Raw genomic sequence first — 72,089 nt, 5'->3', positions numbered from 1 at the left:
TTCAAAGATTTATTACATTAAGCTCAAAACAAGTTACACTTTCTACTTACTAAGCTCTTTCCTTGTACTCTCACAGTGTACATGATTCCTCGGCAACCTATGGTGGTCATAATCATGATGATCTTGGGAGCTTTCTCTCTCTTTATCATCTCTATGTCATCCACCTATGCATAACAAAGTTAAGGCATATCTTCTAGACCTTGAGGCAGGGTAATGTTGGTACTATAAGTGTAATAAACCCAATTTTATTTCCCAAAAAAAAATCCAAAAGAAAAGGTATGTGGGAGCGCTACAACGTCGGGTTGGGCAGCACCACGGTTTTGAGCTCTCAGGTTTTTAGGGAAATAAATGCGTGTAGTCACGTTGGGTCTTAGGCCCCGTGACACTAAGTCAAAAAAATTATTTATATATATAATCCCATTCCATTTCATTAAAAATATTTCCCCAACCATCCCCTCCCCATTTCTTCTTTGCTCGATCGGGAGAGAAGAAGAGAGCAAAAGAGGAGAGAGGAAGGAGAAAGTCATGTCGAGATCATTTTTGTTCGTCACTCTAATTGTGAAAAGTGTTCTGATTGTGGTAGGTAATTCAAATCCTATTTCAATTTTCAATGATTTTAATTTTTAGGATTTTATCTCTCCTAAAATTGATTAAAATGCAATATCTCTCATTCTAGTGATTTTCTACTATATAACTTTTGATATGCAATAGGTATCATCCCTTGAATATTTTGATTGGTTAATATTAAAATTTCACTAATTGGTTTTGTATAGATGTCATTTTAATTAAAATGAATAGTATATTAATGAGTATAAAATAATTAGGAGTTAGTATACTGCATTTGGACATGAAATATATGATATGCATACATGTATTATTCATTTAGTTCAACATGCATTTTTGGCATAATATAGATATATTGATTAGTAAAATGATAGTTAGATTGAGTATATATAATGTTTGATATAATACTTTATATTATGTGAAATGTGTGTAAAAGTAAGGAAGGCTAGCTGGAAATGCTCGACTGATTTAGATAGGCTGAAGATATGTTACCCTGTATAGGATAGTGGGTCGATGGTTTTTTTTTTTTTTTCATAATAAGATTTATGATGGTGTAATCCAATGTGATATTAAAAGGGATGTATAATGAGATTAACTGATATGATATAATATATCAACGAATAAAAAATGATGATTTCTTACATGAAAGTCATCTACCTGATTTATGATTTATGATATAAGACTAAGTCTTAAAAATATGACTAATGTGATTGAGATTGATTCATATAGAGTTGGCCTATAAGATTGGATACATGAAAAACATCATAGGTAGTTGAATGCCTTATCTTGCTTATATTATTTATTTATGTATATGACATCAACATACATGACAAATTGCATAAGTAACACGATATTATATGATATACAGTTAATACAGGATATGATTAGTACATACATATGATATGACTAATTGATAAGACTGATAAAATTGATACAATTGTATGTGATATACATGAATTACATAATATGCATGATACACTACATATGATATATTACATTAGATTTATAATATAATATACATGCACATACACTACATAACATGAATATGATAGATGTATAATTGTAAATATTTATTAGTAAGAGGTGTGCTTATTTATATAAGATAATATATAGACTGTCTTGTAACTAATGGGTACATGAATGATAGAACTTACAAATCACTTATATGATTATTGATCATTGATTATGAATTGCATTATTTATATTGATTTTCATTGCTTATATGAAATGATATTGCAACTATTGATTCCCATTTTTTCTTACTACTACATGTTCATACTAATATGGATTAAATGATTTCATGGTTACTATCATTGCTCAACCCGTAAGACCCACTAACACGAAATAGATCCTTTCATGTTGATTTGTGACAAGCCAACCCAAGATCAAAGTTTTAAAAAACTTTTCATATTTTCTTCTTTCAATCAAACTTAAAATAAATAGTAGACTATATAACTACTAATTACTATAATATACAAAAAATAACTCAACCATTAAATTTCTTTTCATTTCTCACCAAAATGTATACATAACATTTAAACTATAGTGCATTGCGAAATATTGAAACATGAAACATAACAATATAAATAACTATCCATGATTGTACAAAAGATTAGAAAAAAAATCTATACATACTTAGAGAGATTAGGTCATAACTAAGCTATATAACTGACTCTTTCCCTCTCCTAGACACTGAAATAGAAATGTAGATAACTATGACTAACACAGCTCAATAAATCGCACTTACCGATCTGAATTTCAAATACTATTTATAGAGAGTTTAACCAAATTTTAAAGAAATATAATAAAACACTAGACTAAGCAAAAATATAAATTATAGTTATAAAAAATGTAAATAAAAGTGATGGGAAAGTAGATAAATAAGTACTCCATATTTCAAAATAGAAAGTAACATATTTTCCTCAGACCCTTATACCTCTCATTAGAATAGAGTTAGAGAATTCTGATCCTTATGACTCTTAATAGCCAACATAAAAATAGAATGTGCATATAACACTATGATAGAGTGTGTATATAGTAGTATAATAAAGTGTGCATATATCACTATAATAGAGTGTACATGTAGCACCATAATGTTTCTTTGGCACTAGAATATGTATTTAACACGATAATAGAACTTCCTATGCACACACACATCAAATCTCCTCATAATCACACACTCCAATCAGATAAACATATAATTCATTGCATGTTGTAAAAGAAAACACTATAACGAAAGGTAGCAGAATATGCTACTATGCAGAAATCCACTATTTCAAAATATAATCAAATTACTATAGATTGTTCATAATATTATTTTAAAGCTTTAATAATACTACAATATTATTTTCTTTTGTCACAATTATTTTTAAGACAATTAAAAAAGTGCATTTTTCAAAAACCCCCGTGTAACATTTATAGAAAAATATCTAAATATCCAAAATATTTATCTTTATAACATACAAAAAGTTATACAGTGAAAACTTTATAGGAATTATCATCATTTTTAGATTATGGAGATATAAATTAAATAAAAAAATCTTATATCTTTTAAAATTGAGATTGGCAAATTGCAACCTACCTCGAACCGCACAACTTTCTAAATAGGGTCGTCAACTAAAAACACATCGAAGTCGTCAAAAACTAGCTTTCTTTCTTTATAAATCATTCTCTCTTTCTATCTCTAACGGGCTGCCTCAATCAGATGAAATGAGCGAATTTAGTAAAAAATGATTTTTATTTTAAAATTAGGACCCAACGCCACCGCGCTCGATCTTGCATGTCACAACACTCCCTTAAGTAGCACACATACGGGCTCTCTCCATAAGCTCAGAGAAGTCAGAAATACTAAATGGAATCAATGGTTACCTAAGATTGTCTCGCAATCCCCTCATAAACCTATAACACTTATCCTCTATAGTTCTAACCAACTATGGACCATATTTGGCTAAAGTAGTAAACTCTGCATCATACTGCCTAACAGTCCTTCTCCCCTGAACTAACCTCAAAAAAGCTTCTTATATATGCTAGCATGTAGAAGGTAATACGAATCGAGCTCGGAGCACATCAGAAAATTTTTCCCAACTGATAAAGGAGTTCAGTCTCCCATGAAACCTCTCTTCTTGCTGACCCATCCACCAATGCCCTATCTCCTCAATTAATAAAAAAATTACAAATGATACCTTCCTCCCATGATGATACTATTTATCATCAAAAGTTTTCTCTAACCTCCTTAACCAGTTCTCTACTGCTCTAAACTCAATAACACCCTCAAATCTTAGAGGTTTCAATCTCAAAATTATTTGTGGATAACATTTTACATTATCATATCAGATAATAGGAACTCCACTTTGTGCCTTGCACATCAACTTAGCCATCATCTGTATTAGAATTGACTGTAAGAGCAGTACTATGTACAGGCGCTTCCTGACTAACACTTTGTTCGTTAGTTATATTTGGGTCGGTGGTTTCATAATCACAAAGAATACTCAACTTGACATATATGTGTTGCAAACTTGGTTTCATGAATTGTGATTTTGATGTTAGCAAACGCTTTGACTGTCTTTTTCTACTGACATTTCAGGGCCAAGAGATCAGACGACAAACGGAGCCAGCTCAAGATTGGGTAGACTAGGTCTGAGTCAGTCTGTATTTTTTTTTTCTTTTTCCTTTCTTGAGTCAATTATAATCTTGTGAAATGTATGATGCTAAGTAACCCTACACACACACACTTGAGTGATTTAGAATTTCTGTTTTTACTTACATCATCCCAAAAAATATTTATATCGTCCTAGACGATATGGTTTAAAACAGAAACCCTAATCAAGTTTCTTAATTAAGGCAACCGTCATTAGCCGATCGTCCTGGACGATACATGTATTGGCCAGGACGATAGGCTCAAAAAAAAAGCCACCATGATCAATTTAAGTATTCTGTATTTTTGGAAATCGGCCAGTACGATTTTGGATTGGCCTGGACGATATGGCACAATTATGCCTAAATTGATCTGGCAAGCAAGGAAGAAATTAAGGATGATTGATACGATCACATCGTCCTAGAAAATAGCAGGATTGTCCTAGACGATCTATTCAAAAACCCCTAGTTGCTCCTAGATGATAAATATCGGTCAGCACAAATTACAGGCGATGTTCTGGCCGATCTGGATCGGACAGCTCGAATTTTGGGCGATGTTCTGGATGATTTTCCTCTGATTTGAACTGATCATCAGGGACGATCGTGAGATCGGCCTGAACGATCAAGCCAATTTTCAATCATCCAGCTCATTTTCAGAGCGATGTTCTGGCCGATCATCTGTGATTTGAACTGATTGTACATGACGATAGGATAATCGTCCTGGAATATAAAGTTGGCAACTTGTATTTATTGAGCTCCTTTGAAGCTCTTCTATTTAAGAGCTTTTGTTCAACATTTTTGAACATCCTTGGCTGTTGTCTTGACCTGAGAAAACCTAAAGGAGAGAGAGAGAGAGGGAGAAAGAGAGAGAGAGAGAGGATCTTGTGAGGGAGTTCACAATGGTTGCTCCAAGCATTGTTCCACTTCTTCTTCCACTAGAGTCTCTTATCCTTGGAAGGGTTGGGAGAGGTAGGCTTCAGCGATTGATTGAGGTTCTCTGTCTGCTACATGAGGAAGCAAAAGGAGTGGAGTTCTCTGCCTTGTCGGGGGTGGCAAAAAGGAGGTTTTTGTAAGGGCTTCTCCGCCTAGCTGTTGCGGCTAAAGGAGAGTCACTTTGGTAGAGCAATACTCGGAGGGCGCCTCTAGGGAGTGGACGTAGGTCAAGTTGACCGAACCACTATAAACCCTTGTATTCTTTTTATTGCTTCCGCACTTTAATTTTCCGTGCTTAATGTTTTTCGTGGTGACTTTGGTTTGTGATATTTGTTCTTTTGCTTAAAGAATTTTTAAATACCAATTCACCCCTCCCCCCTCCCCCCCCTTCTTGGTTAGCCTCGGGCTAGTTCTTAAGGGCATAACATCCCTAACGAACTTTCAATATGCACATGAAAACAAATAAGAATGAATACCCAGATATGCCCAAAACCACCTCAATTGACTTACAGATCAATTATGTATAACTCCGTGTCATAGTCAATTTCTAAAACTACTACTTTGATATCAAAAATGTTTTTCACAACCCAGCCTGATAAGACCCACATAATGGAAAGGTTTTATCGTGTTGGTTTGCAACTGATAAATCCTAAGATCCAAGTTTTAGAATTTTTTTATTATTTTCTTCTAATTTAAATTTTAATATCAACCATAGACTACACAACTACTTATAGCATCCAATATACTAAAAATAAGCTCATTCGCCCAAAATTTTCTTTTCATTTCATTAGAAAAAGAATATTTATGCAATGATTTTACTATAATATATGACTACAAATAGGATTACAAAATAAAACATACTAGATTATTAGTCATGTCTGTATAAAATATCTAAAAGAAGAAATATCTATATAGACTAAGATCAGATCCTGAAACTCTTACACAATTGACTCTTTCCCGTCCTCAGACCCCGAAAATAGAAGGTGTAAAAACAAGGAGTTAACACAGCTCAATGAACCATATTTACCAATTAAATTTTCCAAATAATTCATTTATCAAATGAACATTTGAGTTTAAAATAATTTATATTAATCACTACATTGAATATAATCGTACTTGCAATTATCAAAAAACCTAAATAGTATTATAGGAAAGCAAATAAACAAACAGTTCATATGCCTCCTAATGCAAGCACTAATTCATTACATTGCAGTAATTAAAACATAAATAAATTCATTCCATAATTTAAAAAAATGCTATAAACGTAGGCTAAATATATTACTGTATGTACAAAAATATTTTGTTTGAGAATAAAATTAAATTATCAAAGATTATGTAGAACATTGTTTTAAGATTTTAATTATACTACAACATTATTTTCTGAATTCATGATTACTTTCTAGACAACTAAAAATGCACACTTTTCATAATCTCTAGTATAAAATTTCTTGAAAAATACCTAAATATTCAAAATTATTATCTCTATAATATACAGAAAGTTATGCGGTGAAAGACTTATTTGTGCAAAATAATCTTCATTTTCTGCTTATAGAAATATAAATTTAATCAAAAAATTAGAAAATTTTATGTATTTTGAAAATAAAGACATGCAAAATGTAACATCTGTGATGCACTGACACTTCTTCTCAAAGAGATATGCAATATCCGACATGTTTCCAACACGACACACATCCGACACGTGTAGACACATTGAGGATGTGTGCAATTAAAAAGAATAATAAAAATAAATTGGACATGAGTGTCTTACACACGTGTCTTAATTTTTTTTTTTTTAAATATAATTTTTTATTCTTCAAAATTTTATTTATTAAAAAATAAAAATTAAATTTCTAATTTTCTCTCCATAGCCTCAAATCAATTGTCCGTACTCAATATCATATTACCCAAATATTCTCATTTTCATTTCTCTCTAGCGGGTTATGACTAATGTTTCATAACGACGCTTGATATCATCTCTCTGATGCTGTCATAACATCAATGTTTTAAGGCCATCACAAACATTGAAGTCTGATGCTATTTTGACTTTAAGGCTCGATGCCAACAATTTCTACACCCACAATCAAGCCCCTACACCGTCTTGACATCTCATCTTTATTCAACGTATTCTCAACGTTACACATGTGGCCCGACGACCTGACCCGATCCACTAGTTCAAAGGTGAAAACCTTGATGACCCAACCTGATCTACTGGTCCAAAGGTGAAAAACCTGGTCCATGAAAATTTTAAAATATGTGCAAACCAAAAGTTGCGGCATTTGAACGTTTCATCTTCTAGTATTGAAAATTTTGGTTCATTTCCGCTCTTAGTTCAGGCAGGTGCTCTTCATCTTCGCACAATGATCAAGTCTTCTAGCTGAGAAATTAATGTATGGGCATGGAACATTTCACTGTCTTTCGGCAAACCAAAAGTGTCAACGTTCAAATTTTAGAATTTATATCGTCTTCCTATCCACTCTTCTTCTTCCAGGCAAGAGTTAAAGTCAAATTTATCTCCATAGTAGCTCTACATCATTGGGTATGTTGAAATGTCAAAGCTATTTCTTATGTGAATAGTTTATGAGTTGTTAGGGTATAGGGTTTATGTAAAATTTATGTCAAATGCGATTTTTTTTTCTTAATAGAAATTGGGTATTGCTCGGTATTGATGTGTATTACTATGATACAAGCTTATGGCAACCAGACATTTTAAAAACTATTTAAGCTTTTTCACAACTGTGTATTTGAGAAATTTTATAGGAAATGCTATATTTTTCTTTCTTAAGTCACTGTGTATTATTGTATATTGCTATATATTTCTATTATACAAGCTTATGGCAACTAGATATTATTGTATTTGTTGTTTAAAAATCATTTTAAGTTTTTTCAGAACTATGTATTTGAGAAATTTCATGAGAAATGCTATTATTTCTTTGTCAAGTTACTAGATATTGCTGTGTGCTGCTGAGTATTATTGCATATTGATATGTATTTACATGATATACAAGCTTATGCTAACCAAACATTGTTGTATCTGTCCATTTGAAAACCTTTTTTTAAGCTTTTTTCTCAGTTGTGTACTTGATATTTGAAAACTTTCTTAAGAAATGTTATTTCTCTCTTAAATAATTATGTATTGATATGTATTGTTATGTTTTTAGTTGTATACTATTGTATATTTTGTTGTGTATTCAGATGCGTTTTTAGATGTGTATTATTGTGTATTCAATTATGTACTGCTCTATATTAAGTTGTATATTCAGCTGTATATTTATGTGTATTGCATTGTATTTTGTTGTATATTATTGTGTATTAATGTCTATTTAGCTCTGTATTATTGTGTATTAAGCTGTGTGTTGCTGTGTATTTAGTTGTCTATCGTTGTACATTGCTGTATATTTTGATGTGTTTTGTTGTCTATTTAGCTGTGTATTGATGTGTATTGTCATGATGCAAGCTTATGGCAACCAGACATTGTTGTATTTCTTCATTTGAAAACTTTGTAAACTTTTTCACATCTGTAATTTTGAGAAATTTATGAGAATTGCTATTATTTCTCTATTAAATCACTAGATATTGATGTGTGATGCTGAGTATTTTGCAAATGTCTGTTCCAAAGATCACTTATCCTTCCAGATATCAACCTTTAGAGTTATCTGTGACTCTTTGATCAACCTTTTGTCAAGTATTTCAAAGACAAATTAAAGTAATTACACTCATCAATTCCTTGAGATCCCTGCGTTTCAGTAGAATATTCCCCTCTTATACATGTTGTTATCATCATGGAATATGTCAAAGCAATGCTTCATCATGAAAGGGCGTGAGCTAGCATTCATTGTTGATGAGATGGTTATGATTACAAGATTGTCAAACCGAGGAGTTGTATTCAAGTTGAAAAGTGAGACAGTGTTTGGAAAATTCCCGATCAAGATTAAACACGAGATGACCTCACTAAATTAAACCCACTTGACCTTGTTCTAAATAAATTTATAATATTCATGTTGTCCAATTTTTTCTTTCCATTTCATAACTATAGAATTCCAGGAAGGATCATTTCTGCTGCACGAAATCTAAATGAGTTCTCATCTTATAACTAGACAGCGACCATTTGGGATTTCTTGGTTGGTCAGTTTGATGTGACTACTAGAAAGTTTATGAAATCCAAACCACTAGGATATATAAATGGATTTGTATATTTGCTATTTGTGAGTATAAACAACATATACGATTCTCTATGATTATCAATTCATTTGGAATTTCTTTGTTAATGTTCAAGTTGATTATATACATTTGATTTTTGGAGCACACAGTAGTCCAAGCCCCTATGCATATGAACGCAAGACTCCATTTTCTTCGCTGGGGCAATCACATCTTTTATAACGATATAGAGGTGTCTGAATTATTTACTGATCTTTAGGATGGACAAGTAGATATGCTTCCCCACACATCATACTTAGATAGGTAATTTGATTTGTATGTCAGCTTATTGTGACAATCACAATTGTACAAATTTTTCATTCCCTCCGAAGAGTTACTTAGGAAGAAACAACCTACTACACAATTATCCCCCTCATTGTCCTGAGAAAGTATAATCTCCACCTTCCATCTCTCTTCAAACCTCCAGCCATCCCCCTCATTCTCTTGAGAAAGTTCACTTTCCACCTTCCATTTCCCTTAAACCCTCTAGCCATCCCCCTCATTCTCCTGAGAAAGTACACTCTCTACCTTCCATCTCCTTTCAACCCCTAATTATTCCCCTCGTTCTGCCTATAAAGTCCACCCCTTTAGCATCACAAAAACCTTTAAGGCGAATGTGTGGAGCTTCCAGCAAAGCATCATAGAAATATGTGCAATGTGCAATTCTATGCTAGAGGGGATGGAGAAGATCGGATCTAGCAATACACAGTAATACACATTTGAATAAACAACAACAAAACTCAACACAATATTTATTAACAAAAAATAAACACATTCACAACATAATTTTCCTATGTACAATTATAAGCTTGTATATAAGATTGTACACAACAAATACATAGTAAAATACGGTTTGTATTAGGGAAAAAATATATCTAATGTAATTTCACAAATACAGATAATTTTAAGAATACACCCTAAACCCTAAAAAATTATAGATTTACATTAAAATCATCCTTACATAACAAAATCATGCTTCTTAATGACATTCAATACATAAATAATTAAAGAATGCACTGTAAACCCTAAAAAACTTTATATTCATAGGAAACACATTAAAAGTTGGGAAGACTTTAAAATGTACTGATAATAACCCTAATTTTTGTCCTATGGTTAACTGCAGTAGCTCTTTCTATACATTTGGCATGTCGTATTTCATCCCCTTGGAGAATGAAATATCCTCCAAACCAGTTTACATCTTCGCCTATTTCTCATCTTTCTTTCTCATAAGGTAAAATGTAATATTTCGCCTGCCAAAATCCTAAATTCTTGGTAGTTTTCTCGGGTTTCTTTTTTCTTTTTAAAGGTAAAAAAAATATCTTGAATTATTGGGTCTCGGGTAGTAAGAAAAAATAATATAAATATTAAATATCAATGTGTTAGCATTTTATTAGAATCCGGACGAAGAACGATGTTTGGACTCTGCACAGAATAATTTCTCCAAAATAAAGCCCGTTTGATATGAATGTAACTTTTTCCTAAAAATAATCATGATTTTTTTAATTAATGATTATTCTAAATAAAAAATATTAAATATGATGATATAAATTATGCATCAAAATTAACTTAAAAATTATTAAATTTATTTTGAGATTAATGAATTACAAACTGTTTATAGATAATTCTAATTTCAACCATTTGCCTTTGGTTATTTCAACAATTCAAATACTCAGTTCCATTGTCCTTGAAGATTAATACATGCAGCATACTTTATTGGAAGGATTGGTGAGACTCATTTAATATCTAGAACTAGTGCCCTCTAGGGATAGAAACAAATCAAACCGAGTTAATGCTTATTCATGCTCAATTCAAACTCAATTTAAGCCTTTTATTGGTCTTCAAATTTGATTTGTTTAAAATAATAAAGGTTCATATTTAATTTGTCACTATAGAAAAATAGTTCATTACCAACGATTTTTTAAATTTCTGACGGTTTAAAAACCACTTGAATAAACCGCATAGGAAATGGAAACCGACGGCATATTTCCGATAGTAATATTTTTCGGCAGTTTTCCAGAGGCTACAACAGCCATAAATTAATGGACCCAAAACTGCACGAAAACCGTAGGAAGATTCCGACACAAATAGCGCCAGCGACCGCGAGTATTCCCGGTGGTTTAGTGTTTATTACCGGTGGTTTAACCACCGGTTAATAGAGGCGGTCAAACCGCCAGTATTTAATGAATTTCCTGTAATGTGTGTTTGATTTATGCTCAGTTTCTTAGCAGCCTCAAAGAAAATAGAAGCTAACGATTCAATGATAAACAGATTAGCCTAAATACAAATACGACAACAAGAACATAAGCTGCAAGGAGAAAACAAAAGCTTAAAATAAGATACAGAAAGTGCTACAATAGCAACAGACTTACAAAGGGTATCGTATGTGATTAATAATTGGAAAGATATCTCTTGGCATAATGGAACTCAAAACCTTTTCGATGGCACAGACAGACCTGAATCACGAAAAAGAAATAAAAATCCAATAAAAAAAAATACTTGAATGTTTATTTGCGCCTTCTCGGTTGACCGATGTCTGGATTTCCTTTTCTCATCATGGCTACAAACTCATCATAGTTGATTCTTCCATCCTGTCCAGAGAGTAGCAGTTCAATGATACAACGGGAAAGCTGGTAAAGAAAGACTGTCATAAATGGCAAATTATTATGTGCGGATGCCGGATAGAGAGAATCATCCGGATTTCTCTGTCTATAGTAAAAGCACAGTCAAAGCGTAATTACTGTAGCAGCTGCGCTTTTACTGTAGACAGAGAGAAATCCGAATGATTCTCTTTGTTCGATGTCCGCACCTAGTAATTTCTCGTCATACAGAGTTACGGTTACCGATGATTCTTCCATTCATTTGGGAAAGTTTTTAGTTCTTATTTTTTGGTGTAGTTTCTACTATTTTAACAATTTGGAATAGGTGCATTGAATCTAGATAGTTCTTCAGTCAGATTATTTACTATTTACCCTATCATCCTACAGAAAAACAATCAAAGCTCAGTTCAAAAGTTCAAAAGTATGGATATATATGATAAGATAAAGACAAAAAAGCTTACATGATCAGTGTCAACTTCTGCTAAAATTTCTTTTATTGTTTTCGCATCACCCATATTGTACTTTGTCAGAGCTTGCTCCAGCTCCTCCACAGTGATGTATCTGTGCAAATGGCAGAAGAATGATTACTGAAGAATAAAGAGAGGTTCTTCTGTGCAAATCTAGTAAAATTTTCTCTAGAGATGCATACCCACTCCGATCCTCGTCAAAATATTCAAATGCCTTGTACAAATGGTCTTCTTTTTCCATCCGGTTCATGTGCATTGTAGCTGTAATGAATTCAATATAGTCGATAGTCCCATTCCCATCGACATCTGCCTGTGAAATGAATCAATGTATGAAATAGACAGATACAGATACTTATAAACTGGCTAAAAACACATTACACAACATACAGAACGAGAGTGCATGGCAGTCGAGGGGTTGCCAGCCTACTCTGGGTTTTCTTCGAGAGAAGAGAAGGGTAAAAGAAAAAGGTTAAATGATCTATACCGTAAATATTCATAGAAAAGAAAGGAAATGAAATATTTCAAAAAGAGGGAAAAAACCTCTTTTATAAACATAAATTGCGTATATGAAAATTGTTTAAATAACTAGGTTCCTAATCATTCTTATCCTTGAGGGATTTATGTGATAAACAATGAAGAAAATTGTAAACGAATTCTCATAGTTCTCTTTGTGAAAAAAACACATCCAATAGAGAATATTAGCCTTTAATTTTAAAAGAATCACATTCTATCATCTCTAGATATATCTAATTTTTTATTCCCTTTTAAATAAATTTTCTATTTTGACTCCTAGATAATTTCCGATTTTATAAACACAATTGAGTAGAGAAATAATTTTATATTTTATCCAAAATTGATCCTAACTTTATTGGTAGCCAACCTTCCAATGTTATGACATAAGTCTACAATGAGAGGCTAAGATAAATAGGAAGGGTATAGGAAGTACTTGAAGAGGATTCCTAGATGTTATTAATCAAAATAAGGATACCTCAGCAGATTTTTCTCCCCGTAGATACCTCCTCTTCAATTTGGTTTCCCCTCTAATGTCCACATCAATTCAATTGTGATTTATGAATTTTCCTTTGTTAGAAAACAATTTGGCTGTTTCTGATCTCTAATTTTAGTATGCTATTATGGCAATCTTTTTCAATGTACATGCCACAAGATTTGCTCCCACCATGATTACAAGAATATCCCCTTATAAAAGATCTCCCCACAACAAAAAGTCCTTCACCTAGCTTTTGAACTCTTCCAACTCAAGCCTGGTGCTTTTAACTTCTTGATATTTATACCATACAATATGGTATTATGAAAATATATGTGACAGAGATAAATAATATAATAGTAATAAAGCTTTATCATCATCATCAACAATCATATCAATATTTCTTAAATCTCAAAAAACAGAGCTAAACTCCATCAGATGTGATTTAATAATAGTATATTCTTGTGTACAAAGAAAATGGTGCCAACTTCTGCAAAAGCTTATTAGAGAAATTTTTAGTCACATAAAAGACAACTGTTTGAGTGACAAACCCTAAATAACTTTTTCCTTCAAGGCCTCCATCAAGATCTCATCCTTCAAATAGTAGAATCGTCCAGAGAGCCTTTCATCCATCTTTGCATTATCTTCTAAACTCATAGTTTCAAAGTAAATTAGTACACACCATGTACACCTTCACGAGTTCCTACCAAATCTGAATACTACGCATATTAGTTCTCCGAAGCACAAAACTCATTAAGCTATAAAACATCTTAATCTCAAACTCCATTACCAATCCTATTCTTTATAAACCTTTGCTCAAATACTAATTGTAGGAAAAACATCTAATTTTTATACGGAAGAGTTAACCTTGGGCAAGTATGATGAATCTCAAAGAGATCAACCACTTACAGATACTCTATGATTAATGTCGTTTAATAAATATTTGTCAGCATCCATTATAGATAAGAGAGATTTGATCCATTGAACATAAGTAATAGACGATGCACAATTTCAGCAATCCAAATGCACCCAACTCTCAAAACAATAAAGAAGTAATAAATCTTTTAGAGCTAATAAGGTAGTCAATAACTAAAAAGAGACAAATAAAGTAAAAGGACTAAACTTGACTATAAATTCCCAACTTCAAGAGTCCTCAAAGGGTTGCATTCAGCTCAAAATCTATGATGCACCGTCACGGCACTTAGAGAGGGTATGCAGTGTCGGACACATGTGTCGGACACGGACACGCGTCAGACACGGCATGGACACGTGTCCGACACGGCATGGGAGTGTCGCAATTAAAAAATTAAAATTAAAACCGGTCACGCGTGTCCGGTTATTAAATGAGGTATTGCTAGGTACATGCTCGGTACCGCTCAGTACATGCTCGGTACCGCTCAATACATGCTCGGTATTGCTCAGTACATGCTCGGTATTGCTCAGTATAAGCTCGGTACCGCTCAGTACATGCTCGATGCCGCTCAGTACATGCTCGGTATTGCTTAGTACATGCTCTGTATTGCTCAGTATATGCTCGGTACCGCTCAGTACATGCTCGGTACCGCTCAGTACATGATCGGTACCGCTCAGTACATGCTCGGTACCGCTCAGTATATGCTCGGTACCGCTCAGTACATGCTAGGTACCGCTCAGTACATGCTCGGTACTGCTCAATATATGCTCGGTACCGCTTGGTACATGTTTACGAACTTTAAAAACAAGCAGAACTTCAAAATTACTCTTACAACAAAATTTTGTTCCGGGGGCGCCCCCTTGGACCCCCGGCAGACTGGTATATTGTTGTATTCATGTTGTCTTATTATTGGGATATTTTGATTTCACTTTATATCAATTTAATTTGGTGTATTCATATCTATGATTGGTATGTTAGAAAAATGAGCTCTGCTACTGGCGGGGGTGGATTAGGTGAAGTTTCAAAAGAGCCATCTGTCCACACCGTGTCCGTGTCCTATAAAATTATTATATATTATATTAAAAAAATATTATGTCGTGTCACGCCGCACCCGTGTCCTATATTTTTAAAAATTGCCGTGTCCCATGTCCGTGTCGTGTCCGTGTCGCTGTGTCCGTGTCGTGCATCATAGCTCAAAATTTAACACATAACCATACTTCGGTTCATCAAGATAATAAACCAACGTCATGAAATGAATTTTCTTTTAAGTTTTCTCTTTCTCTATCATTTTTCTCTCTCCTATTAATAATATTCTCCACAACCGCTTATCTGTTTCTGATTTTCACAATTAAGCTGCAAAGCCCGATAAAGTCACGCATAAAGTCATATAATCCTTCAAGCTGTGAAGGGACTTTTATACTAAAGCAGCTGCACAATCCTCTAGAAACCAAGAAGGCATCGATCAAGTAAGAAATCTCATGAAAAGCAAAAAAGCTACAATGCCTTAACTCATGCACACAAAAAAAGGAATCTCCATCCCGTGAGAAAGCGTTAACTACAAGACTTGATTAGCATAAAGAAATATTCTTTCCATATCTCAACATATTAATCGTGCATAAACGAAGATTTAGTAGATCCTATGCAATGCTCAACAGATCCTGTCCAATGTATGTGCAGTTGTGCACAACAAAATAAAATTATTTGTCACTTCTGTAACACCTTGCTGCCTCCAAATGTTGTCTTGTTTCCACCAACTATTGAGTATAGGTTGCATTGCTGGAGGTTTCTCAAAAGGGTCAGAACAATAAAGATAAATACAAGCCATCAAGTGTTTTTCAATTTTGTCTTCTTCATCACTCTCAACCGAGTAGTTTAGGAATAAAAAACAATCATTAGAATGGCTAATTTGATAATAAATGTTTTTACTGCATAATTTAAGAAAATATGATCATTTCATTGGAGTGAAATGGTAATAACTTTCTAGTTTTAGATTATTCTTGCTGCATTCACACAACCATCTCCATAACAAATAAGTGATAACCAATGCAAGAGTCACCCAAATACAACGCCAAAAAATGGTTGATATATGCAGTCCTTGCACTACATAATAGAGATGCTGTTTCTATGATTCAAACAGGTAACATATCTCCAGGTCACAAAGGAAGCCACATAAACATTGCTGCTATGCCTTCTCTCCATAATAGAAAAATAAAAAATTTATGTCCAAATAGCAAAACGTGAAGAGTATTGAAATGATTCCAACAATCAAAAGTACAGATTTGTATGAGAATTTTAAACTATGAGACAGAAATATGCTAGACTTTACTGTGCATGGAGGAGAAATAAGAGAGCATACCGCTTCCATTAGCTGTTTAACTTCCGATTCAGAGAGCTTGCTACCAAGTTTGGGTAGACCAGCTTTCAGTTCTTCATAAGTTATTGTACCACTATTGTCAGTATCCATAGATTTGAACATTTCCTTCAAACCCCTAATTTCTTCTTCAGACAAATTTTCTGCAATGACCTAGTAATAGGTAATAAAGTTTTACATTATGCATAAAAATAACAATCCATCTAAAAAAAATATGTACGGAGAACATGCAAATATGCCAAAAACCTTCAGAGCAACTTTTTTGAGTTTGTTCATAGCTCTGAACTGTTTCATTCTAGTTAACACTGTTATGTCAATCGGTTTATCAGATGCCTCTCCATCAACTCTAATCCATGGATGATCTGCAATCATGTTGTAACTGTCAAACCAAGAAGGTCAAAGATTTAAAAGTGAAAGAAAAACTGACAAGGAAAACAACACAGTATTCAATGATTTACATCCATTTGGCAGGTAAACAATCTTCCCAAAACTTCACACCAAAATATCAGAATCTCATTTGCTCTGAATAAACTAAGAAATAGAGACATTATTTGTAGCTAGCATTATGTGAAAAAAAAAAAAATAATCGGCATGCAAAAGACAGTAATAATAAAATTGTAATAAAAGCTTCATATAACCGGGGATTCAAATATATTGAAATACATCTTATGTAGCGGTTAGCTTAAATATCATGTTTTACTATATTCAAATATTAATGTACATATACTTAATTATAGCTCGGAAGACTAAATTAAATGTTCAATAAGAGTAAATACAACTTACTCAGAACTTCAACTGCAGTTAGCCGATCTTTTGGATCTGGCCTTAGCATTTTCTTCACTAGTTCTTTTGCACTACTAGATATGGAAGGCCAAGGATCAGAAGAGAAATCAAGATGCCCACGTAAAATTTCATCAAATATGGCCTGCTCACTCTCTGCAAATAGGGAAAAAAAACTTTTCCAAATTGAGAAATACAAATTCCCGACACTGCTTAATTTGGTTAGTTTTAATGCATACTAACCTCCCCAAAATGGAGGAACACCAGAAAGAAGGATGTAGAGTATCACTCCAGCACTCCAGATGTCAATCTCTAGTCCGTAATGCCGTTGCAATACTTCAGGAGCTACATAGTAAGCACTTCCAACAAGGTCCTTAAACTTTTCTCCTGCATGGTCACGAAGATTTCGATAACTTTGAGGAAAATAAAAAATGATGGAAAATATTCAAACTCACGAGAAAAGAAACATATGAAATGCATGTTAAGTAGCAGTAAAAGAATTCAATAAATGTTCCTTTCTCCATGTAAATCTTTGTTGATTGAGATATGATCTGCAAGTCTTTTGCACTTTTTTTTATTCTCAATAGAATTATGAATGCTCCATTTAAAGGATGTTGAAGCTGACAAAAAATAATAACTAAACTATATCTAGCATCTGTACGGAGCTGGTCATGTTAGATATTTTACCGTTGATGCTGCCTATCACAAATTTGTCTAATTGAAACAAAATGACTACAACTGTATCTTACAAGAGAAGCCCTTTAAAAGATGAATTTAACAGGTTAACAAAGAAAAGGTGAAAAGTTGGAATGTATATTTCTCATGAAACCAGACTTGTTAGTCCTAGAGTGACCCTCTAACCCACCATGAAAGTTTAGGAATAAATCTGCATTTTGTATCATCCTTATTTTTTAATCTAATGAATCAAAGTATTCATTAAAAAAAACATAACCGACCAGCAGAAGTCTTCCAATTATGTCCTCCGTAATTTTGAGTCTGATGGAAAAAAAGTTTCCACCTATCCTATATTTCTGAAACTCTCAGCTAATTTTCCCAACAGAAGATACCAAACGAATATTCACTATTTTACTTATATAGTCCAAACACCTTTCAATGACCGATTTTAGTTTGAAATCTTGCAACACTAGGATCAGGGAAAACAAATCATATGAGAAATACTGAATGAAAAATTGTATTCACACTCAAGTAAAACAAAAATAATACAGCAATTCAAATAGATTCTTACAGAGAAAACAAGCCAACAAAATATATGTTCATATATGCATTAAAACAAAGTTACTCAAAATTTGATCAAAGAACCCGTATTAACTCAAGACGTGATAGAGTTGACTGCGACTAATTCAGAAGGCTCATTAGTAGAAGAAATATATACACGAGAGAAGTATCTGACGCACTAAAGAAGATGTATGGGTTATAATATCTGGAGAGGGTAACTCCAATACAGCAAGAATCCCATTTTTTTTACAGGTTTAAAGGAGACTTCTCCCAAAAAGAAAGGATAGGGATTAAGTAGTTAGGAACCAGAAAGTTACTCAAGTGTTCTCTTCATATAGTTTACATATTGTCTTCATCTGCAAGTACAAACACCTTTATTAGTTTGTAGGATGATTCTTGCTAGAACACTAATGCCCCTAAGCACCTTCCCTAGTGTCTTGAGATGACTTCTGCAGGTACGACATCTGACGTAAGAGCCTTTTATTGGTGCAGTGAGATAATTTTCTTAATTCAGGATGCCTTGCAGATCATACCCAGTACATCTGTATTGCTGCAGCAAAATGAACTACTTAAATTGCTTCTCATTGGGGTGACGTGAAAGCATTGCTGAAAATTTTGGCAAATCTTTTAGAACAAACTTCAAATAACGAATACACAAACCGAGATATAGAATTGTAGTTGAGATTCACATGCATAAGATGCAACAACAAGCCTTTATCCCACTATGTGAGGTCGGCTACATGAATCTTTTTTTCTCCATTGTGTCCTATTAAGGTCAAATTCTCATTTAAATCTAATAAAGAAATGTTGTTTCTAATATTTTATAACAAAGACTTTTTAGGTCTAAATCTACCTTTCTTAACATAAGCCAAATATAATACATCTACTTTTTTAACCGGATCATCGGAAGGCTGTCGATTTATGAGTCAAATTATCATTTAAATCCAATAAAGAAAGGTCATTTCTAATATTTTCTAACCAAGTCTTTTTAGGTCTACCTCTACCATTCTTAACATTAGGGGTGTCAATTCGGGTCAACGGATCGGGTTCGGGTCCAACACGAGTTGATCGAGCATAAATGGGTTGACCTGAACCTGACCCATTTAGCCAAACGAGTCAGGCTTTTTTAACCCGGACCCGACCCACGCGGGTTATCGGGGTGACCCGACCCGACCCGAGGACCCGCAAACGCAATCGCGACTCACGGACGCGTAGCAGCGTTGGGCCTAGCCAGCGTGGATGATGGCGCTGGGCGACTTGGCGAGGTTGATTGGTCGAGGCGGAGCGGCCTGCGTGGCTGCGTTGGGTCGAACCGAGGAACCCTAGCTCGATCAAGGCGATCAGGCGGAGCGGCGGCAGCGGAGCGATGCGAAGCAGCGTAGACGCGACCGCTTGTGTCTCCTGATGGACTCGACAGTGGCACAGCGCTGTCAGGACGCGACGGATCAAATTTTCGGGTCAACCGGGTCGACCCGCGGGTTGTCGGGTCAACCCGAACCCGACCCGTTTTTCAAACGGGTCAAAAATCTGAACCCGAACCCGACCCGTTTCGCAAACGGGTTGACCCGAACCCGGATTTTTTTGGGTCGGGTTTCGGGCCGTGTCAAAAATTAACACCCTTAATTAACATAAGCCAAATCTAACACATCTACTTTCCTAACCAGGTCATCAGAAGACTGCAGTTTTATGTGACCAAACCATCTAAGGCAACTCTCTCTAATCTTATCTTCCACTGGAGCTAGTCCAACCTTTTCACGTATATTCTCATTTCGTATCCTGTCTCTAAGAGTAAAATCACTCATCCACCTGAGCATCCTCATCTCTACAACGTTTAACTTAATATTATGCTTCTCTTTTAATGGACAACATTTTGCACCATAAAACATTGCAAGTCTCATTACCATCTTATAGAATTTTCCCTTAAGTTTGAGGGAGATTTTTCTATCACACAGCAAACTCGATGCATTCCTTCACTTCAACCATCTAACTTGAATTCTACTAATAACATCCCCATCTATTTCACAATCACTCTAAACAATAGACCCAAGATATCTAAAACATGTACTCTTATTGATAACTTGATCGCCCAAAGTCATAAAAAGAGTATAAAATGAATGGGTATAAAAAGATGAATGAGTATAAAAAGAATATAAACGACATTTGAATTACATGCAATGACAAAAACATTATATGTAAAATATCTAAGCCAACTATGCAAACTTTAATAAAGTCTCTCAAACAAGGGACAGACTTGGATCCAGTTCAAGATAAAGGTGAGGTTGACTGAAGCTACCCCTAAATGCTCCCATATTTAAATGCACATAAATGTTCAATGGTAAAATTATTCACTGATCTTTCAATGAAATTTAAAAGAATTATCAAGTAAGAGGGAGTCTGATAGGAAATACTTGAGTTCGCAAGTAACCCTAAGGTAATACTTGAGTTCGCAAGCAACCCTAGTCAAAATCAGCCCAAAACAGTGAGCAAAACTGCTGTCCCAGCAGTTTTACAGCAGCTCCGCAGCAGGAAATGCACCCAAACAGAGAAAAATAAGGAAAAGAAACAAGGTTTCCACTAGTAGATGCAAGAAAACAAAGAAAGATACAATGTCCTTCGATTCGAGAGGAAGAACAACTCTCCTCAAGTCTCTAGCAAACCCTAGAGCCCAAGCACACAATGAGATCTCAAACTTTTCATTCAAATTCAAGATGAGGACCTAATTCCCCCCTTTCCCCCTCTTTAACTCTCATCCCCATACAAAATCCCTAAAAAGCCCTTCTATTCAAATTTCCCCCCCTTTCCATTCAAATTTTCCCTCCAACCCTTGAATTAACTCCATGTGGGGCCCGCCTAGAGTAAGTAAGGACCGGAGGGGCCCGCCTAACAGAGTCCACTCTACACTATTTTAGTGACTCATAATTTGCGTTAAATCACCTCGAGGCCATTAAACTTCAAATTTCCACAAACATATAATATAAATATTAAACTATTTGGGATGTGCTACTTTAGGTCCCTTTAACATACATTAGGGACAAGGCATAACACAAAAAATATAATAAACCACTTTAAAAATTATCTTGTCAACTTTGATTAAATGTTTTACCAAAAAGTTTTAGCTAAGCAACATACTCATTTGTTTCCAAGGTATTGGCCTCGAATTTGAGACCTAGCAAATATGACATGAATGAATTCTCTTACACCTTATATGGGCTTAAAATTTGTAAATAGCCTTTTACCCACCTTTTCTTAAATAAAATATATGAATATATTCCTATTCTTTAAAAAAAATTAAAAATTTTTCTTGACTACTTGGCTTGCTTTCAAAACACACATGCATACAATCAATCTAGCTTGCACAGTACCCTGATAAAGCAGTAAGAGGAAACATAACCTTAGCTCCCCAAGTTCTTTGATTTTAAATTTGCATAAGACCTTCAATGTTGTTTACAATAAATAATCACTTTCAGATCGCCTCATATGTAGGATGAAGTTATAAGACTCAGCATTAGGTTGCCTGCTAATTCAAAGGTAGTAAGTCCACTTCTAGGCATCTTTACAAGCAGAATTGTAAGCCTTAGCCTCCCATCAAATTCTTGTTAAATAACTTAATTCAACGCAAAAACAAAGTCGGGTTGTCTTGCCTATAGAGCAAGGTGGTAAGACCCACTGTCCAGCTTTTCTCAATCCTAGATTATAACTCACACCTATATGCCCCTTCCAATGTTGGCATGGTAAGACTTATACCTAGGGGTACTCTTATACTATAAGTACCTCTCATCGAGCATATCTACTATTAAGAGATATAAGCCATGGCCCCCCAGTTAAAATCAATATGACAATTGATTTGAAATTAATTAATATCTGTGACCATAGACAACTCTTTTGTGGGGTGAGTTTGTAATACCTATCATTGAGATTTTCTAAAATGAAGAGACTATAAATTTGGCTTATAGGCACTTTTAATATCAGAATAATAAGTTATACCTTTATGCAACTCTAAAAAAGAGCAGTAAGCCCCAACTCCCGATTTTTAGGACTCTATAACACGAAGTTCGTCAAGATATTTGATTATATATTTACATAAGCCCTTGAAGGAATTTATACTAAATATTCAAATTCAAGCTAACTTGATTATAGGATGGAATTATAAGACCCGTTAGGCCTTTCTCCAACCGAGAGGTTATAATTCTCATTTGTGTCACAAAGTTAATTCAAACCTTCAAAGATGTACCTGGCTACCTTATTAGGTTTTTTCGGGTTAAAACGAGCATAGACTTCACCATCCTTAGGCAAAGACATAACCCCATAAATCTCATGCACACCCTCGGGTCTAGTTATAACTTCATAAATCCCATCCTCAGATAGAGTCATAACCCCATAAGTCCCACATACATCCTTTCGCTAGGCCATAATCTCATAAGTTTCAATTCCTAAAAAGTTCTATAGCCAAAGCCCTAAACTATGGCTTAATATTAGAACTCATATGCCCAAGTGAATCCTACACTCACAAAAAAAATCACTTTACTTATAATTAAGGCATTGTTTTGAAGTGAGCCAACTTGGACTAACTCAAGATAATCTGCGGACACAACAATAAACCCTCTACCATATGGATGATAACCACCACAATAAGGGATAGACCTTCAAGGATAGACTATAGAGCTTCATGAAAAAGCTTCCCATAATATACAACCTTTAACTTAAATACCTTAGGGTGCATTCCTCTCGAATGAGTCTATCATTATCTCGTAAAACTAAAGAGGCTATGCCAATAACTCTAAGAATGAAACAATTATGCATTGGCATTTTTTATTGCATTTAGGCATGCATCATGCTTCTGAGTCAACTTCAACATGAATTTGTTGAGCCCAATGTATTTGTAACTTCAAAGATTATAACTTTAAACCTCTAAATCATAGTAAGTCATACTAGACCCTCAAGGCTTCTCCGTCCAAGCCAAACTTTGGCCTTCGCCTTAAAAGGATATGCAATTTAGCATATTCCACCTCAATCTACAAAGGATATCAAGTAGAAGGCAATTCATGACTTATAATCAAACTCCCTGGACAACGTAGATTTCTGGCTCTCCATTCTTCATAAGTTAGCCCATTAGAATATTAGATTGACCCAAGATGGAAGTATGGGATCTGGATCAGGTAGACAATCCATCCCCATATATTACCCTCACTTATAAACCTACCTCCAACCACTAATCAAGAGTGTAGTGATATATTTAATCAAAAGTGTTCTCAAACATCATACCAATGATGTAATTAACTATGGGATCCTATGCTCATAGGAAATCTCAATCCCCCAAAATAAATGCAAACCTTGATCAACCTCATCAGCTAGCCAAGGGGAAACTTTGAGACCATATACTAGTATGTCTTGAAAACTTCACACTGCTTAGCGTTTCTTCTCTAGAACTTTAAAAGAACCAAAAGAAAACATATTGCACCATGAGCTCATAAGAGTCTTTCAAAGCCCACATAATTAAACTCTCAGAAGAAACTAAGATAAAAATATACCGAGTGATTACAATTTCTTCAAGAGTACATCTTCATTCTCAAACCTGAACTTGAGATAACAATCTCTTATAAGGTGCACACCTTTGTATTCTGAATTCATTTCTTCATAACTTTCACATTGAGGATCTGCACTCGGGAGGAGCTTACAATTTTTTCAGATGAGACAAAATCATCATAATGATGGATTGTTACTTAAGGTCTAGTTTCAAGCAAGATGTGACTCATCTGATAGCCCAATGTTGCATTTACTAGTTGAGAAAAGATAAGAAACACAACATCGTTATATATACCCCATTTTCTATCTCACACAAACTCAAGAAGATTTGAATATGGACTTCAACCTTGATCGGCCTCGTACGATGCAAAAGTATGACAACCTTTATAGTAGTGGTTAGCTTACCAAAGATCACAGATTGCATCCCCTACTACAAGACCTCTAATGCATCTCACATTCCCTTTCTTACTTTAGTCAAGTTGTGAGATTTCATGATCTATCCAAAATTCTATTTTTTTAATGAGATATTATTGGAAGACTTTATGAAGAAGTTGGAAAACAAACTCCTATTTTCGACCTCCAATGCCATCATACCAATGGTCAGATGTAGATAGTAAATGGAAGTACAAATGACCTTCTAAAATGTTTAGTGAATGACTACATAGTTGATTCGGATCGCATTCTACCTCCTGCCAAGCTTGTCTAAACAATTTGATAATTGACAACTAATTTCTTTTTATATAATTATAGGATATGAGCTTCTTAGGATTATATAGGCTTATATGGCATACCCATTTCATATAGGCTTATACGGCATAAGATTTTCCTTTGAATTGTATCTTATACATTTTTTTTATATTTATTTATTTAAGTAATGAGTTTGCTAGCCTCAAAAAAATGGCTGATTCAATCTCAGTCCTTGACAATCCATGTATATCTTGTGTTCATGTGTTTTGTTTAATGGTTATAAGTTGCCTAGTTATATACATGCAAATCTGATTTTATTTTGTGTTTTGACTATTTGCAAGATTTTCTTAGAGATATATATTATCATTACAAAAAAAAAGTTATAAGTAATTACTAATTAGAAATTAATTTACTATTTTCGGATAAAAATGATTCAATTTCACAGTTGTTTTCGGTATAAACCTCGTTCACCACTAATTAGTAGATTTTAGTTGGACTGAGATTTTGAAAAATATTTCTATAAGTCATTTGTCAGACTTTCATGCACTAAGCTATATATATAGATATGTATAATTGCTTGGTCCAATTGTAGGAAAGATTGTTGACAAGTTTTTGTACTCCTTAAATTGAATTTATTTCTTGTAGTAAAGAACTTGAAATAATTTGTCTTACTACTTGAACCAAAATTCATTTTGAAAGTCTAGCTACAGTTTTGGAATAGATCTTGAACCATTTGGTTTTAACATTATTCAATATCATCAAACATACAGTCGCATATCAATGACATATAATACTCTAAGACCTTCATTGACATTTGCTTTCTTTGAATTATGTGGAATCTATCTAATATTCATCTGGTTACAGGAACAATGCTCTCAATTCACAAGCAACACGAAGAACTATATCAATTCATAAGATAAAAGAAGAACTATGGCAGGTAGTACATTATGAAAGAGTGATCTGCCGATATTGTTAAGAAATCAGATTTACAATTTCACAAAAATTAGTGTTAGTACAAAACTAATATGTCGACAAACAACTCTGTTTCACATTTATGCAATAATCAAAGAGCCAAAACAAGGCCTATATAAATCAGATATTCAGCAGCAAAGCAATATTCCATTTAAAAAAAGTGACATTTTTCAAAAATTAATGCTAGAACTTAGTCAATAAGCTTACCAACAAGTCTGCTTCACAATCATGCAATAATTAAAGAGTCAGGCCCAATCTAAGATTCAACGAACAGCCATTCGATTTTAGCATCAAACTTACCAGGCTTAAAGAAGACGGATAACCCAAAATCTGTAGCCTTAAGTGGGGAACTCTCCTCCTTATTCAAAAACAGAAAGTTCTCTGGCTTCAGATCACGGTGCATCACACCCATGGAATGACAATTGTGCACAACAGTCACAATCTCCCGGCAAAGCGCAGCAGCAGCACGCTCCGAGTAATGCCCCTTAGCAATAATCCGGTCAAAGAGCTCCCCGCCCTCGCAGAGCTCCATAACCAGGTTCACCGAGTGTCGGTCCTCGTAGGCACCGCGGAGCTCGACGATGTTGCGATGACCAGTCAAGTGGTGCATGATCTGGACCTCGCGCCGCACATCCTCGACGTCGTCGCGGTTTGCTAGCTTCCGCGTGGCGATTGACTTGCAGGCGAGGAGTTCACCGGTCTTCTTGCGCGTGACGAGATAGGTCACGCCAAACTGGCCGCGGCCGAGCTCGCGACCGAAGCTGTAGGTTTCGCGGACATCTTCCATCGGCCGACCAAGCACGCGACCGATGCCACCGGTGACGAGAGGAGCAGGAGGAGGAGGCGCCGGGGCCGACGGCCTCGCCGGCGCTGGCGTGTAGGTGGCAGGTTTTACGACTACACCGCCGCCGCCTCCTCCGGCGGCGACCGGAGGATCGGTGTGTGATGAGGGCTGGCCGCTGCAGTTCCCCATGTACAGACGGTTTGTGTCCTTGGGATGAGTAAGAACTGCGAAAGTAAGTCAGCGAGTGGGGAAGTAAGGGCTGGTGACTGGAATTGGATGATCCGGTGTTTTAGATCGAACAGCAAACAGCTTATGAGGTGGACCCCACTGTAGGTCAACGAATGGGCAATGAGGCCGGCATATAAATTTTGCTCCAACTGGAGCTGGGACGAGAAATGCTTCTCGCAAAATATGAAGATCAAATTGGTCAAAATTAAATTAAAATTTTGATTTTTTTTTTCATAATATCTAAATTTTACATATTTTCATAATTAATATATAATTAGCTTTAAGGAGTTTATATTTCTAAACTTTCTCTAGTGTTGACTTCATCACAATTGTATTACTTTGTTAATATAAACTATTTCATCAATTTATTTATTTGTCATATTATTTTTCCCTAAACTAATTTACTTATAAACTAAAAATAAGACATTCTAAATAATACAAAACTTAGTCCAAAATTAATAATATATTACAATAGAAATAACATATTATTTTAATTGTCATGTCAATACATGAAAAGTAGCTTTGTGTGAACTCTTAAGAGAATTTCTTGCCCCTTCCCTTCATGAAATAAAACCAATTGGAAAACTCTTATGCATTGTTTGAAACTTTCATTATACCTTTTTATTTAAAAATTATTTGAAAGAAATATAATGATTTTATTTTGGAAATATATCATCAAATGAAATGCTACAACATTGAGCATTCTTAGTTTATATCTATGGTCAAAATATCTTTAAGTAAATAGAATGTTTTTTCTTTAAATTACATTAATATAAATTTCACAGCTATTTAAATTGCTGGTAGCCTATTCTAAAAATAAATAAATATATTAAATTTTAATTTTAATTTGATCCGGCGTATGTTAATAATGGCTGAGATGGATCTACAAAGACTTAGTAAAAAAAATAAAAATTACTTTTTTTAATTAAATCTTAATAAGAATTTGACTCTTAATAAGACACAATGAAGAAAAATGATTCATATAGCTTACAACACATAGTGGGATAAAAATAAATATTTTCGTATATTTATTATTAAATTATTAATCAAATATTGAAATTTACAAAAAAAAAAGCCAATATTTTTTAGTTTTTATCAAAATTTTAATGATTAGATTATGATGCATATAAATACATTGATTCAATAGTTTATGAATATTAATTATATAAATAAATATATATAATAGATCTTATGTATATAAATTCTCCTGTTTTATAGAAAAATATTAAATCATGTAGAAAAATGACAAAAGGTCTAATCAACACCCATATGATGAAAACTATGTTCATCAAATCCTAATATGAGCCCCATTTGTCCAAATGTGAGTATAGCTCACGCTCAAGAAGCTTTTTTTTTTTTTTTTTTTTTTTTTTTTTTTTTTTTTTTTTGAATTAGAAATTTTTGTGCTAGAAATATGTTTTATAAAGCAGTAAGAAAGATGTTTCAAACAAAACCTAACTCTTAGGCACGACATCGTAGCCCTATGATTATTACGTCCTCTGACCGGACGTGTAGCTACGTTCGGCCGCCAATAACATGTCTCCACGTGCTCTTACTCTTTACCGTGCCGCCCGACGACTTGACCCGGACCGGAACCCGGGAATGCTATGTTCGCGTATTGCGAGGTATTACTCGATATTTGCTCGGTATTGCTCGATATTGATAGGTATTGCTTGGCAATAACAAGAAATACCGCTCTGTGAAGACCAATACCGAGTAATGCTGAGCAATACCTAATTGTACCGAGTTTTTCTAGAAAAACACGGTACAACTCGGTATTGCTCGGTATTTGCTCGGTATTGGTTATTGCCGAGCAAAATCGATCAATACCTAGCAATAACGAGCAATACCTAGCAAAATCGAGAAATACCGAGTCATCCTAGGTCCGTTCCAGGTCGGGTTGTCGGGGCGCGCGGTAAATAGTAAGAACACATGGCACGATTCTACTGGCGGCCAAACGTAGAGCTACGTCCTGTGATCGGACCAAATCAAAGTTCCTATGGTTGAGAGCTTGGGCCTTCACCACAATGTCGACTTTGTATCATGCACTAATTGCTAACTTATATTGTGATATATTCACTCAACATCCAAATGGAAGGAATAATTCTTCATATTTCATGTTGGACTCTTATCCCATACATATCTAGATGTTTAAATATGACATTTTTTAGCGATAAAAAATATCTCATATAAAATATTATTTCACCTAAAAATAAATATTACAGCTACGAATAAGGCAAACCACCTACTTAACTTCTTTCACTAAATTTCCTTATTTCTAAAAGAAATACATTATTTTAGGGGATTTAAAAAAACTTTGGTGTTTGGCACTACAAGGCAATCTCGATCCAAACATAAGTTTTTTTTTATGGAATTACTCATAATACGATGATGAGGCCCAATCGATAGTCTCATTATTCTGTGTGGAGTCTGGATGCAGAGTTACATTTGGATTATGAGTGTACACAATGTTTATACACTATGCACTTTTATTTTTGTACGCAGTGTTTATTTTTCATACTTTTATTTTTGTACACTGTGTTTATTTTTCATCAATTATCAAGTTTTTCTAGGATTGCCAAGGGATTTATCAAATCGGGTTACAGTTTGGGTTCGAACCTGACACCACGCTGCTATTTGACACGGCCTGAAGCGAATTCATTTTCACAGATGGATCAATAACTTCAACACAGACCCAACCCATCTGGTTTCCGGGTTGACCCAACCCTAAACGAAAAACTGACTTCGGGCTGCTTAGGTTGGTTGAATAAGAGTGTCCGCCTACGGCTACTGGGCTGCGAGAGTCTGGACGCTCGACGAAGGACAACTTCGATGTCTCCTCTGGCGGCGACTAAAAGATGCCCTGCGTGAGGGAGGAAAGCAAACCAGAGCTTCTCCTCTGACAGTGTCTGACCTAATCCTCCTAATCAAAAAAAATTGGAAGATGACCTAATTTAGAGGCAAAACCGGCGACCAGAAACATGCCTTAGCCATCAACGGCCTGCGAGCAAAGCAAATCTCCGACCTGAAAGATCCCTAGTCCTCCAACAACCTAAAAGATGCAGCAAAAACCAGGTCATCTACGAATTGCATGCAAAACCAGTTCATCTGCGAGCAAAATTAGGTCAAAACCGAGTTTTCGAGTTGACCCGAACTTAAGCCAAAATTCAAAACAAGTCAAAAAACTAGACCCGAACATGACCTGCTCTTAAGACGGGTTAACCCTAATTTAGGGGTGTCAATTTCGAGTCACAGGTCGGGTTCAGGTTAAACCTAAAATTGACCCGCACTATTCGGGTCAACCCAAACCCGATCCATTTTTGCATTCGGATCCAAACCAGACGCCCCGCTTCAGGTCCGGGTCAACCCGACACGACCCAAATGACCGAGGACCGTGAAAAAATTGCTAGTTTTCATGTCAAAAAATGGGTCAAACTCCACTTTTCGGGTCAAAACAAGTTGAAAACGAATCAATCTCAAATTTCTGAGTAAAAAACGGGTCAATTTTGGGTCACTTTTGGGTCAAAGGGTTAACCTGAACCCGACCCAATTTTTGAAACGAGTCAAATTGTTGAACCCAACCCATTTTGGGTTCAGGTTGACCCTAAACCGAAATTTTCGGATCGGGTTATGTTCAGGTCGTTTCAAATATTGACAACCCTACCCTAACCCGAAAAATTTGGATCGGGTTCGAGTTGAATTTTCCGATCGTCTCAATTTTTGAAACCCCTAAAAAAAAAAGAGAGAAAAATCAATTATAAAGAAAACAGATTTGCGAGATTCAATTTTAAAAAAACATCTATCTAATGAGACGAGAGAGGATCTGATCTACCAAAAAAAAAATGAAACAATAATTGTAATGTACAAAAAAAAAAAAAAACACCCTAAACACATATCAAATACACCTACGCACAAAGAAGAAGAAAAATTCCAAAAATTTCACACCAAGAGCTTTACCTCATATAGCATGCAGATCCAAGACTTGCAGGTGCCAATCCTCAAGAAACCTTAGATCTAAGAGCATACATTAAAAACAAAGAGATCTTTTTTTTTTTGGGCAATTCCTAATAACAAATTTGAGCTTGAGACAGAGAAAGAGAGAGGTCCATGCATCCCTAGGTTTGACTCCCAAAAGCCCAAATGATTCCCAATAATTTAAGAAGGTCTACATTGGAAACCATTTAACCCGAGGCATTCAATGAAGCCAACAAAGGCTAATAAGAAACCTAAAAAGAGAAAAATTTAATGGCAGAAATCGTCAAAAACACTAGATTAGCCTTTTTACTAATTGTCACAAATACATCCATACAACCTGTCAAGCTTATTACATTTAGCATTGATAAGTAATAGAAATACCAACAAGCAAAACGATGTGCTATCCAGTATATATATTTCCACTTCAATTAAATCCCTGAAATTCAGATGGCAAGGCAATGATAGGCAACCATTGAAAAGAATACAGAGCTAAATTCGACAAATCAATGCCACAGAAAATCACTTGGCCAATTTCTATAGAACAGGCAAGTAAAGCCGAAGCCTTGAAGCTGTGGAGCAGTGAAGTAACTGGAATTCTAGGGCTGAACTTTCTAGGGGGGTGGAACAAACAGACAGATATTTCACTTAAACAATAACTAAACAAAAATAGAAGCAAGCAATCAGTTCTTTCAGCGAGTAGTATTCTTTGTGTTGACACTTCAAGGTAGGGCTGTCTGTCAAAATCGGGTCACGGGTTGGGCTCGGGTCCAACCCAAAATTGACCCAACACTATTCGAACCGACCTGAACCTTACCAGTTTTTGCAAACGGATCGATTTTCCGAACCCGAACCCGAACCCGACCCGCTTCGGGTATGTTTTACTAAAATTTTTTTATTTAATTCAATTTATTTAAACCTAAATCAAATTAAGGTCAGATTTATTTTAATCAATTTAAAATAAATCAAGCTTAATTTAATTTTGATGTAGGACGGGAAGGGGGGTATGAATTTGAAATTTCAAGTTAAGTGGGAAAGAGAGAGTAAGGGGTTACCAAAATTAAATCTAATTTAAAATTAAATTAGACTTAATTTTAGGAAATTTCCTAATTTAGCTTGGTTAATTTAGGAAAGTATTTGAAATTCAAATTTGAATTTCAAATTGAATTAAAATTTTCCCAAATCATGTAGGCTAATTTAGGCATGTAATAATGATGATTGAAATCATCATCAAGAGGGCCAAGGAGGTGGGAGGGTATCCACATTCGATGAATGTGTCCAAGTTCAATGAATCATGAACATTGAAATTAATTCCAATTAAATTCATATTGGGAGAGATTTGGGGGGTTTCCAAAAAATGATTAACTAATTAGGAAAATTAATTTAAATCAAATCCAATTAGAAATTTAATTAGATATAACTTAAGTAACTTTCCTAAAATAGGAATCTTTAATTAGGAAACAAATTCAAATTCAAATTTATTTGAATTTTGAATTCGAATTCATTGCCAAATTAAGAGGGCTAAAATAGGAAGGGCTTTGAATGCAAGACGAAATTGGTGGAGCCAAAGGAGGAGAGAGAGGACGTGGGGTGAGGTGGTCTGCCGATTATGGAGATGGAGGGGTTGATGTTTGATTCAAAAGAAAAGTTAACCAAAATCAAACGAAATAAAACAAAACAGAAGGTGAATGGTGGAGACTAGAGATGAGAGGACAGAGAACAAAGAAAAAAAATGATACAAACTATGAGCCCAGACTATTCCTACAGCTGGTGAGTACTACGTTGCCCTCCCCGAGGGACTTCAATCCATGAGTCAGGATCCATCCCGCGGCTGGTGGAAACAAGGTTGTCCTCCCATAGGACTTTTCCTCTCTATAACTCACACTGGGATAACGTAGAGCTACGTCCTGTGACCGGACCAAATCAAAGTTCCTATGGTTGAGAGCTTGGGCCTTCACCACAATGACGACTTTGTATCATGCACTAATTGCTAACTTATATTGTGATATATTCACTCAACATCCAAATGGAAGGAATAATTCTTCATATTTCATGTTGGACTCTTATCCCATACATATCTAGATGTTTAAATATGACATTTTTTAGAGATAAAAAATATCTCATATAAAATATTATTTCACCTAAAAAATAAATATTAAAGCTACGAATAAGGCAAATCACCTACTTAACTTATGTCACTAAATTTCCTTATTTCTAAAAGAAATACATTATTTTAGGGGATTTAAAAAAACTTGGGTGTTTGGCACTACAAGGCAAACTCTATCCAAACACAAGTTTTTTTATGGAACTACTCATAATACGATGACGAGGGCCAATTGATGGCCTCATTATTTTGTGTGGAGTCTGAATGCAGAGTTACGTTTGGATTATGAGTGTACACAATGTTTATACACTATGCACTTTTATTTTTGTACGCAGTGTTTATTTTTCATCTATTATCAAGTTTTTCTAGGATTGCCAAGGGATTTATCAAATCGGGTTACAGTATGGGTTCAAACCCGACATTGACACGCTGCTATTTGACACGACATGAACCAGACCCATTTTCACAGAGGGATCAAAAATTTCAACCCAGACCCAACCATTTGGTTTCCGGGTTGACCAAACCCTAAACGAACAACTGACTTCGGGCTGCTTAGGTTGGCTGAACAGGAGCGTCCGCCTGCGGCTACTGGGCTGCGAGAGTCTGGGCACTCGACGACGGACAATGTCGATGTCTCCTCTGGCGGCGGCTAAAAGATGCCCTGCGTGAGGGAGGATAGCAAATCGGAGCTTCTCCTCTGACAGTGTCTGCCCTAATCCTCCGAGTCAAAAAAACTGGAAGATGCCCTAATCTAAAGGCAAAACCAGCGACCAGAAACATGCCTTAGCCATCTGGTGGCCTGCGAGCAAAGCAAATATCCGACCTGAAAGATCCCTAGTCCTCCAACAACCTGAAAGATGCAGGAAAAATCGGGTCTTCTACAAATTGCATGCAAAACCAGATCATTTGCGAAAAAAATTAGGTCAAAACCGAGTTTTTGAGTTGACTGAAACTTAACCCGAAATTCAAAACAAGTCAAAAAAATTAAACCCGAACATGACCTGTTCTTAAGACGGGTTAACCCTAACCTATGGGTGTCAATTTCGAGTCACGGGTTGAACCCAAAATTGACTCGGCACTATTCGGGTCAACCCAAACCCGACCCGTTTTTGCATTCATATCCAAACCCGATGTCTCGCTTTGGGTCCGGGTCAACCCGACACAACCAGAATGATCGGGGACCGTGAAAAAATTGCTAGTTTTCATATCAAAAAATGGGTCAAGCTCCACTTTTCGGGTCAAAACAGGTTGAAAACGAATCAATCTCAAATTTCTGAGTCAAAAACGGGTCAATGTTGGGTCACTTTCGAGTCAAAGGGTTAACCCGAACCTAACCCAATTTTTGAAACGGGTCAATTTGTTGAACCCGACCCATTTTGGGTTCTGGTTGACCCTAAACCGAAATTTTCGGGTCGGGTTCGAGTTAGATGTTCAAGTCGTTTCAAATATTGACAACCCTACCCTAACTCGAAAAATTCGGATCAGATTCGAGTTGAATCTTTCGGTCGTCGCAATTTTTTAAACCCCTAAAAAAAAAAGAGAAAAAATCAATTACAAAGAAAACAGATTTGCAAGGTTCAATTTTAAAAAAGCATCAATCTAATGAGACGAGAGAGGATCCAATCTACCAAATACACCTAAGCACAAAGAAGAAGAAGAATCCCAAAAATTTCACACCAAGAGCTTACCTCGTATAGCATGCAGATCCAAGACTTGCAGGTGCCAATCCTCAAGAAACCTTTAGATCTAAGAGCATACATTAAAAACAAAGAGATCTTTTTTTTTTTTTTGGGCAATTCCTAATAACAAATTTGAGCTTGAGACAGAGAAAGAGAGAGGTCCATGCATCCCTAGGTTTGACTCCCAAAAGCCCAAATGATTCCCAATAATTTAAAAAGGTCTACATTGGAAACCATTTAACCCGAGGCATTCAATGAAGCCAACAAAGGCTAATAAGAAACCTAAAAAGAGAAAAATCTAATGGCAGAAATCGTCAAAAACACTAGATTAGCCTTTTTACTAATTGTCACAAATACATCCATACAACCTGTCAAGCTTATTACATTTAGCATTGATAAGTAATAGAAATACCAACAAGCAAAACGATGTGCTATCCAGTATATATATTTCCACTTCAATTAAATCCCTGAAATTCAGATGGCAAGGCAATGATAGGCAACCATTGAAAAGAATACAGAGCTAAATTCGACAAATCAATGCCACAGAAAATCACTTGGCCAATTTCTATAGAACAGGCAAGTAAAGCCGAAGCCTTGAAGCTGTGGAGCAGTGAAGTAACTGGAATTCTAGGGCTGAACTTTCTAGGGGGGTGGAACAAACAGACAGATATTTCACTTAAACAATAACTAAACAAAAATAGAAGCAAGCAATCAGTTCTTTCAGCGAGTAGTATTCTTTGTGTTGACACTTCAAGGTAGGGCTGTCTGTCAAAATACAAACAGGTCGAAATCCCTAACCCGAACCTGAAAATTTCAGGTCGGGTTGACGGGTCGGGTCAAATATTGACACCCCTACTTCAATGTAATGTATGAGATGTTCAACAAATAATAAGAAAAAGTAATACTGCAGATCACTCAATCAAATACTTATTTCATGAAACTTGCAAAGCAAGGCTAAATCATCAAATTTATTAGAATCTGTAAGTATTACATCCAGTCTTGAAATAAATTTCTTACTCTTAAACAACATAAAGGGAGAGCATATGCCATATGACAGCAGAAAGGGGGGGTATATGCATGCGGTCTGAGAGTATTAGGTGAGAAAAAAACTAAGCAATAACTGATGCATTCTCAACATAATTTTTTCCCAATTCAGCATACTCTTGACCTATTTCCCAAGTTATAGCAACAGAAGTAACAAAACCTTAAGGAGTCGATTCCTTTAGATCTGAAGGATAATAATCAAACTCTAAATCCTTGGAGCTGCAAAAAATTGGGTAGAAAGAATATTCATGTCAGCCATCAATAAACTCAAATGGGATTTGTTTTGAAGAGACATGGGATAAAAAGAATATTAACTCTTTTTTTTAAAAGCAAATCATACAAATATGAAGAAATGGGACTTAAAAAGCATATATATAGACACAAATACATAAGGAATTGCCTGCTCACCTCCACCAATAGTTGCTTCTGGCATGCGTTCAATAGAGTATTTGTGCTGAGTAATGTACATGATGGGAACGCCAGGAATCTAACCAAGTAAATAGCATGTTTTTAATACATAATTCAAGGGTTTTAGAAGATATTCCACCATTTATTCTTTATTTACCTTGCGTATTCTTCGTTTCAAATCTCTATCACATGTAGCAACAATATAGCACTTATGCTGTAGAAAAAAAAAACCAGGAAACTCCCAGATTAAATCATGGTAGGAATAAAAAAAACAGAAAAAAAAAATGGAGTGACAAAGAAAGATAAATTAGCATAGATAGCATGCCAAAACGTAAAGCAGGGCAGTCAAAGCAAAACCATTAATCATCTATGATAACAGTACCAAACGCGATTTGCTGCTTAGGCTTTGTTTGGGACGGCTTTTTTATTGCTTTTTAAAATGGAGTTTTAGTAAAAATAAAACTCATTTTAAGAAGCAATAAAAAAGCCGTCCCAAACGAAACCTTAAATTGATGTGTGCTTCTAGTGAGTCATTTAGAAATGAATATTATTGAAAAATAATCATAGCAAATGTGCAACAAGATGAATTGTAGCAGAACGTCAGCAATAAGAAAGAAAACAACTAAGAGGAAAACTGCATGGATGAGTTTCATTGGCACAAAAATGCCAGTTACTAGTTGTACTGCCCGAAAGATGTTAGTATAGAAAAGGGAAAAAGCCAACAAAAACTACCTGAGTAACTCTCTCAACTATGCAGTCATCAGCATATGTTCCTTTGTGTGTGCATGGAAGCCTCTCAAAACGAGGATCTTTGGCAATCCTATAAGAAAAAAACAGTTCAAAAACCAGTTATAACCTGTGATTTTTCATTGCAACTTATTTTTGCAAATCCCTGGTAAGCGGGCCAACAATATTCAATAGCCAGATAAAAATAATTACCTTAAAGCCACACGATATTTCTGTCCCAGCTTTTCAAGTTCAGCCATAACGCAATCCGTGATACAAGGAGTGCCTTAATAATTAGGAAAAGTTAAAAGAGAGCCCAACAATTCAGAAACCGTATTAATACAAACCAATCAAAGATTCTTTTTTTTTTTTTTTGGCTTTGCAATACATTTATCTGAGGTTAATCTTCCAACTTACATTTTGCATAAAGGCAGTCCATCATTCCCTTCTCCAAATCCAACTTCAAAATAGTTAAAAGAGTTAAGTCAGTCAAGCAATGAAGCATCAATTAACATACAGCAAGAAAGATAGTAACATTTACATTACTACATTTCTTTTCTAACATAAAGCATTAGATAGTACAACTACAAGCCTTTAGCAGTAGTATTTGTAATGAAAACAGCATACCTTATACATGATACTGAATCTATTAAGTTTATTTTTACACTACCTCATTTTCAATAGATGATGCTTCAGCCATTTCTAGTATAAACATTTCTAACTCATCTAAACAAATTTCTTTCGTAATTCTCATTCAATAATTTTACAAAACAATATTATAATATTTCCTTGATGTATTCGTCCTAAATTATGATCATGTTAAATTCGATATTAATAAACATAATTTAATCAAGGTCAATAGATCTATATTATTTGGCCTTAGCTATTTTATATATCTAATTTTCTCCCTCCAATGATACCAAATCTACCACAAAAAACAAAAAATGATGATAACCATCACTTTACTAACTACTCTATCTGTAAAATATCTAGTTTCCTCATAATTATTGTATGTTTCAGCAGTCAACATATTTAGTTAAATAATTCTTTAAAAGCATACTTCTTTTCTTCGATAACCTTTTCTAAGACAAGCAAGTGCAGCTTGTCTATAGCATGCAGCATGCGGATGCATATTGATAGCATTTTGTAAGACCTATTGTATGTCGCAACAGCCAACATATATAGGACGTAGATGCAATACAAACTTTGCTAAAAATATTTGTCTTTTTTTTCCTAAACGAAAAATTATCTATCATACCATAGCCCACTTTGGAAAGCACAAACTGTTCTTCTCATTTCTTAAAGTCGTTGTTTGGGATTGCAAAACAACAAGCATGCTATTGTAAAATTAACCACAGCTTCTCTTATCACATGTTTATCTTCTATAACATACTATAAATACCCCCATAATTATCCTCTCTTCCTAGCATACACTTTACATTAATTGAATTAAATAAAAAAAATCAGATTCTCTTCTCAACCTAAGTAGCATAAACACCAAGTACATCTATAATATGCTTGCAATAATCAACATAATAGCTATCATCGTGACATTAACCATACAACAACAACAACAACAACATCATCAAGCCTTCATCCCACTATGTGGGATCGGCTACATGAATCTTTTTCTCCATTGTGTCATGTTAAAAGTTAAATTCTCATTTAAATCTAATAAAGAATGTCATTTCTAAAATTTTCTAACTAAGTCATTTTATGTCTACCGCAACCTTTTTTAGCATAATTCAAATCTAATACAACAACATCATGACACTAACCATATTCATCTAAAAAAGTTTACCATATAACTTTTTATCCATTGTTCTCCATTCTCATTGTTAATCTTCTTAGCATACAACAGATTCGAAACTTGCCAAAGTCCTTGAAATTATCCCCTTTCCACTTTTTTCCTGTAAACATGCTATATTTGTCCATTTAAGATAATATGTCCATTAATCCTCTATCATTCGCGTTCAATGTTCCTAAATTCAAGGGCAATGGCATAGATTTTTAAGGGTGTTGTAAACTTAACACCAACGTCAACCTTTCTTGTCCAAGTTTGTGGGCAATGTTGGTTGCATACACACACACACAAATAATATGCATATATTCAGATAAAAATAGCACAAAACATATGTCATTGCATAAATAAAAATTTATAAATATACGACTAATAGATATACACATAAAAATGCATATGTAAGAACATGTATACATGTATGGATAATTGGAATGATGTATGGATGCAGACATGCATATGAACATTAAAGTTTTTAAAAAAGTAAGAAAGGGAAATAATAAATTGGAATAGGTATTAGAGCATTGTTCGTCCTTTCAACCACCATGTTTGTCCTTTCTACCTGAACTTCCTATAAGTGTACTTAGGCTGATCAAACTATCAGCTTGCAAATCAAGGATGTTCATTTTAAAGGGTTCAGCAAACTTCCCAAAAAAAGAATGGCTCTAAAGACTAATACAAGTTTTGGCAGGAAGACAGATGAATCCTACAAAATAGAATACAAGCAAAAAAAATTTAAGAGAATGTCCAGACATACATGACCATGCATACAAATGTTGTCATGCCCTCAAGTCAATTATCGTACTTCAAAGTTGATGTCCGATGTCCAATTGACGTCCATGTTCCATGCACTCTAACAACAAGAAAATCTGAACCTTCTATTTGGATCCACTTTGCAATATTTTTTAAAATTTAATCATTAGCAATCCATGAAATCGCATTAAAAAAATAAAGAAAATCAATTTTAGCGTCCGACTTCTCCCATTCCCCATCTTTCCTTACCCCCATTTCACAAGAAAGCAATGTCCTTCATTATGCAATGCATGACAGAACAAAAAACATACTATTATAATAATATTTGATTGATTAAATGTTATATAAATTTTCAAATAACATTTTTTAATTCGCTCATTAAAGGATTGTTTGGTTGCCTAAAAAAGGAATGCATAGTGAAAGGAAAGCAATGTAAAAAGAATGTGGTGTAAAAGGAACACTTTGGAGTTGTTTGGATGAGTGTAAAATGAATGCATGACTTTTTTTTTTTTGAAGTAAAGCAAATACATTAAGTGTAAAAAGATTGTGCCCGAGGTTGTCGACGGTGGTCGGCATTCGAGGGCAATGAGGTGGCAACAGTGTTGGTCGGCGACGACAGAGGCTATGGGCAGCGATGGCTGCCAGCGATTGTGGCGGCTAGTGGTGGCAGCGAGCATTGGCGAAAGCGACCGATGGTGTGGTCGATGGTGGGCGGTGGGCGGTGGTTGTGGGGCGGCAGTGGGCGGTGGTGGTGGGGGAAGCAGTGGGCAGCCGTGGCCGATGGCTGGTGGCCGAAGATGGACTATGGCGACGACAACCAAAAGCTAGTTGGTGATGAAGACGATGGTTGTCGGCTGTCGCAGCAAGCTTTGGAGTGGTGTAAACGGTTCAGACTCAAAATTGGATGAGAATGGTTTACCTCAAAAATAAACTAAAATGGAATACACTACATTCACTTTACTTTACATTGGATTTATTTTTCATCCAATCAAACACCAAATTTTTCAAAACTACATTTACTTTACTTCCAACCAAATAGCCTTAACTGTATTGGGCTATTTAGAAGAATAAAATTTATGAACCATTATGTTATTTTGACAAATGTGACAAATTAACATTGTTAATTTTATAATAAATTTTAAAAAAAGATTTCATTTTTGGAATGCTTACAATAAAATTTTAAAGTTTACATTGTTTCAAACTAAATCAATAATTAAACTAACATCTTATTTAATCTTAAGTATATTTAAAATAAGTTTTAAGATTGGTTTAAACCTTGGAAAAATAAGTAGAAAGAAAGTTCATCTCAATTTAATTACATATATTAGTTAATGATAGAATAGGTTAGTAATAAGAGCACGTGATATATACATTATACGATCTCAAAAAGCGTCATTTGAAATCACACTTTCAGCTCATGTTAGACTTTAATGATGGAAGACATTGTCTCTCTTTCTCCATTAAATATTTGAATTAGGTTTAGAAATGGTTAAAACCTTTTAACAATTAAGAAAGAAACAGTTATTATCAAATTGATATTTCATAATCAGAAGAGTACATCATATGTAGATTATATTGGATAATAAAATTTACTTTATAAATGTATCTTTAACTATCTTTTGATGGTAACTTCTAAATAAAAAAAATAGATTCCCCTTCCAATAAAAGAGTTATAAAAACCTTCATTTTGAAATGAAGTTATATCTTTGTTTGAGGATTTTAAGTATTCTCGCATTGAAGCTTGATAAATAGTATATAGTTAATATTGTTTGATCTCTCCTTAAAATCCCTGCTGAACAACTATTACATAGAAATCAATCAAATATAAGTTAAGAACATACTAGTAGAACACAAATAGACACTCAAATTAAATCATAAATTAAACCAAATATAAAGCTTTTCCTATAGACATAGAAATAACTATAGAAACACTTTTCAATATTTAATTCAGAGCTAATTTGATAAAATTAGGCATCATCATCAGCATATCTTTCATTCATGTATTTATCATGATTAATGACATATTGCAGAAGCTATTACTAAAATAAAAGGCGAAATTCCAATTTAAATCATTAATCATCTTCTGATAGCATACCAATGAATAAAAATATGGAAGTTCAAAAAAGACCACAAAAAAAACTAATATCACATACAATGTTATTACTATGATGGTCAAGCAATTATCTACCCAAATCATTCTAGCATTTACCCAACCTATAAGAAAAAATACATCATGACCTCTTGTCTAGTCTACTTATTTTAGCAAACTACAGTCCTAATTCCATCCAGCAAATACAGCATGAAAAAAGTAGCTCAAATAAAAAAAACATATTATAAAGATATAATCATATAACATAAACTAGAAAGAATACGAAAGGTAAAACTTCTATCACCTTGTTTTGGATAGAGAAGTTGATAAAGTTAGTATCCACTATCACAAGATAAGGTGGTCCAAGTGCCGTATTATGCTTAAAGAAGAGAGCAGAAGAAATGCTTGGCCTGTAAACCAATAAAAAAGCCATCAAATTGAGTGGACAGTGATGTGGAAGGTTAATAGAGAAGAGGCAGGGCCTACACATTACGAGGGAGCTTTTCCTTGGAGATATCCTTCTTTAGAGGGTTTAAAACTTCTTCTTTGTGCCTGGAAGAATGCAGAAATTCAGACTGAATGAATTACTAAAAAAGAAGAAAGCATATGAGAAAGAAATGGAGATTTTCTTACTTGCGGAGCATTTTAGAGCTAATCAGCTTCTTCACTACGGCGAATTTGGGGCCTTTCTTCGCCTTCCCCATCTTTGTTGTCCTACAAACTCTAAGGGGCTGTTTGGCAACAGGATTTTAGCAGGATTTATGCTAAATCCAGCAAAAGCGCCCCGTAAATCTCACGACCGAAAAAAATAAAAAATCCTCCGTTTCCCTCTTTTTGCCGTAAATCCCGGTTTTAATAAATCCTGTAGTTCGGCGGATTTACGGAATTTGGCCGAAGAAGCGCGCGAAAGAGAGAAAGTTACCTTCACAGCGAGCGAGCTCCCGTAGTTGCTTCCAATCAAAATGTTGTAACGTCCGATCCGAAAGGAAGGGAACGTCGCCGAAGGAGCGAAGTCGAACAGCAACGAAGTAGCCGAAGAAGCCACTCGTGCAATTTCTACACCACCTGCGGAGCAACGAATGAAAAGCAAACCCTAGACGACTTAATATAATTTAAAATATTAATAAATAAGTAAATTAATTAAATAACTAATAGTACAATTAGTTCATAAACTAAATTAACAACTAAAAAAGTAAGTTGATAATTAGTACTATAATTAATAATTAAATTATTAGTTAAATTATTTGATAATCAAACTAGTTTCTAATTATATTATTTATTATTATAATTTATTGATGATAATTAAAATTGAATTTAATGAGTAACTCTTATTTAATACATAAATTAAATGAAAAATATAATAAATTTAATTTTTAAGTAAACTAAACAAATAAAATCCTAGATTATATTGTCAAACAATTTCACAAGATTTAACATAATCTATCACTTAACTTGCCAAACAATTTTCAGGATTTCATAGATTGTTATAATGCCAAAATTTGAAACAATTTCAAGCACCACATTGAGATTTTCGTGAGTCATTATAAGTCCAAATAATAAGTTTGTTAAATTTCACCACTTAGTTGAATAAATTTAAAATCAATATGAATTTAAATTCAATATATACCTATAATAAAATGAAAGGCTTGTTGTTGTATATACCTACAATAAAATAATTTTATTTTAAAAGATGGATAAATACAAAGAAAATCAACTTGATTTATGTCCACAACCAAGCAAATTAATTTGAGAGGCATTAGATTCCTCACAGGTTTAAAAACACGTTTTAAAAATGATAAATTTAACCATAATTAATAAATGTGGTTCAAAATAATTAAAATTTTGCAAGCACTTCAAACTCTATAAATCCCACATATTTATAATTTCAAACAACAAAATAAATAAAAGTAAGATATTCCAACTCGAAATAACTAGATGATTGTTCCAAAGTTTTTTTTTTTTTTTGGGTGGGGGCATACCTTACATGTGTCACCTGGCCAAGTTTACCTATTCTTCACCAAAATCTAGTTCATTTTTAGCAAGTCACTTCGGAGTAACATCCTAGCAAATTCTTGGATATTAGAACAAAAAGAACTAAGGACTCAGAATGCAAAGCATGTCAAGATTACCTAGGCAACAAAATCATCTAAAAAGATGAGCAAAAGGCCCCTAGTTCCCAGAGGCGACCATCCAAGGGGAAGCAAAGTTAAACTTGCATTCATCATGGTTGTGATGCCCCATGATCTAATTTGGAAGAATTATTATTTTAATCTTTTAATAACCAACAACCATAGCAATCTAATATCATCTATCAGTAATAAACAACAAAAAAAAAATTATAATTTAAAACATCAATGTGCACATCTATATTTATTCCCAAAAATCATATACATAACTCAGGACTATAACAAAAAGAAACATAACCTAAAGAATCCTAGCCAGCCTCACACTTTTGCTCCCATGTCATGACCTAAAATCATTTTAAAAGTCCTTCAAAACCAGTCCTTGGTTGCCAAAAAAGATCGTCCAAGAAGCCAAAAATCGTCCAAAGATCACAAATTAAGCCTCCAGCCTGTTAGAACCCGACAACAAAAGTAGGATCGAGAGAGCAAGCACAACCATCCAAAAAGGTCAAAGAAGCAGACGTTGAAAATTTTGATAGTTTTTCCATTTATAGAATTTACAAGAGATAGACCTCCTGATTTTGGCAGCAATTGTAGCATGACAGTCAAAAGAGTTGCCATATAATTGGTCATTCCTAGATCTCCAAATGTAGTAAATTATAGCACACAACAAAAGGAAGTAGAAGCTTCTCCAGTTCTTATCAATATTCCAATCTTCAATATTATTAAAAACTTGCAAAAGGTTGGGGCATAAAAGCACATTGCCCATTTGAGGAATAAGGTTTTTAGCATAAGTATAGTTGCATTCAAAGAGAATGTGTGCTTGATTTTTTAAAGCATTTAATAAGAAAGCATAAGTATGGGAAGCAGGAATTCCCCTCAAGATCAATGCATCTACAGTTTTCAGCCCATTTTTGAAAGCCAACCAAGTATAAGCTGAGAAATGCAATGTGTAACGTTTATGCCACACAAATTTGTCCCAATTCACAGTAGATTATTCAAAATAGAATTGCATTTTTGAAGGTGTTAAAGATAGGCTTATCAGAATTAAGCCACTAGAAAGTCATACCCATATAAAAGATAGGAACAATAGAGATAGTAGATATGAGGGTTGCATGGAGATTAGGAGGGAGGCACTATTTACCATTTCAAAAGAAATTTGCTCATAAGTAAATGAGAGAAATTTAAGATAGAGCTCTCCAGCTATCCAATCTCAAGCTTTTCCACAACATAAAGTGTCAAAGCACCATGGATCCCAAAGCAGGGAAAGAGTGTTGTTGTCAATGATATTAAAAATAAGGCAGTGTTGGATTTTCTTAGCCACAACACAGAGAAATTTCCAATAATCATAAATGTCACGACCCGGCCCGATAAGCTCGCATACGCGAACAGTAGAAAATAAAAACAATCGTATTTCATAAACAAAACATCTCTAAATATATAAAAAGAGCCACTAAAATATTTCAAGTAAAATGTTTTCTTTCTTTACATCTATCATTAAATATCAATCTAAACATAGAAGTTCAAAACATAAAAGAATATCCATAAATCTTCTCTTACAAATCATCTTGAATCCTTCTAACTCAAAATGTCAAAAACAAAAAGAAGGAACATGTCACCCGTTGTCTCCCTACAATGGTACGTAAAGGGTGATCTATCTATCATTTTTGCTTAACATGTTCTCCTAAAAAATATTCTATAAGTTGGGTGAGTTATAATATAGTAGATAAAATGTCATTCAATTAAATTTAGAGGCAATGAAAGAAGTACAACATGCATATACTTCTAAGTAAATAAACATTCAACATGACATAATATATTATGTAAAGTGAAAATGTCTCTAAGTCAATCTTTATGTTCTCTTTCTTTGCATGAGCTTGCAATCCTTTCTCATTAAGCATTCGTGACTCAATTGATGTCTCATAAACATATAACATAATGACATGATATTATAATAACATAATATTAATCACCAATCACGAAAGTATTATTTGTACTAATCAAGTACATTTTTAATTGACCATTCCTTTACCATTTGATTTTAAAGAACATCTTTACCATTTGGCTCAAAAGAGAACCTTTATCATTAGCTCAAAAGAGCTCATTTACCATTGATACTCTGCATCAAACATGCACATGTAAACATTCCTTATTTATTCATAAAAGAGACTTTAGAATGCCATTCATGTGTATGTTCTCATATGATGTTACTGTTGACCTTGATTTTCGCTCGAATATTCTCGAGCACCTTCGATTGATTCGATTGAACCTCGTCGAGCCCAAGTTGAACTTGAATCGATTCGAATTAATGTTAATTTGACTCGACCCTATTCATTCAAGCCCGAGTCGTTTGTTTTGACCGCGATGAGCTTGATTTGATCCAAATCGATTTCAATTTGAGTTCAATCTGATTTGATTTAATCGATCGAACCTAGCCTGAATCTAAATAGAGCCAATTTGAATCAAATCCATATCCAAACCTAGCTAAAATCAGCCCAAATTAATCCTAAATAAATTTCCAATCTACTTTTTGACTTCATTTGAATCAATTCCTAAATCGAGAAGTGGGATCAACGGCTCTAATCACCCCGAATCTTAATCCTGCCGTTACTGCGGTGCTCGGGTGCGTGATATGCTCATTTTAGGAAGAATACAGTCGTCGATCGATGGAGAGCAGCGATACAGAGCACAGTTCAGTGTTTGGAAGTGGGATCGAGAGAATGAAACAACGGTATCATCTCTAAGCTCGCGATTCTCCAAGGCATGAACGACCGCTCCCTCTCTCTCCAGGCTTAGGACCAGAGAAGGCCGAACCCTTCTCTCGTCTTCCTTTTTTTTTTTCGCAAGGATTCCTAGCTCCCTCTCACACCGGCGTCTCCCTCTCCCTCTCTCGCATGAGCCAAGGGAGACCGAACCCAACGGCCGCCCGATCTCCCTCCGCTGAGCCCACGCCGCCTAGACCGACCCCGATCCCCCAACACCTCTCTTTCTCGCGCGAGCCAGCCAAGCCCGATAGCCCAGGCTTTGTCTCCCTCGTCTTGGCCGACCGATCTACTTCACCCCGACAACACGAAGGAGCCCGAAGCCTCTCGTTCCCTCTCCCCCTCTCGCGTGAGCCAAGGAAGACCGGACCCGAAGCACGTCCGATCTCCAGGTTCAAACCCGACGCCAGCTTCTCCCATTCTATATGCAAATTCTAGTGAAGCGACAACTGCAGAGAATCGGCCCGAACCTGCTCGCTTTAATCGAACTCAGGTATCTCTATCCCTCTTTTTCTTCCACCTTCTGGACTCTTCTTGGCATCTTTCCTCAAATCTTCTGGTCCCCTTTTAAAACACGGTTCAGATCTTCTTTGTATGGATATGAATATGTGCTGCTTTGCTTTTGATAGTCCTCAATCAGCCATTACCTTTAAAAAAAAAATCTTGAAAATATGGTTGAGAGATTTGTCTTGCTTTGTGTTCACAAAGTCCCGATGCTTTTCTTGGGTTGATGGAGCTTGGATTTTCTTTTTTTTTAAAGATGCATCAATGAAAAATATTTATGATTCTAATTCACCCGACCTTATTGATTTATTCTCCTCCCATTTACCTGTATAAATCATCTCATGGGCCTTCGTTCGTTAACGTCACATGCTTCTATTGTTTCTAATGAATGAAGTGTGTTAAATTTATCACCATTCAGAATTTGTATCAATAGGAAGATAAATTATTATTATTTTTTTTACAGAATTTTGTTTCTGTTTGTTTTGAGCTGGCGTACCCATGTAACCAAAATTTTAATGGGCACAGCATGAGTTATGTTTAATTTCTTTGGCACTTATTCAAATTAATCAAGTATGCTCGTGAGGCTTATTTCATTACATGGTTGGAGTGTAATCGTGGAAATCCGATGTCATTATTGATCTATCCATCTAGCTTTGCATTTGTGTGTATCAACTATTCGATGAAATATTTCAAAAAAAAAAGCCATGGTGTCAGTCTAGCAAAACTATTTGTAATATGGTTAGAAGCACTTAGTCACTTTTATACCTATGAACATCGTTGTAAGTACTGAAGGAGCTCCTCATTAATTATCCTTAATTACTTATAAGGTGCATCTTCTACCATTCACGTTACATGTGGAGTTTGTCTCAATACTCTAGTAGAGGTGGCTTGGGACTATATTAGAAAGTTTTGTTATAAAAAATCCTGTGTGGAGATTAATATTTCTATCATTTCTAGGGTATCTCATTTGTTAGCATTTTTGCAAGAATCTATAAAAAAAATCCTTATGAGTTTACTTTGTGGCATTCATTGAAAATATATATATATCAATGTTTGAAAAGTTGATAGCTTGTAGACTTTGATTTCAATGATTGGTTTTGCTGATAAGATACATTCCTATGAGGGGAGGCTTGTTGAAGGTTACTCATGAATGCCAATATTATCTTAAAATGTGTTTATGCTTTCTCGTATCTCATTTCCTCCATGCTTGCTTGAATTTTACATAAAAGTAACATTGGAGATTGTGTTGGAAAACTTTTATGGTGCCTTTATGCTTTCTTGAATTTGGGTTTTTATTTTATTTGTTTGAGTTTTATATGAAAATCTTGCTGGCTTGTTCTCAAAGAGTGAAGTTCTATCCCATGCATAGCCATTTTAAATCTACATATCCATATGGTTTACATCTCGTGGTCATGAATATCGTAAGCTAGTTATCCGACGAGGTGTCATAGAAGAGATCGTAATCATTTGGTTTAGATTTGGGCTTTATATAATAGCATCGTACACATGAAATCTCCCAACATGTTGTCTAAAAACTTGCAAAAGAAGCAAAAATCTGAGAATAAAGTTGGTTTGAAGTTTATTTTGCTTCATGTGTGCATACTTGTTGTTGAGGTGGTTATTGTGTGAATCATGAAAGGTTCTTCTTTTCTGGTAAGCTACTGAGAAGATTATGATCCAGTAGGTGTTTAAATCCTTTCCTTTTTTTTATGATGATTTGCTTTGTGCTATTTTGCCAATATTGTACGCCAAGTGTTTGGTGAAAGGCCGCTAAGAGGAAGTTATGGTCTTTTGGTTTATATTGAATATTTATGTGATAGCATTGTTCTTATAAATGCTTCCAAACATGTACCTAGAGACTCGCAAACAAAAATCTGAAAAAAAAAACGTTTCTTAGTTTTTTTAAGTGTTTGCAATTCATGAAGTTAACAAATATACTCGTTGATTCCAACCAAATGTTGTTCGATACCTTATAGGTATATCTGATATAAGGATCTTGGTTGCTTCGTTGAGATATAGTTGATGGTTGGTTCTATTAAAGTAGGCTTACGGATTTGTGTTAAAAAATATTCTTGGAAATATTAGATAGCTTATAGATGTGGAAACTAGAAGTTTGTTGGAGAATAGTTATATATCTCATGTTTCAAATATATGTTGTATTGTGATGATATCATGCTCTCTTCTTTTGAATTTTGGGAACAAGACATTGGCATAAGAATTTCTCTCTCTTTTCTAAGTACATTCGGCATAGATGTTAAGTTTGGAAAGGCTTGCGCTATGTAATTTTACTCTTGTTGATTCATGTTTGGGCATAAAAAAAAAAAAGAAAGAAAGGTTGAAGGATTACATAAGTGGATTTCTCTAATTTCTCTCATGAAGGCATATCTCTTTCTTACTTGCAATTATATTTATCCTTTGCAATACTATGTGGGTGTTTATTTATTAACACGTTCAGAGAAGTTTGAACTTATGAGTATTTCTCAATATCACATGTATAATTGGCAATGATGGTTTATATACTTATGATTGGAGACTAGTTTATTTCACTATAAATGGATTTCCTTCCGTTAGCATTTAAGGTAACATACATTTATGGATTTCAATATTTCTATTGAATTTGTGTTGGAGATATTGAGTAGTCTTTTCTTCCTCTTTGTTTGTGATTCTTTGTCGGAAGAATGAAGATGGTTTGGAAGGTTTTATGCTTTTTATTTGTATTGAAAGATTTTGTGAATGGCTCTTTGGTTGGGAGCCTTTTTCTTTTTTTGGAGGTTTTATGAGAGGTTTTGCGAATGCCTTCATGAGTTGGAAATTTTAGGAAGTGTTTTGTTTTGAGAGATTTTATGAATGGGTCTTTGGTTGGAAGCTTTGTGAGTCGTTTCATGTTGTAAAGATTCACGATAGATTTTGTGAATGTTTTATATCGAAGGCTTTATGTGAATTATTTTCGTATTGAGATTTTGTGATTTTATCTTATGAATGTTTTCTTGATGGAAGGCTTTATAGTGCCTATTCATTAAGAAAACTTCTACAAATTTACCCCACTCCAAATGAGAAAAAGGCACTTGATTGTTTTGTGTCGGGAAGAGTTTTTGTGGTCAATTTGTGCAAGATTTTCATATGTCATTTTATTTGAAGCTTTTCATGAATTGTTTTAGAATTCATAGCTTTACGATTAGCTTTGTGCGGTAGATTTGTTGATGTCTTTTTGGAACGAGGTGTTATTCCATGGGGGAGTTGTCTTTCTTCTGGCTTGCACTTGTTTTCTAGACGGTTTTGGATTGTGGGTAGTAAGAGCATGTTGTTTTTGAGTTTTAAGTGAGAGGTCTATTTCAATTGCATTTTAGGGATTTGTGTCTCTTTGTCGTTTGGAGCTTTATTTAGAGGGTAGTTAGGTTGTTTGGGTTGAGTCTTACTCAAGTGCCTTATTTGGATTGTGAGAATAATAAAGGGCATTGAAATATTGCTTTAGGATACACTTGACTTTAAAGAAGTGTGTCCAAAACAACAATGCCTACATCCCTTTTATCTATGATTTTCATTCTTTTCTCTTTATAGCGGTTAGTCGTCTTTCTTTTCACTTCTCATCTTTCTACTTATTATCATGCTTTCATGCATAAATCTCTAAGCCTAGTGACATATGTACGAAAGTCCTAAGGGTTAGAAAACAAGACTCATTTTAGTCCTATAAGTTTAGCGACATCTAAGGACAAAAATTAAGGACCGGGTCTTAGAAAATATAGACTTAGGATGCATGCTCTTTATAGGATAGAAACATCAAAACTAAACTTAGCGACACGTCTTCTTAGGTTTAGCCTTTTCTTTCTTTAATCCATTAATAATCAACCAACCATTTATAACCTAACTCTTAAAATGTGTTAAAATATTTAATTCTTAATCAAGTTATTGTTAATATTCGTAATCATTAAACTATAAATCTAAGATATAAATCTAAATCAAGCTTAATAAATCTAATAATTAACTTCTAACCAACTTAAAACCTAAAAGCTGTAGATTAAAATTAGGAGACTAAACATAAACTAAAATTTCTTAGGATAAAAGACTTCTAAAGATCAAACCTTAAGTTAATCTTTTAAAAATCAATAAACAAACCCCTTAATACATAACAACCACTCCAGAAGTGAAGTTTATTGGATGAACTACTCCGGGCTGCGGGGCTAAGTGTCCTAAGGAGGCCTGGTTCCTCGAGCCTGGTGGCACAACGCCACGAATGAATCCAATGGGGTGTTAAAATTTAAAAATTAATTTCTTAATTGGTTTAAGTCAAACCCTAATTGATAATAAATCACCTAATCTATATTTCTTTTCTAATTTATAACCAACTAATAATTAAACAAAGTTGATTTTCACTGGGTAACTCAGGCCTACGAGGCTATTAAGTTAGCCCCAAGGAGGGTGAAATAAACCTCACGGCCTCGGTGTGAAACAAATATGTTAATCAATCAAATCATAAAATACAATCTCTAAAATCAATCTTAAAGTACTAAGATTTAAACTTTACTGCCTTCTGTGAGCCCTAGAGACCATTAGGGTCATTTAGGCCTGTAGAGTAGGCCACCTATTATGCCGGTTGGCATCGTTGTTTTCCCACACGAAGTGGGCATTGTTTTTTTTTCTGCTAGGATTTTGGCCTTTTCCGGTTTTGGGTACGATACCCTCCCCCTCTTTTTTTATGTGAGCCTTAGAGACCATTAGGGTCATTTAGGCCTGTAGAGTAGGCCACCTATTTATGTCATTGGGCATCGCTGTTTTCCAACACGAAGTGGGCATGACTATGGTGATTTTCTGTGCGGGTATCTTGCCTGAAGGATACCCTTAGGGTGTGTTTATTTATTTTTTCTGTACTCTGGATGTCATGAATACTTTCTTACACACTTTTCTCCATAATGCACTTTACCTACATACATGCATTGCATTAGTGGACATAAGAATCTTTCTTACTCGTGCATTTATTTCATGCATCATACAACGCTAGATATGTTCGTTTGCATATTATAGAGTCCCTGATTCAACTCTTTTGAACTATTAATCCTTGAATCTTTAGGATAGAGCCTTCCTATCTTGCATACATGTAGGACGATTGGTTGTGCTTAGGATTTTAGCTGGCTTCTCTTTTCAGGCAGGGATATAAGTCCAGATTGCATTAGCTAGGTCGTAGGTGTTAATATCGTATGTACGATATTACATATTCTATAGATTTAGGGTCTAAGGTGAGTGGTACAGGTGTACCACTATACACCTTATTGGTGGGTAAGTTCTCCATTCTTTCGGAAGCTATAAATTCTACCCATCTACGTCACACGGATGACGCCACCTCCTTCATTCTCTCGTGCATGCTTGAGTGCAATGTCTTCTCTCTTTTTCTCCAGTTTCCATTTCTTTGAGCCGGACGAATGTTGACTGAACCACGTGTGACTGATTGAACCAAGTTGGGACCTTCTTCCCCTTTGATTAGGAAAGCCTAGAAAATTCCCTTGCACTAAACCCATTTAGAGGAGATAATCTAACATCCCTAATTGAGAGTTTTCTTAGATCGAGGTCTAAGATGTAATTAACTACGGGGGCTTGCGCCCGTAGGAAACCGATCCCCACAATCAAATAAACCCTATTCGAGCTGATGTATCGAATGAGGGAAATCTCGTGAACTTTTGGGTTATATATATTATTATCCATCAAGGTTGGTAGGTGAAAGCCACTATCCTCCATGGCTAATCGTATCTATAACTCCATCTGCTCTTCCATCGGCCTGCTTGTGTCAATTGTAAAGGCCTACGACCATTTTGTCCTACGGGATAGTGTGATCGTACCCTTTGTATTCGAACCAGAACGAGCAGAATCCTTTCGAAGACCCACAGTTACATATTTGCATAATTACATGAGAAAAGAGAGAGATGATCAAATATACTATATGTAAAAAAGGCATATGTATTACATGTAAAAAGAAACATGAGCTTTACACTTTCTACTATAAATACATAAGAGATTTGCATTTGCATCATGTGTTTAGAAGCATTCATGTAAGAACATGTTAGCCACATAAGAAAGTACAAATAGCATATAAAAAAAATAACATTTCTACATGATTGCATTTAAAGAACTTTTCAAATTTAAAAGAATTTCATTTTACCTGCCTCAACACTGTGATTTGCTGAAAGTCCTAACGAGCTCTTCCCTTTATGCAATCAATATCTAAAAGAGATATAACATAACGTATAAACATCACTTGTTCCCACATAAACTTCTCAAAACCCTAATATATGCGAATAAAGAACTCACACATACATTATTCTTATGCTTCCTAAATGAACCCTTTTCCCAATTCAAGGTTAATCTCATTCCTATTTTTACTAAATTAGGATTTAATCATAATCTTAGCTTTTTGGAAACCTCCCTCATGTCAATCGCATAATACATGCATAAAGAACCTACCTTATATTTAAATATTAATTAAAATACAATCAATTTTGAGATTTAACTAATTTAAAAATTAGAAAAATAGCCTTTTGTGCAAAAGCCCCCTATTTCTTGCTTCTAAAAATCTTCCTAAACCTATTTAGAACCAAGACGCTTAAAAATTTTCATGGTTTTGCAAAGCCCTAATTCTTGGAACTTGAAATTTCATCATGAAATTAAATTATCTTCCTATAGTAGCTTTCTAATGACATTAGGAAGTTTTCATACAAAGCCATTTTTAAAGGATATAAAAATTGGAAAAAAAATTAATTTTTGAAATATAAAATTTTTAAGAAATCATTTCATTTTTATGCTTAGAGTCATCCCATAAACTGTGCCTAATTATCTCAAAAAATTTGAAGTTTCCCTCAAACCCTAGATTTCTTTCTTGAGGAAAGCTCTATAAAAGCATAAAAAATCTCTTGAATACAACTCACCTTGTCCTTTCTTTAGTTTTCCCTACTATTTCCTCCACGATCGGCCACCGGAAACCACCCCTAGGTCGTTGTTCACCTCTCCCCGTTGCTCTCCCTTCTGTTCGGTTCGGCCGCACGAGAGAAATGGGGACCGAATGTATTTTGATCCTCTAATAAGAGTGGGGGCATAAGTTTCAAAGCAAACTATCTTAAACGTCCTCACTTATTATTATCTCCATTTAAATGTCATGAAGGGTAATTTCGTCATATTGAAACTTCTATGAATTTTAATTGCCAAAATACATGAAATTCAATATGGGTTCTTTATACCTATTTGCTCAAAATTTTGCATATTATTTTATAAAATTTATAACGTCAAATTTCAATGAATTTAAAATTTTGCCTAATTTCGTCACGGCACATAGAAATGCGTGCGACGTTGAAGATCGTTATTTTTCGGGTTTTATAATTCTCCCTCCCTTTTAAAAAATTTATCCTCAAAATTTAAAAACAAGCTTAAGAAATCATATCTTAGTCAAATAGGTAAGGAAAGTTTTCTCATTTCTGATTTCTTCTCTCAAGTGGCATCTTTTTTAGATTCATGCTTCCAAAGGACTTTAAAATAAGGGATATATCTGCTCGAAGCTGCTTAACATCATAATTTATGATTTTCTTAGGTTCTTCTACAAATGTCAGATCTGATTGGATATCCACTGATTCAGTACCGATCTTTTGAGCTTCATATGAAACATATTTCCTCAAAGAAGATATATGGAATAAATTATGTATTACACGCATATGAGTTGGCAAAAGCAATCTGTAGGCCACACTTTTGATTCTTTCTGCAATTTTAAAAGGACCTACATATCTAGGACTCAGTTTTTCCACTTTGTCAAATCTTTTCAAACCTTAATTGGACTAATTTTAAGGAATACAAACTCTCCAACTTCAAACTCAACTGATATATATTTAAAATCATAGTACTTTTTTTGTCTATTATGCACAACCTTCAATCTGTCTAGATTAGTCTTATCTTTTCAATAGCATCATCTATTAAATCAGTCTCAATAATCTTTCTCCTGTTTCAGCCCAACATAAAGGAGTTTGACATTTTCTCCCATACAAAGCTTCATAAGGAGACATATCTATACTTGATTGAAAATTATTGATATTGGCAAACTCAATCAGTGGTATATGTGTCTCCCACTTGAAACCAAAATCAAGTATACATAACCTGAGTAAATCTTCTAGAGTCTGTATAGTTATTTTCGATTTACCATATGTTTGAGGGTGAAAGGTTATACTAAAAGTAAGTATGGTACTCATTGCCTCATGAACTTTCTTCCACAGTCTGGAGGTGAATCTCCCATCCCGATCTGATACTATCGATCTTGGTACACCATGAAGCCTGACAATTTCATTAATATACACACTTGTCAGCTTCTCAATAGCATCTAATTATTTGATAGGCAAAAAGTGTGTTGATTTGATCAACATATCTATTATTACCCATATAGTATCATGACCACTTCTGGGCCTGGGTAAACCAACTACAAAATCCATGGCTATGTCTTCTCATTTTTAATAAGATATAGGTAAGGGTTGCAATAAACCTCCTCACTTTTGATGTTTTATTTTAACCATTTGGCAAACAGTATACTTAGCCGCCACTTCTGCTACACTTTTCTTCATCTCTGACCACCAAAAATATTCTTTCAAATCTTGATACATCTTGTTATTACCTAGGAGAATGGTATAACTCAAATAGTGAGCTTCTTAAAGAATCTCCCTTCTTAAATTTCCAATATTAGGGATACAAATTATGCCTCTATATCGTAATAGATTATCTTCATCAAGCTCATACTCCTCCACATGACCTGCCTTAATCATATTAAAAAATTTCTCAAATTCTGCATCTTATGACAAAGCTTCTCTTATCATGTCCTTCAATGTTGACTAAATGATCATCCGATTTAAAATCACAAACTCAGCATCCTTGGGCTGGACTACTAAAATTTCTAATTTCTCCAAATCCCTTACCAATTCATGTTGTTGTGTAATCATCTAATTGGCATTACCAAAAGTTTTCCTACTTAAGGCATCTGTCACCATATTTACTTTACCTGGATGATATTGGATAACTAAATCGTAGTCCTTAATAAGTTCTAACCACCTCCTCAACCTAAAATTCAAATCTTTATGTGTGAATATATATTTTAAACTTTGGTGATCAATGAAAACTTCACACTTTACCCCATATAAATAATGTCTCCAAATCTTCAAGAAAAAAATCATTGCAGCTAACTCCAGGTTATGGGTTGGATAGTTCCTTTCATGATTTTTCAATTTCCTAAAAGCATAGGCAATGACTCCTCCATTCTACATCAGTACACAACCCAACACTTTATGTGATGCATCACTATAAAGCTGAAATCCATCCGTCCTCGAAGGAATAGTTAGTACTGGAGTAGTCGTCAAATACTATTTCAGTCTTTGAAGAGCCTCTTCACACTGAAGTGCCCATTAAAACTTCACTGCATTTTAGGTCAATCTAGATAATGAGATATCTATTCATAAAAACCTCTTAACAAATCTTCTGTAGTAACCAACTAAACCCAAAACGCTCCTGATCTCCATCACTGTAGCTAGTTGTGGCCAATCTGTTATAGCTTATACCTTGTGCTGATCCATATAAATTTTTCTATTACTGATTACATGCCCCATAAAATTCACACTCTTCAATTAGAATTCACATTTAGAGAACTTAGCATACAATTCATTCCCTCTTAAAGCTTGCAACATAACCCTTAAGTGATTTGCATAAAGTGCTTCGTCAGGGGAGTATACCAAATTGTTATCTATGAACACAATTACAAATAAATCTAAAAATGACTTAAAGAATCTATTCATGAGGTCCATAAACACAATAGGGCTATTTGTAAGTCCGAATGACATCACCACAAATTCATAATGCCCATATTTGATATTGGTTGTTGTTTTTGCTATGTCATCTTCTCTAATCTTAAGCTTATAATATCCTGATATCAAGTCAATCTTGAAAAACACAGAGGCACCTTCCAACTGATCAAATAAATCATTAATTCTCGGAAGATGATATTTATTTTTTACAAATAGCTTGTTCAATTCTCTGTAATATATACATAGTCTTAAACTTTCATCCTTCTTTTTCGCAAAAAACAAAGGAGCACCTCATGAAGAAGTGCTAGGTCTGATGAATCGTTTATTAAACAATTATTATAATTGATCTTTCAATTCCTTCAATTTTTTTATTGTCATCCTATAAAGGGCTTTAGCAACAGGATCCGCTCCACTAACTAGCTCAATAGAAAAATTAATTTCCTTGCTCAGAGGTAAGCCAGGTAAATCATCTGTAAATACTTTCGGATACTCTTGCACAATTGGTATATCCTCTAATCCCTTTTCTTCTCTTTTCTCCTCTTTAACATAGGCCAAAAAATCTTCATATCCTTTCCTCGATAATTTATATGCCACCAAAGATGAGACTAACATGGAGGTTATGCTTCTTTCCCCTATAAATTTAAATTCTTTCTCTCATGACATACAAAATTTAAGCTCCTTTTTATTACAATCTATTATCCTAAAGTGACAAGACAACCAATCCATACCTAAGATTGCATCAAATTCTGATAATGGTAATAATATAAGATCTGCTTCCAAGTTTTTATCACCTAATGTCAAATCCATATGACACTTCATGTTGGTTTCCAATTGATTTCCATTTGACTTTAAAACTGATAAGAATTTGAGCATAACTGAAGGGGATAAGTCAACAGATTTAACAAACTATTTTGAAATGAAAGAGTGTGAAACTCCCGTATGAAACAGTACCTTAACAGGCTTATTACACAAAAAAATTGTTCCTAATATTATGCAACATAGCATAAAGCTTATCTTAATCATATCATAAAAAAATTTATTGACATTTAAATAAATTTCATACATGTAATAATATCAGGAGAGTCCTTGGCTTCTTATTGGGATAGACCATAAACCATTGGCTAAATAGTTTGACGAGTTTGGCCTTGAGATGGAGTTGATGCAATAGACTCCATCCTTGGCCTTCCATCCGTCCTCTGAGGAGCACTACCTGTCCTGGCCTCTAAGGCAAACTTTTGTCGCAAAATAGGGCAAGATTTTTTCATGTGCCCTGGTTGATGGCACCAATAACAGGTATTAGTGCCAGAGAGTCACTCTTCTTTATGTGCCCTCCCACATATATTACATATAACAGAAGGAGTGCTGCTCTCTAAAGTGTTGGGTCTAGGCTTCTTCCAAGTGGGTCTTCCAGACTAAAATGATTGGGTAGACTTTGATTTATCTTCATTCTTCCTTTTCTGAAAGTCTCTTCTACTATGAGTATTTTGCAAGTCCTTCTCAATTCTTTGTGCCCTCTCAACCAATCTAGAATAATCCTCAATGGCTGTCTAATGATATTCTTTAAGCCACATAGAAAGAGATGACACTTTTCTTCTGCATTGGAGATTAAATGAGAGGCATACCTAGAAAGCATCGTGAGCTCAGCCTCATATTGCATAATTATTCTATCACCCTGTACCAGTCTCATAAATTTATCATGTATCAATCTTCTAGTTGACATCTGTATATATCAATCTCTAAACACTTCCACAAACTCTTCCCAAGAAACTTGATTACTTGGCCATTCTCCAAAATTCTCTTGCAATTGACTTCTCCATCACCTCTCTGCTTCACCATTCAAAGCATAGGCAGTCAAGATAACCCTTCTATCTTCAGGGCATGACATACATTCAAAGATATTCTCTATCCTCATTAATCAATCTTCCGCCTCTATGGGTTCACCACCTATGAACGATGGAGTCTTCATGTCTTGGACTAACTTCAAATATTTGTCTATTGAAGTGCTTCCGCTACCATCAGCTTGGGTCTGAGTGTTCTTAATCATTTGGGTCATTGCTGTCATCATCTGTGTAAAAGAGTCCATAATAACATTAATGCTACTACTATGCAGCTCTGCTACTACTAGCAGCTCCCTCCTAATCTCTCTAGTATTGCCATCAGTGGCATTAATTTGAGTATCCATGGCCCTGAGACATAATGCAACGAAACAATTCAAGTAGTATATAACACATACATCCTATACGTACTCTAACCTATAAGATTATCCTATTGGCTCTTTCATATTGAACATCACATTAAAATCTTTTTGTTTTGATATCAATCTTTATCACGACCCGATCCGATAAGTTTAAGGGTTCAGGGTTTAGAGTTTATGCAAGACAGGAATGAAAGTCGGACAGAAAAAAATAAAAATATTTGCATTTCATAAACAAAACATCTCCAAATATATATATAAAAGTCACTAAAATATTCCACGTAAAATATTTTCTTTCTTTACATCTATCATTCAATATCAACTTAAACATAGAAGTTCAGAACATAAAAAGATATCCATAAATCTTTCCTTACAAATCATCATGAATCATTCTAACTCAAAATGTCAAAAATAAAAAAGACCTTGTTGCTCGTCGTCTCCCTATGATGATACGTAAACTGTCATCTATCCATCATTTTTGCTTATCAGGTTCTACTGAAAAATGTTCCATGAATTAGGTGAATCACAACTTTGTAAATAAAATATCATTCAATTAAATTTAGATACAAGAAAAGAAGTACAACATGTATATACTTCTAAGTAAATAAACATTCAATATGTCATAATACATTATCTAATGTGAAAATGCCTCTAACTTAATCTTTGTGTTCTCTTTCTTTACACGAGCTTGCAATCCTTTCTTATTAAACATTCATGACTCAATTAATGCCTCATAAACATATAACATAATGATATGATATCATAATAACATAATATTAATCAGCCATCGCGAAAGTATATTTGATACTAATCAGGTATATTTTTAATTGGCCATTCTTTTATCATTTGGTTCTAAAGAACGTTTTACCATTTGGCTCAAAAGATCCCATTTACCATTAGTTTAAAAGAGCTCTTTTACCATTGATACTCCGCATCAAACATGCACATACAAACATTCCTTATTTATTCATAAAAGAGGCTTTAACATGTCATTCATGTATATGTTCATATATGATGTTACATGTTTATATAATTACATGAGAAAAGAGAGAGATGATCATATATACTACATGTAAAAGAAGACATATGTATTACATGTAAAAAGAAACACGAGCTTTGCACTTTCTACTATCAATACAAAAGAGATTTGCATTTACATCATGTGTTTAGAAGCATTCATGTAGGAACATGCTAGCCACATAGAAAGTACAAGTATCATATAAAAGAAATAATATTTCTACATGATTGCATTTAAAGAACTTTCCAAATTTAAAAGAATTTCATTTTATCTACCTCACCACGGTGATTTGTCGAAAGTCCTAATGAGCTCTCCCTTTAGACGATGAATATAAAAAACAGACATAACATAACGTATAAACATCACTTGTTCCCACATAAACTTCTTAAAACCCGAATATATGTGAATAATAAACTCAGCTATACAATATTCTTATGCTTTATAACTGAACACTTTTCTTAATTCAAGATTAATCTCATTCATATTTTTGCTAAATTAGGATTCAATATAATCTTAGCTTTTTGAAAAGCTCACTCATGTACATAGCATAATACATGCATAAAGAACCTACCTTTAGGGGTGTAAATGAGCCGACCCGGCTCGAACTCGACTCGTTAATGAGCTCACGAGCCGAGCTTATTGAGCTTCGAGCTCGAGCTCAAACTCAAGCTCGTTTATTAAACAAGCCCAAGTTCGAGCTGGTTCAGGCTTGGCTCGTGAGCTCGCGAGGCGGCTCGAAATTATTTAATTAATTAAATTAATTAACGAACATATTTTTATTTAAAAAAAAAAAATCTGCTAAAAGGAGTTCGACCTATAGTTTTTTAAAAAGGAAGACTATTCCCTATATGACAGGACATCCTATATATGATAGGACAACCTATACCTCATCTTCATTAATATATGAGAAAAATTTTTAAAAAATATGTATAAAAAATATTAGTTAGTTTCCCCAAAAAAAGTTGTTGCAGCCTTGCAGGTTCATGTTAAAAAAAAATCCTAAAGTTTTTACTTTTGAAATACAAACGCACAAGGCATCAAAATGAAAAATTAGGCGGGAAAAATTAGAAAAATGTGAAATCTAATTATAATCAAGCAGCTCGCGAGCCGGCTCGAGCTCGAGCTCGAGTTCGTCTTTTGAGCTGAGCTCGAGCTCGCTTTCCGACTAACGAGCCGAGTTTGATAGTGTCAAAACTCGACTCGACTCGTTTACACCCCTACCTACCTTACACTTAAATATTAATTAAAATACAACGAATTTTTGGATTTACCTAATTTAAAAATTAAAAAAATTGTCATTTGTGCAAAAGCCCAATTTCTTGCCTCTAAAAACCTTCCCAGACTTATTTGGACCCAAGACACTTAAAAATTTGCATGATTTTGTAAAACCCTAATTCTAGGAACTTGAAATTTCATCATGAAATTAAATTATCTTCCTTTAGTAGCTTTCTTATGCCATTAGGAAGCTTTCTTACAAAATCATTTTGAATCGATACAAAATCAGAGAAAATTCTAATATTTGAAATAAAAAAATTTTTAAAAATCATTTCATCTTTATGCTTAGAGTCATCCCCTAAACTGTCCCTATCATTATCTCAAAGAAATTTGAAGTTTCCCTCAAACCCTAGATTTTATTCTTGAGGAAAACTCTACAAAAGCATGAGAGATCTTTTGAAAGCAACTCACCTTATCCTACTTTCCATACTATTTCCTCCACGATCAGCCATCAGAAACCGCCCCAAGGTTGTCGTTCGCCTCTCCTCATCGCTCTCCCTTCCGTTCGGTTCGGCCGCACGAGAGAAATGGGGACCGAATGTATTTCGGTCCCCTAATAAGAGTGGGGGTATAGGTTTCAAAGTAAAAGGTCTTAAATGCCCTCACTTATTATTATCTCCACTTAAATGCCATGAAGGGTAATTTCGTCATATTGAAACTTATACGAATTTTAACTTCCAAAATACGTGAAATTCAATATGGGTTCTTTATACTGATTTGCTTAGAATTTTGTGTACTATTTTATAAAATTTATTGCGTCAAATTCTGATGACTTTGAAATTTTACTTAATTTCGTCGCGGTGATCGAAATGCGTGCGACGCTGAAGATCATTATTTTTTTGGGTTTTACAATAACCACGCTTAATGCTAGAGTTCAAAAATGAAATATAAAGAAATTTCCAAAAAACAGTAAAAAAGGAAACCCAAACTCTAAGCTCGAGATACATTGAGAGCTGAGTAAAAAAGAACTAAAAAAGGAACATAAAAAACGAACCCACAAAAAGCAGACGGTGGGCACCTATGGGCTCAGGAATTGCCAGAATCGATCAAATTGGGCATTGAAAAAAAACACAGGAATTGCCCCCGGTTGTCATCATATCAGAAAGAAACAAAGTTTCCCAGGGTGCATGTAGATGCTAGGCCAATTGCAGAACAATAATAACAATGTGTCGAGGCCATCCAGTGGGGAAGGGGTATAAACTGGCCAGTTCCACTCATCATAGCCTAGAGAAAACAAAACTCCAGCCAGTTGTTACTAATGCAAGTTGCTGCTGAGGCACAGGGGAAAAGAAGAGAGCAACAAATCATAATTTTTCCATTGAGAGACCTTTGCTCGGATTGCCTTATTGATTTTGCAACAAATCGAGAAAGGGACACTTTGAATTCCAGCATAACATCTATCGTTCCTTTCCCTCCAGATAAAATAAACCAAGCAGCAAATAACCAAAAAAACAGAAATTCTTTTCAAATGCGTTAAAATGTTGCATATCATAAAAAATTTCAAAGAGCTGCAACATCGAACGCCTGAAGAGGAAACCATCCAAGTAAGGTAGAAGGCTAGTCAAAACCATAAAAGAAAAATCACACTAAAACAAAAGATGCATGTTACTTTCATTCTACAAAAGACAAAGAGAGCAAGTGGGATGAATGTGAATGTTTATGTTGCTTAACACATCTGCAATTTTTAACCCACCATGAGCTGATAACCAAGCAAAAACAGAATACCTTAGGACAGACCTTTTATGCCAAATGTATTTGTGCCACAGAACTTGCTGTAAATCAGAAAAATAATGTAATCTGAAGGTTTTGAAAATAGACTTGTCATTCCCATTCCAAGTAATGATATCAGCAATGCAATCCAGAATCATAACAGAAGATATTTTATTGATAACATAATGAGGCAAAGAGTTATGATGCCTCCAGCAACCAAGGGATATAAAATCTTGCACAACAACAAAGCCAGGAGGAGGTTGCTGAAGGAAATCTAAAACCACCAAACCATTGACCCAAGGGTCCCAGTACATAGAAAGCTTGCAATTTTCAGTAGCCACATGAAGCTTAATATTATGTTTAATAAGTACAACAATGCTACAAATAAATTTTCAAAAATTTGAAAGCTTTAGGAGGGGGTTTTCAGGGTGAGACGAATTTGGATCTCAGCCAATCAACCACTAAGGAGTCTGCATTAAACATTCGTCAAATGAAGGTGCATCCATAACCATGATAAAGGGAACGTATGTCAGGGATCTCTAACCCACCAAGCCTAGTTAGTAAGCAGATAGTACTCCAAACAATAAACTGGAGTTTCCTTTCAGAAGAGGTTCCATGGAAGAGGAACCTGGAGCAGAGTTAGTTTATGGTTTCGCAGAGAAATTTTTTTTTTTGGGACATTTAGGCCATTTCAGACAAACTCACACACACAACGAAAACACAAAGACTCGAACCCAAGACCTCTTAGTTGGAAGCCTAAGCTCTCAACCAACATGCCAAGTTGAGCCGTGTCGGAGAAAATCATATAGTTGTAAGAAACAAACAAAAGTACATGTTCAAATATGTACAATATATACATTGAAAAGCTCCTCATAAGTACAATTACATAGTCCAAGAAAAAAAAAAAGAAGAAGAAAAATTGCAAAAGTCCTTAGATCCCATACTTTAATAAGATATTAACAAGCAAAGTAATTGATAAGAGAACATACTTGCCATCAGCAAAAGAAAGTAGCCGTTGAAAACACATTCAGAACCCAGATTTATAAATAAATCCAGGACATAAGCTTAATTGCTTAAAAGCATCCATAGTGGTATGAGATGATTCTCGTTCATAAGTGCTGCCCTCTTCAGCCCGGTTCTCATGCTGGTTTAGGGGAACTCCCTTCGCTAGAAATTCCATCAGGCTTCCACCATGAACCGTCCCTTCTGTAAGAGAAACCCCTTCAGGCTTCGCCGGAATAATAAATAAACAAGAATCGTCACCAGCTGGTTTCTGAGAGGCGGGACTTCCCATGGTCTCACCGCCATGAACCCGGAGGTCTTGCACCAGAGCGCTATGAGCAGCACAAAGGCCAACCTTGCCGCTGGAAAGCCGGTTGCATGAGGTCCCATCGGAAACAACCCATGAGCACCTTCTACCGCCACCATGAGCCTTGCAGAAATCAGTGCTGCCCTGGGCACTCTTACCACACCCGTCAAGCTGGCATCTTTTCCCTCCTCCATGGCGGACACAGTAATCCGTTCGGCCACGCGCGCTCTTACGGCATCCCGGATTAGCGCACCTCTTCCCCCCGCCATGGGCAACACAGAATTGAGTCCCGCCGCGCACACTCTTAGAACACTTATTACCGCCGCCTTGGAACAAGCAACGCTTCCCTCCGCCATGGCGTTTACAGAAGGGTGTGCTACCTTCTGCACCTTTGCCGCAGCTCGAAATACTGCATCTCTTCCCCCCACCGTGAGCTTTACAAAACTTGGTGCTGCCCTGTGCACCCTTTGTGCATTCCGGTGTACAGCAACGCCGGCCTCCACCATGTGCAATGCAAAAACCAGATCCACCGGCGGCACCGTTAGTGCACTCCTCCTTTTTGCACCTCCTGCCACCTCCATGTTTAATGCAAAATCCAGACTTACCTCTTGAAACTTTAGTGCATCCAACTTCTCTGCAATGGCGACCACGCTCACCATGTCTGCCACCTCCATGCAACTGAAAGTGCGTGGTCTTTCCTTCAGCTCCATTTTGACATCTTTGTCCTCCACCATGAGCCATGTAGAATCCAGGCACAGGGGTTTCAACTTCACTTGTAATAGCTGATATTGCTGGTCCAAAAGATAGACTTAACTCAAGATTAACGGAGGGTTTACTAACCATATTGCGTGAGATATGTTTAAGTTGTAAGTTCAAGTCTTGATTCACAGAGAATTCTTCATCAGCCACATAGGGTGAAAAGGCCAAGCTCAAAGTTGAGCTGTTCTTGTTACTGCTCTCCGGGGGATTCGGTGAATATGGCAAAACTGGCACCAGTGGGGCACGGCCTGAAACCGTATCTCCATCAATATCCTTCCGCTTCCTCTTTGTCCCTTCATTAGAGGGGCCGAAGGAGAAAAGTCGCACTTTAGTGAGTGTTTGAGATCCAACCTCCGACTGAAAATTGATCCATTTTTCAGGACTATTTAGAGATGCCGCATTGCCAGCAAGTCCCAAGTGCTTAGAAATGTTACTCATTACCAACACTGAAAAGTACAGCGATCACTTCAACCAAAAACAAGCCAGTAATTCAACCAAAATGTCACTCGCTGATGGGGAAGAAGGCTTAAAAATAGTGTTTATAGCCTCTACTTAAGAAACCTGCTGCCTCATGACGATCCATTCCCAAAGTCTTAAAAAAAACTGCAAGTAATATATCCAAGAAATAAGTTCACGGCTTCTGATGCATTGCCGTATGGTAGCCATGATAGAAACATCAAACAAGACAATTATTCCTAACAAACCAAAGAGAATGATTAGTACACTACAAAATGTAAATGAAATCGACTTAACTGATCTCCATGGAAGAAGAAGTAGCTCAGCATAATAAAGATATCAGAAATGTAAGTAGAAATCATAGAAACTAGACAGAGAATAAAATAAAAATTCTTCAAATCACCGAACAAATGATGTGTACCCTGATAAAACATTTCAAGCAAGCATTAGAGATCAATGCAATTTAACAAAGAGCGCCGCACAATAGAAGGAAAAAACACAAAATATCAGCAAGTTTCCGGTGGTATTAAGATTATCTGTTTGGTCTACAAACAAAAATTCAAGAAATGGCAATGATCGAACCATCTCATTAAAACCTGCTTTCTGGGATAAGAAAAATTAAAAAAATAATAATTGAAGTTTCTTGGTCCCATGGAATCCGAGATTACTGACTGAAACCCAGCACCTGAAAAATAGGTCTACCAATAGCTGTCCAAATTCCAAATATATAATTCTTTGAGGACGTAGGAACAGCTATGAATAACCTTGACTATAAACTTTAAAATAAAAGCCTTGCGTGCGCTTCTTAAGATCCACAGCCAAGAATCAAGTGGAGGAAGAAGGAAACAAATATTCTCGGTCTTCTGTAGTGTGGTTGTAGCCAAGGATGTGAAAATCGGATCGGATAACGAACCGGAAGAAAAAGAGGTTAACGGTTTAACGACCAGATGACATAATAAATATTTATTATATTTAAATATTATAATAATAACACAATCATTTGTAAACATATAATAAAGAAATAAACATAATCATGAAATGAGGTATAAAATAACAACTACAACAATAAGCTTTTATCCCACTATTTGGGGTCATGAGGCATAAGAAAACATAATAAATAAATTCAGTAAGTTTAAAATTAAATACATTTATGTTTTGAATAACTAACATCTTTGTAGTCATAACTTGAGGGAAAAAATTGAAATTTCTCTTGAGATCTTATAATTTCTACCTCCAATTGGTGAAGCTCTCAAAATAAAATAAATATAAGATAGTTATTATAATTGTACACCTAATATAAAGTAAATAAGCATAACATATTAATATATTTAACTTCTTCAAATATGCAATTTAGTTTCAACAAATAAGATTTTTTTAGCATAGGGAACATAATTTAAACAACATCTGATATTTTTTTAAAATAATATAAGAAAGTATGTAAACTAAATCTAAGAAAATTAAAACCAACTTACTTACAAATGATGAATGGATTTAACCTTAAAAATATCAGTATAAATATGAGAGACCTACATTTGGTTTGATGCAGAATATTTGCAAGAGAAAGTGTAGGGATTTGCTTGGAGAAAGGAGAAAAATCAATTGTTTTTTGTACAAGATGAAGCTCTAAGGCTTTCACCTTGAATATGAGAGAGATATGAGGAGAATTTTCATTTTTTGCTTCAAAATGCAACCACCAAATCACATAGAAGGGATAGAAAATTGAGGATCCAAATGAAAACTAATTAATGAATTATCACACAACATAAAAATTAGGTTTACAAAAATCTTAAGAAGAGGGGATGTCGAGCAGTGAGGAAGGAACATGAGAGAAACAATGCCCGTGCTGGGGAGGAGCTTCACCGATTTGAGGCTTGTATCCACTCGTCGAGCTTGCGAATGAAAAGGGGATGCCGAGCAGAGAGAAGGAACAGAAGCAAGGAGCTTCATTCGAACGAAATAAGGGCCTTACAGGATTGGAATATGAATTTAGGTTTTTTTTTTTTTTTTTTTTTTTTTTTTTTTTTTTTTTTAATTTAGACCGCTTGATCAAATACCAATGGCTCAGATTTTGCTCTGCATAAACTGCACAGTTTTGAAAACCGGCGCCGATTCTTCAGTTCACCGATTTGATAGTCGATCGGAGTGGTTCTTGAGCGATTCTTTGCAATTTAGATTTTGTATACGTATCGAACTGGCTGGTTGGCCAGTTCACAGTTCAACTGATTCTGGTCTGGTTTTAATGACTTTGGTTATAACCAAAATTATTGGTGAAAAATAAAGAAGATGAAAAAAAATGCACTTTTGGACCAATAAGAAATTCCTAAAAACTCTAAGAGAACCACTATAGCATGATACATTCTATAAATACCTATGATGCACCGACACTTCTCCTCAAAGAGGCGTGCAGTATCAGACACTGTATCCGACACGACACTCCTCCGACACATGTCGGACACGCCGAAAACGTATCCAATAAAAAATATTAAATACAAATTGGACACGCGTGTCACCGTATCTTAAATATTTTATAATTTTTTTAAAATATAATTTCTTGTATTTGGCGTGATTTAAAATAAATTTCTTATTTCCTATCCACAACACCAAATCAACGTCCGCACTTAATACCCAATCATCGAATATTCTCATTTTCATTTCTTTTTGACAGTGAAGGTATTTTCATCTCCTCTCTCGATGACTGATAAATGGAATCGACGTCTGACTCTCGACATCCTAATACTAATTATTTTAAGCACAAATTCTAGTTAAATGGCGTATTATTTTCAAATTATTTTTAAAATTATACCTATTTAATTTTTATAAACTATTTTTTAAATAAAAAAACTATAATACCGTGTCCAACCCGTGTCCGTGTCCTATATTTTCAATAACTGACATGTCACGTGTCCGTGTCGTGTCGTATTTGTGTCGTCGTGTCCGTGTCTGTGCATCATAGATAAATACTAACAATCCTATATATTAAATCATGAGAGAACTAGCAAGGATATTGCACCAAGAAGATCTTATAGCCTTAACCAGCGGAGAATTATTCACTCTGCCTTTGAGGTCCATCAAGTTCCACTCCAAGTTAACGTTTCATATGCATGTTTCAATAAAGAAAGAAAAAGTACCGAAATGCATAAAATAGAACCACGAGAATTTGAAAGAAATATGCTCATACTTCATGTTCTAAGGATTATTGATAAATGCCAAGACAAAAAAGTGCTCGAAAGTAAACATTCATAATCCTATCTTTTCAAAAAATGTAATCCTACATATAATTGGGTTTCCATTCAGAAGAGAAATCAAGTTTGCCACCCCATACCTCAACATTGTCATTAGAACAACAACAACAACATCATCATCATCAAGCCTTTATCCCAATATTGTCATTGATATTCATAATTCCTCAGCATAAAGCTCATTGGAAGGCCCATGGAACTGTTATTCCATAAAGCAAACTTATGCAGTAGGGAAGGTTGGGGTATTACGATGCCTGCAATCGATTTAGCCAATTGTCAATACTTCATCAGCAAAATAAAATAAAAAGAATTACCATATTTTTTAGTGTGATGGGAATGGTCATTTGGTGCTAGCCTTCAATAATGATGCTGATGAACCTATGCCTATAGAATATTCTTAATGTGTATTCCATTGGTGTAAATGAGGCAAAAGCTTAGCATCTAAATGCATCACTTCAGTATTTCATCTCATTCGACTTCTTCTTCTTTTTATTGTGCCAAGTGATAACTCACAAAATATGTGGCTCAAATTCATGACCTTAGTGATACAAACATCTCCTTTTACAAATTGGCCAACGGTCCTTTCACATCTTATTAGAAATGTGAACCAAAGAGATACGGACACAACTACAAAGTAATATTAGCACAATTATCCAATGACGCGCCTATAGTGTAACACTTGCTAAGGCGGCAGGTCAGCCAACCCACATGAATAACAAGCTTTCTTTATCATAATTAAGACCAAAATCCAGTGCATCTGTAAATGGAAACACTCTCATTTATAAAACAGGATCAAAACCATGTATTGGTGATCCTCCAATTCATGTTTACAGCCGTCTCAAAAAGCTAAAAACTAAATAAAAAACTAAGGTAAATTAAAAAAACAAATGAAAAAACACTAAATAAGAATAAATTGGGCAAAAACTACGAAAGACCTGAATCAGTGATCAGCAGCAATAGCAAAACTGATAGAATTTTCACTAAAAAAACACTCTGGACATCCAATGTTCTGTTTGGTAATTCTATTTTATATTTGAATTAAGCTAGATTTAACATAAATCCTACCAAATAAAAATTTAAAGATTTTAAATCTTATTATTTGGGCAAACCATTTCATTCATATTACTGATTAAAAGCAAAATTTGCTAAATCCTGCTTGTAGCCAAATAGCAAAAGATCATAACTCAGAATCAGGATTTTGAATGAAAGAAATCGTACAGGAAAAAACCTATATTAAGAAAAATAATAATAATAATAACCTGAGAAGGTAATCGAAACTAATGCTGCTAAATGAACTTCAAATAGCACCAAGTTCGATCACGTCCCAGAAGTAATACCTATTTCACCGCAACAAAAATAGAAAAATATCTAGGGTTTTAGCTCGCTCGCTCCGATCTTCAGAAACAGAGAGAGAAAGCGAGGGAGTGAGAAACCTCGCGCGCGCTCACATAAATAGGCGGAGGAAAGCGCGTGAAACCCTGAGCGAGCAGGCGAGCTCTTCGTAGGCGCCGTTGCGTATAGAATCAACGTGCGGTCGCAAACAAATGGGTAAATTTTTAAAATAGATTTTATTAAAATTTTAATTATATAATTAAGCATTTTAAATAAAAAATTAAAATTAGTCAAAGTCATCCATCAGACGACTTGCTAATTCAATCAACATAAAAAAAATTTTAACGTAAAAATAAATTAAAAAATTGTTCTTTTATTTTTTAGATGAATAAATTTAATTATTAATTAATAATTTTTATTGCTACAAGTAAGACTAGGGAGTCATAACTCAATAATTTTTTAGTGCTACCATATAAATGTAATAAAATTTATAAATAAATTTTATTGCTACAATAATATAGGCAATCTATTGAGGCTATGCAGCCAAAAAAATATTTCTTTTACTTAACTAATTTAATTAAAATTGCGGCATTAGGCTACTGCTACATTTTTATAAATTTTTTAAGGGATTTTTACATACATGACACTTAAAATTTTTTTATTTACCCATTTAACATCTAAAGTTGTCTATTTACACACCTACCACTTAAAACTTATTTTACTTTCAAAAATACCATTCCTCTCCGTCAAAACTCCAATCGTTGCCGACGACACTGGCTTCTTTTCTCGGCAACTCCCCATTTCTTTGTACATGGAAGAACTCCTCTGTAAACTTTGTCGAACCCACCCTGTACCCGAAGCTCTTTCTCTCTGAAACTCATGGTGGCATACTTGAGCTCCTTGCAGGAAAAATGATGTGGGCCCGTAACTAACTCCCAATCCTCGATGACATCTGCGATTTTTTTCATGTAATGAGCAAGGCGTAGTTTTTCTTCAGGAAACAGGGGCTGCAATGAGCAAGGCATAGTTTTTCTTCTTGGGCTTCGAAACTGATGGAAGAGAGGAGAGATCTAGGAATTTGGCCAACCCGTTCATCTTAAAGTTCTAGCCAAATAAATAATGAGAACTGACGAGCAGGGGCAGGAATGGATTTATTAGAGGCTAGATTTTTGAGACCAATTCCGACATTGTTGTATTGATGTCCCCGAACTCAAAGTCCTTCACAGTATCAAATTCGACGACAAATAGGTGGTTGGAGGCGTTGCCAATATTTTTGGCGTTCAGGAGGCCGAGGTATTGGCTAGGGAGGGCATCAAGAAGTTAATTGGAGTTGGCCATGGTGAAGGCGAGGCCATGGCCGCCGAGCTTGGGATATTCCGGAATGATGGCGACGGCGAAGGTGGTAGAGAAGGAGAAGAGGGAACCATCAGTGGAGTTCTTGAAACGGAAGGGGAAGGGGAAGGGGTAGAATGCGTGGCCGATGAGACGGCAAGTATCATTAGTGAGCCGGAGGATGCCGTTGTTATCGGGTGGGGTTTTGACGGAGAAGATGATGGAATGGTATTTTAGAAAGTCAAGTACGTTTTAAGTGGTAGATGTGTAAATAGATAATTTTAGGTGTTATATGAGTAAATAAGACAACTTTTAAATGTTATGTATGTAAAAACCCCTTTTTTAATTTTTATACTGCCTACGATTATATAAATTTAGTATAAAACTAGGTTAGTCATTATTTTTAAACTAGAATACTGTTATATTTTTATAAAATTTAGTTTACACAGTCATTAGTAACCATGGGCGGAACCCCCCCCCCCCCCGGGGGGCACCCCCCCCCCCCCCCCCTCTCTTTAAAAGTTGTAAAATACTTATTAGAGCTAGAGTTATTTAGCAATTTGTCAATCCACTATGTTAAAATTTTCCCTAGTCCATCTTTCTCACGTATTTTCATCCAAATTCAGCCAAGACTCTGCTCGTGCCTGCGGCACTCCCCTCTTCGATCAAAATCTATCGTCGTAAGTCTCATGACTTCCGAATCCTCTTGCACGATTGTTTTCATTTGTATATGTAATAGTCCAAACTTTTAACTATCGAGATATTGTCTGCTTAGGCCTAAGAGCCTCATGGTTTTGCATGTTAGTGTAACTTTCTAATGGGTCACC

The 72,089-nt window shown here is 34.9% G+C and overlaps 3 protein-coding genes and 1 pseudogene across 7 annotated transcripts; all 4 read right to left on the bottom strand.

Moving 5' to 3' along the window:
- Window positions 1–11,625: 11,625 nt before the first annotated feature.
- On the bottom strand, window positions 11,626–26,828 carry LOC110112788 (calcium-dependent protein kinase 1). Its single transcript, XM_020845114.2, has 8 exons — window positions 26,156–26,828; window positions 17,681–17,824; window positions 17,441–17,593; window positions 16,904–17,019; window positions 16,643–16,810; window positions 12,571–12,698; window positions 12,383–12,482; window positions 11,626–11,912 (listed from the first exon to the last, which is right to left on the bottom strand). Exons 1-8 carry the CDS (start codon window positions 26,826–26,828, stop codon window positions 11,829–11,831), a joined length of 1,566 nt encoding a protein of 521 aa, XP_020700773.1. The 3' UTR covers window positions 11,626–11,828.
- An 8,721-nt stretch (window positions 26,829–35,549) lies between these two features.
- Window positions 35,550–42,529, bottom strand: LOC110112797 (rRNA-processing protein FCF1 homolog). Of its 2 annotated transcripts, none has more exons than XM_028697137.1 (10): window positions 42,363–42,529; window positions 42,074–42,211; window positions 41,927–41,992; window positions 41,745–41,850; window positions 37,218–37,260; window positions 37,014–37,086; window positions 36,807–36,894; window positions 36,232–36,288; window positions 36,075–36,153; window positions 35,550–35,885 (listed from the first exon to the last, which is right to left on the bottom strand). In XM_028697137.1, the coding sequence occupies exons 2-10, from the start codon at window positions 42,142–42,144 to the stop codon at window positions 35,872–35,874; spliced, it is 597 nt and encodes a 198-aa protein (XP_028552970.1). In that variant the 5' UTR covers window positions 42,145–42,211; window positions 42,363–42,529; the 3' UTR covers window positions 35,550–35,871. The 2 variants fall into 2 exon arrangements, with proteins under 2 accessions (XP_028552970.1, XP_028552969.1); XM_028697136.1 differs by having other exon boundaries at window positions 42,074–42,171; window positions 42,363–42,528.
- Window positions 42,530–63,651: 21,122 nt separating this feature from the next.
- On the bottom strand, window positions 63,652–70,120 carry LOC110112786. 4 transcript variants are annotated; one of them, XM_020845112.2, is made up of 3 exons: window positions 69,858–70,120; window positions 68,682–68,852; window positions 63,652–65,598 (listed from the first exon to the last, which is right to left on the bottom strand). In XM_020845112.2, exon 3 carries the CDS (start codon window positions 65,339–65,341, stop codon window positions 63,863–63,865), a length of 1,479 nt encoding a protein of 492 aa, XP_020700771.1. In that variant the 5' UTR covers window positions 65,342–65,598; window positions 68,682–68,852; window positions 69,858–70,120; the 3' UTR covers window positions 63,652–63,862. The 4 variants fall into 4 exon arrangements, with proteins under 4 accessions (XP_020700771.1, XP_028552967.1, XP_020700772.1 ...); XM_028697134.1 differs by having other exon boundaries at window positions 63,652–65,506; XM_020845113.2 differs by having other exon boundaries at window positions 69,936–70,120.
- Window positions 70,121–70,676: 556 nt separating this feature from the next.
- The window catches only part of LOC110112784, a 10,059-nt pseudogene continuing 8,646 nt past the window's right edge, over window positions 70,677–72,089 (bottom strand).

This window comes from Dendrobium catenatum, unplaced genomic scaffold, assembly GCF_001605985.2.
Source record: "Dendrobium catenatum unplaced genomic scaffold, ASM160598v2 fragScaff_scaffold_880, whole genome shotgun sequence".
NCBI lineage: Eukaryota > Viridiplantae > Streptophyta > Magnoliopsida > Asparagales > Orchidaceae > Dendrobium > Dendrobium catenatum.
The sequence above is the reverse complement of the archived record's forward strand: the minus strand, read 5'-3'. Positions and strand labels throughout refer to the sequence as shown.

Coding starts and splice junctions, on each gene's coding strand:
- LOC110112786 (XM_020845112.2), bottom strand. CDS start 65,341: ATGAGTAACATTTCTAAGCACTTGGGACTTGCTGGCAATGCGGCATCT.
- LOC110112788 (XM_020845114.2), bottom strand. CDS start 26,828: ATGGGGAACTGCAGCGGCCAGCCCTCATCACACACCGATCCTCCGGTC. Junction 16,811..16,903: donor TCAAAAAAGTTGCTCTGAAG/GTTTTTGGCATA, acceptor ACCTATTACTAG/GTCATTGCAGAAAATTTGTC. Junction 11,913..12,382: donor CAGAAGTTGACACTGATCAT/GTAAGCTTTTTT, acceptor CTCTCTGGACAG/GATGGAAGAATCAACTATGA.
- LOC110112797 (XM_028697137.1), bottom strand. CDS start 42,144: ATGGGGAAGGCGAAGAAAGGCCCCAAATTCGCCGTAGTGAAGAAGCTG. Junction 37,261..41,744: donor ACTTCTCTATCCAAAACAAG/GTGATAGAAGTT, acceptor ACTATTTTGAAG/TTGGATTTGGAGAAGGGAAT. Junction 37,087..37,217: donor GGACTGCCTTTATGCAAAAT/GTAAGTTGGAAG, acceptor CTAATTATTAAG/GCACTCCTTGTATCACGGAT.